This window comes from Coloeus monedula (assembly GCF_965178545.1).
Source record: "Coloeus monedula genome assembly, chromosome: 3".
NCBI classification, from domain to species: domain Eukaryota; kingdom Metazoa; phylum Chordata; class Aves; order Passeriformes; family Corvidae; genus Coloeus; species Coloeus monedula.
Genome location: NC_138783.1, coordinates 47,841,738 through 47,913,165, shown reverse-complemented (window position 1 = coordinate 47,913,165; position 71,428 = coordinate 47,841,738). Strand labels below are relative to the sequence as shown.

The 71,428-nt window shown below is 41.1% G+C and overlaps 3 protein-coding genes across 4 annotated transcripts in view; 1 reads left to right on the top strand and 2 right to left on the bottom strand.

The window, feature by feature from the left end:
• Positions 1-349, bottom strand: part of RASL11A (RAS like family 11 member A) — a gene marked incomplete at its 5' end in the record, with an annotated part of 1,622 nt that extends 1,273 nt beyond the window's left edge. The window contains 3 exons of one of the 2 annotated variants that reach the window (XM_082279485.1): positions 1-21; positions 94-150; positions 229-349. The exon at positions 1-21 is cut by the window's left edge and continues 59 nt beyond it. In XM_082279485.1, the coding sequence (XP_082135611.1) occupies positions 1-21; positions 94-150; positions 229-349 (199 nt within the window). Of the gene's footprint in view, positions 22-93 lie in introns of both variants that reach the window. The other variant, XM_082279484.1, reaches the window with a different exon arrangement.
• A 5,439-nt stretch (positions 350-5,788) lies between these two features.
• RPL21 (ribosomal protein L21) lies at positions 5,789-10,585 on the bottom strand. Its single transcript, XM_082279341.1, has 6 exons — positions 10,514-10,585; positions 9,048-9,126; positions 8,430-8,491; positions 7,302-7,414; positions 6,503-6,653; positions 5,789-5,925 (listed from the first exon to the last, which is right to left on the bottom strand). The coding sequence occupies exons 2-6, from the start codon at positions 9,112-9,114 to the stop codon at positions 5,836-5,838; spliced, it is 483 nt and encodes a 160-aa protein (XP_082135467.1). The 5' UTR covers positions 9,115-9,126; positions 10,514-10,585; the 3' UTR covers positions 5,789-5,835.
• A 14,433-nt stretch (positions 10,586-25,018) lies between these two features.
• Positions 25,019-57,724, top strand: USP12 (ubiquitin specific peptidase 12). Its single transcript, XM_082279060.1, has 9 exons — positions 25,019-25,070; positions 35,921-36,001; positions 41,447-41,660; positions 44,623-44,849; positions 49,828-49,904; positions 50,091-50,174; positions 52,527-52,724; positions 54,528-54,606; positions 55,144-57,724. The coding sequence occupies exons 1-9, from the start codon at positions 25,023-25,025 to the stop codon at positions 55,243-55,245; spliced, it is 1,110 nt and encodes a 369-aa protein (XP_082135186.1). The 5' UTR covers positions 25,019-25,022; the 3' UTR covers positions 55,246-57,724.
• The last annotated feature ends 13,704 nt before the right edge of the window (positions 57,725-71,428 follow it).

Here is a 71,428-nt window from a genome sequence, read left to right as displayed (position 1 = left end):
CCAGCCGGGAGTAGAGGTTGCCTGGGGAGCAGAGAGCCGTGAGCCGCCGGACGCGGGGCTCGCCGCGCCCGGCCCCGCCGCCCCCCTCCTCACCTGTGTTGGGCTCGTAGTCACCGATGAAGCGCTTGGTCAGAAACCGCACGATCACGGCTGAAACACAGATCGCCGCGTTAGGCGGGACGGACGGACGGACGGGCAGGGGAAGGGGACGGGCAGCCCCGCACTCACCGCTCTTGCCGACGCCGCGGGCGCCCAGCACGGCCAGGCGGACCTGGGCGCCGGGCGGCCCCGGAGGGCACTCGGCGATGGGCGCCAGCAGGAAGGGCTGGGACATGCTCGGCAGGCGCATGGGAGAGGCGGCTCGGCGGCCGAAGGGCTCGCTCGGCTCGGCCAGCAGCGCCCGGAGCGAGCGGCCTCGACAGCTTTTAAAGGTCCCGGCGGCAGCACCGCCCGCGGGGCCGCCCCGCTCCCGCGGCACCGCCCCCCGGCAGCACCGCCCCGCGGCCCTCCAGCCCCGGCTGTCCCCCGCAGCCCTCCCCGCACTTGCCCCGCGGGCGCGTCCCCTCGCTGCCCACCCGGGTTACACCCCTTCCCCTTTCTCCCACCTTCCCCGCTCCCAGGGCGTGGGGTGGCCCCGGCGGGCGCAGGCACCGGGGGGCTGGGGGATAGCCTGGGCAGGCCATGCACCCTGCGGCCCATGTCTGGGCATCCCCCCACCCGAGGCAGGCGGGCAGATGTCAGCACAAGCCATCCTGGGCTTGAGATGTGCACCTGCACAACCACACCAGCCCCAACTGCAACGGGCTCTGGCTTAATGCACCACCCTCCCTGCAGTGAGGAAGTCCAGTCTTGAAAAAAAGGAAATTATTTATTCTTCTACCTCAGACTATTTTGTTTCCCACACCTGAACACATCCCTTTACAGCCAGTGTTGAAAATCCAGCTTGTGGATCAAGCAACAGCCAGACCTGAAACCTGAGTGGTCTTGCTTGGGCTTTTTGGGTTTTTTAAATAGTAAAGTTTCAGAGAATGGTGCTCTACCACAGGCTGCCCTTAAATGAGCCTCAGACCTGCAAGCAGCTGTGTGAATGTTTCAGTCTCCACAAACTGTTGCCGTGGCTCCTGCTGTGCACTGCTTTGCAAGTGTCTAAGTGCTTAAAAGATAAATAATCTGTTCAGAGGCTGCTTTAATTTTTATCAGGGAGACAGCACATGCCAGCAGGACACAACATGGAAGAGGATAGTGGATGGTACACGAAAGGACTGATCTCATGGCATGGAAGGATGGAGCCACTGTGAGAGCTGCTGGGCCCTGGATGTGGGGTTGATGCCCCAAAAGCAGCCCAGGTGACCCCGGATGCTCACACACAGGCAGCTGAGTTACAACAGTACTAATTAACATCAGTTAAAGTAGTACCTGCAGAAAAGCATGGTGGAAGAAGCACTGTTGATTATTTGTGGTACTCCAGTGCCTAAGAACCCCTATGGTAACACCAGGGCCCCTTTTGACTGCCAAAACGTATTGCCTCTAAGGTTTCTAGTTCACTCCCCATCATGCCAGCAAGCTCTTTCTTTTGGGAAACAAGATTTCTCTTGTATCACTAAAAGCTTTTGGTTTCCAGAGGTTCCTGCTATTGTCATCTACTCCTGTTGTCAGGGGATCACTTGTCTTTGGCCTCACAGTGCCAGCAGCAGCTATTTTTATACATTCCTTTACAGAACAGCTATTAGAGTACATTCAGTGTGCCTCTGAAAGAATGCTACCGAAACAAGTCCATTCCAGACAGATGATTCCCAGGTGCTGAGCTATTAAAGCAGTATTAACCAACCACCCTTCTCAAACCTTGAGGAGCTGCCCCTTTCTGGGCAGCTGTAGAACTCAAGCTGCCTTGCCTACTGCTGGGAGCACCCCCAAAGGGCAAATGGGGATGGTCAAGCAGAGAAATAACGTTGCCCAAGCCCATGTGGGACACCCTGTGAACAAATTAATGTTCAGGGTGCGATGGACTATGTCTCCAGCAACACCTACCCAAGATGCAACAGGAACAGCTCAGTAAATTGAAGCAGCTGAGGCTCAGCTTAGCCATCCCCATCCTGCAGACTAAGCACTCCTGGGACGCGTGGGCTTCAAAGCTGTTCCAAGGGGCCTTTCTTGGCTCTGCACGCCCCATTTGGAAGCACCAGGCTTTACCTTTTCACCCACCGTCTGCAGGTGGCCTATGCCACTATCCCTATGGTCCATCACTATCCACTTTCCCATAGGAACACTGCTTAGTGCCAGGTATGCCATACTGCTGCCTGACACATCTCCCTCTTCCAAGCTGCAGTAACATTCAACAGCAGCAGTACTTTCAGGGAGAGAGCAGGTGTCCTCCTCCTGTGATGGTGGCAGGGAGGATGTCCTGAGAGTCTCTGGAGTTTGGTTTTTTTTTGTATTTTTCTGGGTTCTTAAGCTGTATGGGTGCTGCTGGTGGGAGCAATGTTCCTACCCCATGCTTGAGCAAGGATGGTTATGACCATGTAAATCCCCACAGCTGTAACTTGATTCTTACACAGACCTTAGCAGTGCATCCACTGAAGCCGATGCATGGACACAAAAAACTCATAACCTGTCTTTCATACCACCACCCTCACCATTGCAGGGACAGCTGGCACCTTCTTCCGGTGCAAGGAGACCATCTGCAGCAACAGGGTGCCCCTGCACTTGTGGGAGACATTACCCACACCCCAGTCAGGAGGTCCTACCCAGGTGGGCCCAGTTTAACCCTGTCTTTTTCACAACACAGTCTGAACTACAGGAACGCACAGTGCTTCCTCAAGCACAGGGTGAGCCTGGCCTGCCTGTGCCTTGACAGGGAAGGCCACTCTCTCCGGCAGGTGCGTGCACAGCTCTTGGCACCCCCGGGATGTCAGCCCCTGCTGACACTCCAGCACAGCACCTGGGATGCCAGCCATCTTTTTGATCGTGAGGGCCACGAATATGCTGAGTCCAGGATTGTGCTGAGAAGGAAAAAAGAGAGAACATCATGTTTACTCCATCCAATACATACAATGGGAAGATTATAAAATCCCTTGCCCCACTCAGGTGCATGCCCTGCTCCCTGCTCTGCTCCCTCCTGGCGTCCTCAGCCTGCAGCCTCTGCACTGACACGGTTTCTCCTCCTCCTTCCCAGTCCTTCCTGCCCTTTCACTGACCTTCCCTGCCTACACAGTCCTCAGGAAATCTCAAATCCCGGTGTTGCCAACATGCTAAAAAATATGAAGGCAACAGCTCAGAAGGCAGCTTCCTTGCTGCTTCTCTAGGAGACAACAGATTTCACCAGGGCTTTTGGCAGGGAACCAGCAGTAAAGGTTTGTGACAGTAAATGAGCCTCAGAACAGGACTGCAGAGAACTGGTTACAGCTTATGGGTTTAGTGTGTCAAACCCCTTCCAGGGCAAATCAAAACTTGTGACTCCAAACCCTGTAAGGAACATGCTTCACGTTTCAGCTCAAGACTGAGATGTCCTAACAGGCAGCTCTTCAGCTTTTCCCAATTCGCAGATCTCCCTCTTTCGTCAGGATTGTGCAAAAACAGGGCAGCCAAACACACAGGAAGCAAACTTCAGCAGCAGGTGCTGAGACCTGTTAAGTGTCTGGGCTTTGCTTCTGCAAACCTCAGGTGATCATGAAAACCCCATAGCACTGAGTGCAACAAACAGACAGGTTACACCTTAGTTTATCTGTCCTGTTTCCAAACACTAAAAACAAACAAAAAAAGGTTATTCTCCTCCTGTACAAACCCAGCTTGATTTTCAGTTGTTTCTGGGAATCCTGACCAAGGAAAGCATTTCCTCCCTCTCTTCCCAGCCCACGCAGGGCTTCCAAATATGCATTTATGACAAACCGCCGTTGGCATAGTAACCTTAAAAACACTTTTACTAAATTGGAAAGTGTTGCAATGCAGTGCCTCAGGGAGCACAGTTCTTAAACAAGACCACTGTAATGCTGTCCAGTCTTATTATTCCAAATTGTTGAAAATAAGTTCAAAAGTTTAGAACTATGCCCCACTTAGGATGTTAATCATTTCATCATGCTGATACAGCTAATCCACCGTGATTTTGACAAATGAGTACAAACCAAACACAGAACCAAAATAGCTTAGACACGCATGCATGAGAAGCAAATTTAACATGTCACCACCAAAGTTTGTATCCAATAGCCTCCCACTTAATTCCTAAAAAGCCTAGTGGAAAATGATGCTTATCTTGGGAGGCAAATGCCAATTTTAAATGGCTGTGGAAACTGACAAGCCAAAGAGGTTGATAAAGTACACAAATCTTGCTGCTCCAAGAAAAGCTGCTTGACCGTAAAAGCCAAGTGCATAAGGTGCAACAGTGAGGGCTTCAGGATACAGTGCTGCACGCCATGTCCAACAACTCTGGTGGCAAAATACAGCACTATTCTCATGGATCAGTCTGCTAAGGGGCAAGCTCCTTCAAGTCACTTCCAAAGTCATTCCATCTATACAGCCTGCTGCATCTTCTGAGATGGAAGCTTGGAAAACCTCAAACATAGCAATCTGCTCACTGGACCTTTGAAACTCTAGCACCTAAAGCCCACCTAACCCTTAAATTCCAGCCCAAGCCAGACTGAATTCAAGGTCCGAAACCTACATTAATTCCATGGGAGTGGAAACACCCACGATTGAGTTAGGTAAAAAGCAAACTTCATCATCTCCCTGTTTCTTACTCCCACACTTTAAATGCTGCAATTCACTGCTCAGTTATTTTCAACAGTCAACGCCTACAAAGAGCTTGAAGTCACTTGCTTCTCTAGTATTCTCTCTACATGTAGAGACGTTACTTTTACATCACTTACTGAAGGTAGCTGAGCAATGCCTGACATGACACTTCAAGGTAAAGTACTATTTACCTGTAACTGCAACACAATTAATCTTGAGACTGTGCATTTTCAAGGCTAACCAAGCAGGTTACCTTCAGCAGTCTCTAGCAAGCTTCACGCTGTTCCAAACAAAGCTCACTAAACCAGCACTGGTTAGTTAACACTCAGCTGAAGATCTTCTTCCATGTAAGAAAGTGCACAGGTAGCACTGGGATTTTGTGAGAGATCAGTAAATCTGGGATGAGAGGAATTCATTACAACATTCAACAGGCATGCAACAAACATGTAAAATCCAAGTGTTTAGCTATGCCAGCCAATTAAAAAGTTAAAAATCAAAATACAAAGGCTGGCAGTTTTGGAATTAAAACCTTGTTTCTAAACTACTTTTTTAAGAATGCTTATTGGCATGGGGATGTTCTAAACATTGTTCTGCAGGTTACAATGGTGGAACACCAAAATCTGCCCACAGGCCATTCTCTAGAGAGGTTGTTTTCAAAAATGGTTTCAACAATTCCTTGGTAGTCATGAGGCCCCTTAGCCAAAACCTTGTATCAATGAAATCTGAAGGCCATTATCTCTTTTCCTACAAAAAAAAAAAAAAAAAAAAAAGCCTTTAAGTGACACTGAACAGTTCTTGGTACAAGTTCTTAGTTTGCTGGTGAAATATTCCATGTCCCCTCATATTACCTCATGATCATTACTAAGCACTAGCAAATTTCAGTGTTTCTAGCATTTATAATCTATGTATATGACTAAACTCGTCAGCAAAAGCTGCAGATGATTTAAACGACTAAGCATCATGGTAAATGCAAGCTAAATAACTAACTTCAATAAAAGGTTTCTAAGGCATCTATTCAAACAAAAAAACCCCAAACCCAACTAAATGAATCAGCCACAATCACATACACTTGTCCAAAACCAGATCTTTAATTTATTTTTTTTAAAACGTGCATTATGCCATGAATTCATAGGGAATTGGCTCCAGCAGCTCTGGATCCTTGCCATTAGTTCTCACAAAGTGCGCTTCTCTTGGTGGAGCAGGCTGTAAACAGATAAATAAAAAACAAAAACTCATGGCACTATAGCTCAAAAACCTTTCAGAAAATAACACTGTCAACCATTTAGCACCTTACTATATAAACACTACAGCAATTTTACCATTCCTAATCTCATAAATTTGATTCAAGAAGTAGCAGTAAGAAAATGATCTGCTAGAAAATGTGCTGCTGAATTAAAAATCTTACGTTTTACTCTCTGCAGCTGACCAACCCAATGAACATGGAGTGATGTATCCTGCAGTTACAGAAGCACTAGCCACTGTATCTTCTGTGAAGTCTGGTTATTCTTTATTTCAAGGGTTACAACAGAACCTGTTGCAACTTAAAATTCAATTAAACCAAAGACTCTACTGACCATAAAACCATCCAGAGCTGCTGCAGATTAGCAACAGAACAGGAAGCAGCCAACCCTTTGTTCACAGCTACAATTTTCACCCAGCACAGAGCAGTTCTGCTCAGACACCAAACATCCCAGACAGCCTGGATGCTGATGCACTGCATGCAGCTGCTACTCCAAGAATTAAGTAATCTCCTGAAGAAGGACCCCAATAGAAACATTACCTGACGTTTGAGTTGAACCCAAATGCCTTTTTCTTTTGCTTCCTTTTTCTTCCTTTCATTTTCCTTCACACGCTGCAGAAAGCTGTCTCTGCTCTTGGAATGTTTAATATGCTCTATACGCACATTGATTCTCTTGGCCAGAATCTTGCCCCTAAGACAGGGAGTCAGTTTTTAATCCTCACTTGAAAAAGGTCACTTTAAAGCAAGACCTACAGCCCTTACAAAAGTAACTCCAGAAGCTCAATTACAGGTAATTTTTCTTTAAAGGCCAATACCTCAACACACAGCTGCAGACGCACATCAGATGTAAGTTACACATAACCAAAAGGTTATTAATGTGTAACAGTATAATATATAACCATGAGCTGACACTTTCAAATTAAAATTGTGGAGAATACGTAATTTTAGCCTCTTAGCATACAAACAAGTCATTTTATTACCAATGCACAGCAGTCCAGCTCCTGGAACAAAAAAAACCAGCTTGTCTGTACAAAAGCCAGCTGGATACAGCCACAGACTAGTATTTATAAAGGGCTTCAGTACCAGTACACTGGCTGAAAACCCCTGCTAGGTAATGGGACTTTAGGTGCTGGTAAGAAAAACAAAAACTGTTTCCTCTGACAGGATCCAAGTCAAATGAGCATCATTTGCTTGGGTTATAAAAAGGAAATACACTTTACCCACCTTGAATGACCAATAAAGACAATAACTGTCCAACTGGCAAAGTGAAAGGAGGGTGCAATTACAGGTCAACTTTCTCAAATACCAAGTTTCAAATACATGGAATTTCATTACTTACTTAACCTGCTTGTTAACAATAATGCCCACAGCATGCTGAGTAACATTATATACCCTTCCAGTCTTGCCATGGTAACACTTGTGGGGCATGCCTTTTTGAACAGTACCCATACCCTGTTAAGAAGCAAAAGAAGAGGAAAAAAAAGAAAGGGGGGGGGGGGGGAAGGTAGCATCAAGCATTTTTCTTTCAGAAGTAATTTGAAGTATACATTTCAAAATATTTGAGGTTAATTTTAAAATATTTCCATTTTAAGTTGGAATTTATAACCATGCACTTTGCATCTGAAAACTACCAAATTTTGCTACATCAGTTCTGGTTGCTTTCAGTGTCGGTGAAATGACTGATCACTTTGCTTACAGAAAGAGCAAGCAATCACAAGAGACATTCATCATCAAGCTCCAGTGCGTCAGGAATTGTCAATTCTGAGCAGTACATTCTCCAAGAGTCAAACAACAAACAAGCAAATTGTACACCACCTTCTGTGTGACTGTTACAAGAACGTGGCGTTACAAATTAAACCGAAGGATTCAACAATGTAGGAATCCTAGGTGAAAGGCTTTCACATTCATTACAACTCAGTTACGAAAGTGCAGTTAACTTTAAAAGTTCTAAAAAATACCAAGTGACAGGAAATGTTACTTCAACCTCCCCCCCATATTTATATATATGATGGATCCTTAGATTTATTTCTCAATTTCTAGTTTTAACATAGCTTTGCAATCACATAACTACGAACTGCCCCACCATAAATCATGGCTCATCTGAAGAGAAAGCTCAAGTCGAGCAAAACAGAACATCTACTGAAACGACAGCTGAAGTTCCTATGAAAGTAGTGCCAGTAGCCAACTCAAACATTAGCTATGGCATATTTCACTCCTGTTTTTCAGCTGAACACACCATAACAAAGCACAGCCAAATGATATTCATCTACAAAACCCCACATACACCAGCATATGACACTGAAGTGCTGCTACTGGTCCAGAAGCACTGTCATTCCAATATTGCTCCGAAAGCGAGCTTGTGTTGATACACGTGACCCAGTTAACAAAAAAGTCCACCCCAAGGAACCGGAGACTGCACAGGACCACGCTGCTTTAGCTTTTAGTTACCCAGCACTGCAGAAAGTACCTTGATATCAACTATGTCACCCTTCTTGTAGATCCGCATATAGGTAGCCAGAGGGACAACTCCTGTTAAGAGATACAAATTTGGATACTTAGAAAGCCCAGAATTTCACACATACATAAAAAAGGATGGGGGATACAGATCATGCATTTGATAGAATTTTCCTGAATACCTCAAACATCAAACCATGTTTTTTTAAAGCAGTAATTACACACTTCACACACTTCAAATTTTTAAAATACTCAGCTAAAGAAAAATTAATTTGTGCTCCTAATGCCGAAGTTGAAGAGACTTGTTTAATATATCAATACAAATGGAACTGCTTATGGATCAGAGGAAAAAACCTTCTATGTTTTAAGTAACTGCTGAAATAGTTTCATCACTTTTAAATTAATTTTCAAGCACTGACAGAATTAGCCCTGTGACTACTGTCAAGCAATTAGAATACCAATGCATTTGCTGTAAGAGTTCAGCGTACGTCTGCGTATGGCCCCAGTTTCTAGCCCAAGTTGTCAGAAATCCTTTGGCACAAGCCTTTGTTTCGCAGTCCATCCTCAGGGACTGCAGAGGCCCATCAGGTCAGTAACTGGATGCAGTGTTGGTACTGTAAGGGATACTCACCATGCTTGCGGAATGGCCTCGAGAACATGTAACGTGTCCCCCTCCTCTTTCCCTTTGTGTTCGTCATTTTGGCTGATTACTGTAAAAATGAAGGCAAACTATTCAGAACTACTAGTTCACTCACCACAAAGTTGATGGGACTTTCAGGTATTTCAGATTAATGGAGTCTTTAAGCCTATTCAGAATGGCACTGCTTCAATTCAACCAATGGTATTCACTTAGGCACCCGAAGAAATCGGTGCTTAGAATGGATGCCAGCAAGGCACTCACTTAACTCCTGCTTAAGCCAAGGTCTACTATGAGATCAAACCAGGCTACTCAAGAGCTTTGTCCATCCAGGTCTTGAAACCCTTTGAGGATCAAACAACATTCAGCACTGGAAGGGACCCACAAGGATCACCAAGACCAACTCCAGTCCCTGTGCAGAACACCTGAAGAGTCACAGCATGTACCTGAGAGCATTGTTCAGAAGATTCTTGAGCTCTGTCAGGCTGGTGCTGTGACCACTTCCCTGGGGAGCCCATTTCAGTGCTCAACCACACTCTTCACAAAGGGTGAAGAACCTTTTCCTATTATTCAACCTAAACCTCCCCTGACACATCTTCATGCCACCTCCTCGGGTCTTGTTACTGGTCATCACAAAGATCAGTGCCTGCCCCTCCACCTTCACTCATGCAGAAGCTGTAGCGATGAGGCCTGCCAAGGGACCTCAGCTGCTCCTTGTATGGCTGTCCCTCCAGACCCTATTGCACATCCTCCCCAAGCAGCGTGTCTGGAGGCCTGGCTGTTCCCATTAACATTATTCCCTTTATATCCAGTCTGAGCTTCTCCTTCTAACTTCAGCTCGTTGTTTCATGCTCCTTCCACGTGCACTTTCCAGGCACCAGGATACATTCTGTTGACTGTGGCGCTGTGAAGTGTCCCCCGATGACACCTCTGCCCCATTCCCTCAGCTTCTCCTTATAAGACATCCATAAGGCAGGATCTCCACCACCACATTTACCGGCCACTATTACGTCTGACACAAGGCCCAGATGCTCCGCAAGCCTACGGAGCCATTCCGGGGGTGTCCGCCCCGAGCAGCCACCCCTGCCGCCTTCCCAGCCCCGACATCCCGCCGGCGGCCGCGGCGTGTCCGGGCCCGCTGCCACGTGCTGCAGCCCTGCTGCTGCTCCGCACCTGCACCCTCGGCGGGCCCCGGCGGCCCCTTCCTCGCTCCCTCCCCCAGCAACCTCCCTCCTGCCCGGCCTCCCGCAATCCGCCCGGCCCGGCCACCCGCAACGCGCGGCCGCCTCGCTCCCTCACTCCCCGGCCTAGGAAGGCCGTGGTGCTCCCATCGGAGCCGGCGGCCCCCCGCCCGCCCCTGCCGGAAGCACGACCCCTCCGGCCGCGTCCCCCCTCTGTATCCCCGTCCCCCCGTGTTCCCACCGCGTCCCCCGGAGCGGCAGAGGGCCGCGGCCGCTCACCGTGCGTGCGCACAAAATGGCGGCCCGGCTCCAAAGGAAGGGGGCGGCGCCGCGCCCGCCCTTAACAGCGGGGCCTTCGCGGGGCTGCCCGCGCCGCGCCTGACGGGAAGTGCTGCGGCGGCGCGCGCGCCCGCCCATGGGAAGGGAATGTCGTGAGGGGCAGCGACCCCCGGTATGCTGATCCCGAAAAACAGCAGCGGCACAAGTCTGACCCTTTGGCTAAAGCAGGGACAAACACCGGGGGTTCCACGGCTATGCATGTGGCTTCGTGGTAACGGGCAGAAACCGATGCACAGGAAGTTCCAGAGGAACATGAGGAAGAACTTCTTCACTGTGCAGTGACCACGCACTGGAACAGGCTGCCCAGAGAGGCTGTGAATCCTCCCTCACTGGAAATATTGAAGAACCATCTGACACAAGCCCGTGCCGTGTGCTCTGGGATGGCTCAGATGCCCCCGGTGGTCCCTCCCAACGTGAGCCGCTCTGCGGTTCTGTGAGGTGCGGTGGGAGGGGTTTGGCAGCGGGGATGCCGGGCAGGGAAGGCGAGCCAGGTGTCCGTCAGGGATCCCGAGGCGCGAGTCCTGCGGCGAGCAGCTGGCCCGCCATCCGTAAGGAGTTGAGTTTGGAAATGTGAAACATAAGCAGCCAGCAGGGTGTTTTACGACATTAAAGTAGTGCACCAACATTTAAATTCGCGGCAGTGTGAGCCTGCTGCCGCTGCTGTGTCAGTCACGGCTGCCCGACCGGCGATCCCGGATTCCCGGGCAGGGAAGCGGGGTGGGAGAAGCATGCCAACACCACAGGCGAAGAGGCTGCGCAGGTTTGGGGTTTCTTCGTATTATGATGCCATAATCTCCAATTTGTGTGCCAGAGATTTCCCCCAGATAAATAAAGCGCGGATTGTCTACAAGGAGTCCTTACAGTGCCACAGGTTGCATCGGCTGCGAGGTGCCTGAGAACGAAGGGAATGGTGAGCGGGCTCCCGAGCTGGCAGAGTGACTCAGTGTGTTTGTGCATCTCCAGTACCGGAGCAGACAGGAATCGCCATGGGAAGCTGATTGCAGTGAGTCAAGAGAGGGCCTCCTTCCTCCAAGCTAAACATGCAGGGACAGTTCAAAACTTGTCTCAGCGAGGAGTTGCCCTACTGCAGAAATTTTCGTTTTGAATGAACGAAGCACTTATTTAATTTAGGGGAGGGATGATTACCTAAAGCAGCGTATAAAAACATACTTGATCCTCTGACTAACTTCACAGTTGTACTAATGTTGTCTTGCAAAACTCAAGCCCTTTCAGTCATCACTTTAAAGCAAGTTTAATATTTATGGATCACAAGAAAGGATATGGAGGATTAAATACACTATCAGGTTCTGCTTGCAGAGCTACTTGGCAGGACATGCTCTGACAGACAGGCCCCGTCTCCACATGAAATCTTTTGGCGTAAAGTGTTATATTTAGAAAAATGTGTCTGTACTCCATCCTGTCACCATGAAAAATCTAGAATTTACAGTGCCTGATATATATGCAGAGAAAAATCTATATAATGTAATATGCATTCAGCCTAGGTACCATGAAACTTTTCCAAGCATGAGCATCGTTACAAGCCTGAACAGCTCTTAGATAAGGAAGTGCATTGGCAACAGATTTCAGAGAGGATATCAACCAAAGTAAAGACAGGAAGCCAAATCCTAAAAGGCATTATTGGATGAAGGAAGCTAGGCATTTACAGTGAGTGAGCTGAATGCCTTAATCTTACCAGTGATTTACATGGAGGGCAAATCTCTGCATCAACCTGGAAGGAATGGGGAAGAAACACCACGTGTTGAAACCCATGTCCACATACAGAACACATATGGAAACACGTATGGAAAGTGTCATTCATAAGGGAGTGGTAGCTGTGAACTTACTTGAACTCTGCTCTATTTGTGGCCAAGTAACACATTCAGAATTTGGTACATATTTTTTCCTGAAGAAATCACATGACAGGTTGATTCAAAATTTCAGTAATGTTTTTATTCATAAATTTACCTTGATTAGCACATTCCCACGATCCTTCTTTAGCTCCACATTTCAAAGCAATCATGTTTCACAGTTTGTCTCCATTGAATCATTCCCTAGGCATGCTGAGCCTGATGCAGAAGTCCATCCTACCTCACAACATTTGATACATGGTTTTCCAAAACTGAGACCTGATGAGCAGTTAAAGGTTGTAGAGCCTTTGCATGTTGCTCACAAAAGGATTTCTTAATAATGGCTGTCTCCAGCAGATAAAGGTGCACAGTTTGTGGGGTGATTTCTGGTTTGGAAACTGGAGCTAAAAGCCAAGCAGATGTGGGGGAGACCTGCAGCTCCACATTTCAGACTGCATGTGCTCCCCTTACTGCCCTGCTCTGTCCTCTCAAAAAGCCAGCCTAAACTGCTCTTCCCTGATCAAACTGCAAGTTGTAGGACCCAGACTCCAATTTCTCCTAGGCTGTAGGGCAAGCACCACATCTGGTTCTGTTCCAGAAACACCAAGTACTCAAGGTGGGTGAACACAAGTAGCAATGCACAGCTTAACACGAAGATCCAAAACACCATGAAGGTCCCAGACTGGTACTCCACCCACTGATGTACTCTGGAAATCTTTCTACACCATGCTAGACTGTTTGTTTCCTTCCCACTTTGCCTGGCTTGGAGGTAAAGCAAGACAGGGAAAACAGCTTCAGTGGGAACCAATTCAAAAGTTGCTGGGGAAGGGAGCTTGAAAGGGAGGGCTCATTAGAAGTCAGAGGAGTGGAGAACAGATAAACACTTTGTTTTTCAGAGTGGAAAGTACCATGCCAAACCCCAACCATTTTCAGTCCCCAAGCTCCCACAGTCAGGATCCTGGTATCTTCCCTGGGAGAGCCGTGTTTTGTTTCTGACATTTCTCTGCAGCATCTGTTTGGATGATGGCTCTCTGTAAAGAATAAATGTGCTGTGATGATTCTGCACATGGGGTTGCCAGGAATCCTTCACTGAACTTTTAATGCACAGTGGGATCTGGCTTGCTCCTATGCTCAGCGGACCAAGTGATACACAGAGGGATCTTGAGTGTGACATTCCATTTGTGTTGGGTTATTCAGCAGGGGTGTGGAAGGAATTTAAATTAATGAGAGTTTGTAAAGGGCTTTGAGGTGAAAAATGAAAAATATTCCCCTTCAGTAGGGTGTAGGTCTCCTGTGTCTCACATAATGCATTCATTACATGAAAAGAAAAAAAGCTGATGAGGACTGGAGCAAAATTTTAACAAATAACTGAAAATAGATGTTAAAGAGGATTAAAATCTCCAGTTCCTTTTGTGATAGCATTGCAAATCCAAGAGCCTAAATTGAAAATCAAGATTGTGAAGTTAATTGGTTACCCCATCCACAGCATCTACACTGCGCTTTTGATGGAAAAGTTACAGACCAAAGTAATCTGTGTCACCTCCTCAGCTGACCCAGTTACTCCCTTGTTCATTCCTTCCAAAAGGATCATGTTACATGGCATCTCAGAGTCATGCTTCTGTCCCCCTTTTATGGTCTCTTCAGCTACCCCGTGATTCTAGCCCTAACAACCAACCTTTTTATTTCTGTAGTTCATCTCTTTATCCACAAAAACCCCTTCTGAAAATACAAGCCTGAGCCTAGTTCCAGGGGAGTTAAAGTCAATCAAATTAGTGTCTAAGCAACCAATCACCTTCCAAAAATGACAGTGCAGACAAACTTCTTCGAAGGGCTCACTGTGGAATTGCAGAAGTGCCAGTACAGGTGACTGTACTGAGATGCATTGCCAGTGAGGCATATCATGGGGAAAGGAATGGGAAAAACGGCAGCCTGCCTTTGAGAGAAATGAAAAGACAAAAACTCTATAGACTAAGAATTGTGATGGGTCTCAGCATGTCACACATAGGTGGAAATTTTCATTACAGTTATGGTACTTATAGATTTGTTGCCAATTCAAAGTGTTCCTTGATGCAGGTGGATTGACACTGGACTGAAATAAATGGCCTTTTTTCCATCATTAGACTGCAACATGAAATCTGAAATACTGAACAAATTCTGTCATTCAGCTGCTTATTTGATTAACATGGCATTCTACTTTTTATGTCAGTGAATACTGCACTACTGCCCCTACAGAAATCATCAGGAACTTCCAAGGAAGCTGTTTTGTAACTATGACCATCTTCTTAAAAATACCAAATAATACAATTGTCAAACTTCAGATTTATCAGACTTCATTTCAAAAGCAATTACGGTCCCTTTCTTCCCTTACTAACAGAGCAACTTCTCAATCAACTGGTTTTATTATTCAATGTATCCAGTATTCAGTTATTTAGCTGGTATCACCATTCAGTGTTTTCTCAAACTTCTTGTGTTACCACATTTTTGTCTCTGTGTAACCTCTCCTGAGTCCAAACCAGTTACCCAGGCACAAGCAACTCCTTATATTGTCACCATCAGCTTCACTGTACATTTACTTGTTTTGGCTAAAGGTGATTAGCCACTCCTACACTGATACAGCTGATAATTACACATAATTCTGCTCCTTTGTCATGGAGGAACTCAGCTGCTGCCAGTAGTAAATCTGCATAATGTGGGGATTTTTGTGCGGATTTTCTTTTGCTAATGTACTGAATGTACATATAGAATTAATATTGAAATATATGATTAAAAATCTGATCTTTCACATTCCAACCTTGAGCCCTTTGCTAGCCCTCTTGGGAGTTACTAACTACAGTTTAAGAACTGGCTTAATGATTAGGATGCTATTTTCTCTTTTGTTTATGTCTGATCTTAGTGTACTTCTAACTGGAAGAACAATGATGCTTGCCCTTTTTCTGTAATTATTTGCACAGAATATCTCCTTTACACTTTCATTTTACCAAGCTAAATACTCCATGCTCTTGAAGCCTCCACACACTTAGCAGGCTCTGTGTATTTGCCCCTACCTCCCACACACCTCTCTTGATTATCAGTGTTCCAATTTATACACAACAGTCCCTGTTAACTTGCTTACTGTGCACCCATTACTTCTGAGATGCTTTCTGCTATTACTGAAGATGATCACAATCATCAACAAAAAAAGGTGTTACAGTTATTACATCTGATGGATGTAATAGCACATAGTGAAAATGTGGGTGGAATAATTTTCTATTCTATAAATACTCTATGGCATTCTATTAGCGTATTGGCATCTGGAGTAGCCATTTGCATTTTTCATTAATTGTTCTGATCACAGCTATTAACATAATTGTTTTTAATTACTTATAAAATGGCAAAGAACCTTGCTGGAAGGAAAGGACTATATAAAATATTGCTAGTTTCATTTCAGGTAAAGAAATGTTTTTTACTTAGTGTTAGCTGAACTCCAGTAAGCACAAATTTAAATTTATGTTCCAACTATGCCAGATTAAATTTGTTTTTCTGTATGAATGCCTAAAGACAAAGTAGAATGTTTACTATTTTAATAGTGCTACAAAATGCTCTTTTTAATAATGCATGAAGTAACCAGAGTTATTGCAAACTCATGGTAACAATCTTTCGGTAAACATTATTGTCTTGAATCTAGTTCCAAATACCTTCCGGATGCCAAAAGAAAATCCTATCCTGCTTTCATAGCATCTTCTTGAAAGAAAAAGAAGGAAGGAAGAATCACATCCAGAAACTACAGGAGTGAAAAGCTCACTGTTATCTACATTAGAGCACTTCACATGTGTTTATAATTCCACTTACATATTCTTTCCTAGGTGCTTTAGCAGAGTTTGAATCTGTGGTCAGAAAATGTTAGCCTTCACTGAGTGATTGGCTTTCTGCCTCCTTTCCAAAGTGGGAAATGGACTGTAGCTTCTGCAGTCTTACACATACCAGTATCTTAAATTATGAACCTGAGACAGAGCCCTTGACATCACAAGGTACAAATGCCTTTTAACAGTTGTACTTTTAAAAAGTACATGTGCTTTTATTTTCACCCTGAACATTATCAGTCCTGCCGTCATTTTTCAGCTTTCTAGCTTACTGAGCCATAAACTTGTTATAATAAGGTGAATTTCTCAAGTAATCCTCATCACCTGAACCCAGGAACTGTGGCTGCAAGGGAGCTATCAAATATCACAAGGCTTGCGATAAAATAATGAGAGTTGCCTACACTCTGACAATGCCTGTCAATGAGACAACAATAGCTGCTCTGAACAAAAACTGCAGCCAGAAAAGAACAAATTAATGGTCAGTCAAGGAGAAGTGAAACAGAGAATTAGCAAAGGATAAACTTGACCAAATTTCAACCAAACGAGGATAAACTGGACCAACTTTCCCATCTGTGTAATAGGAATAATAGCACTATATATGGAGCAGGGTTATTGTCAAGGATCAACTAATTAATATTTGTGAAATGCTGTGGAGTCCTTCATGGAATAAGCAAAATAGCAATGTGACCTAATCAGCATATGAGCTGCTCCAAGGTAGCTGCAACTTATCCAAGGGAGAGAGGCAGCTGAAGGGACAAAACAAGGAAAAAATCCCCCAGGGCAAATGGCACTAAGTGCTGCAGGGAGAGAGAAGGAAATGAACTTGCAGGGGAAATGGAAGGAGGAGATGAGACCACACGGGACAAAGAGGTGATGCTTGGATTACTGCAGTATAAAGACACAGGGCACAAACTCTACGAAATGGAGCTTTATTAGTTCTGCTGCTTGTGCAATAACTTGTTGATGGTTGGTGGGTTTGGATTTTTTTCTTAGTTTGGTTTTTTTCCTTTCTTTTTTGTTTTGTTTGTTTGTGGACTTTTATTTAGCTTTGTTTTTAGAAAAAACTAAGTATAACCAGATGGGAGTATTTAACTGACCATCTGCAAGTACAGAGGGGAACTGTGGATTCTCCAGGGTATAAATCTTGCAAGAGAAGAAATCAAAATCATTCTACTTCTGTATTGCTGACAAAGAGAGCATTGTTTGAGAACTGATTGCAACAAGGACTTGAACAATAGCTTTAAATCAGCGGAAGGACAAGATATTGCTGTGACATATGTCTCAATTAAAACAAAAGTAATTCACCACCTGTTAGTGTCATGAAAGACACAGGCCATTAACAGTAAATGCTCTTTAACAAATTTATTCTCTCCCCAAAGCAGTTTCCAGTATTTTTTTCTACCTCTTATTGGATATTTTTTTCTACTGCATATCTATCTCCATGCTGGTTTACATATTCCTCCTTAGCTTCCCTTATATCTTGGTACTGTAGAGAACTGATTAGTGGGGGAGACTGTAACGATACAAACTCTTCACCTGGAGGCTGCCTGTTGTCAGATTGTGCGTCACTGTTGTTATTCCATGATAGCTAATCTTGCTTTTGGGGAACTGCTGCGCAGATCACAAAAATAAAACCTTGCTGACTGCAACGGGAAGTGTTGCTTGGTATTCTGGTAGAGAACACAGAGACTGAGGAAGCATCTTACACTTCTTACCTCTAATAATGGATTTTCCAAGTTAGTGTTAGACACTGTCACTGACTCACAGAGTTTCAGACTAAGGAGAAACTGGAGTTACTGAAACAATGGCATCTCAAGTGCCTGGGTCAAAGATCAAAGCCATTAATTTTTAACAAGTTTCTGTTATTGAAAGCATTTCATTACAATATTAACCCCTCCTTCTTTTTAAATATACCTGTGGCCCTATTTATCCAAAAGATTCTGTTCAGAACAGTGTAAAAAAGCACACAGTTCTTGGTTTTGTGCCTAGCCCATGTCCTTTTATATCAAGATCACCAAGACCCAAGCTATACACACTTCTCTTGCAGAATACAGTAACATCTTTCAAAAGAGTCAACATTTTATAAATGGACTCTTTTTCTGTGAATTGGAACTTTATTTTCAGTTAGAATTCCACCTTCTTTTAGAAGTCTAAAGACTCAAACAGTGATAACAGTTTAGAAATCTACTGTTATTTTCAACACAACTAAATTCTTACATTTTACAGTCCATTGGACATCTCTCTTAACTGATGTATATTTTGTGTAGAAATTTTCATTCAGTTTAGTAGCACAACATTTTTTATTTTCCCTTTTGACTTCTCAGATGCTGGTTATCCTTTGTATAGCAGATTAATTGTATGCCAGCTATACATATATGGCAAGACGCCCAGTATCAGCTGAGCTGTGAATATCAAAGTATCAAAATATCTCCGTGTGAGAACTCTGCAAGAAACAAATACTGCCCTCTGCTTAATAAGAAAAAAGTAGAACAAACCAAAACCACCAAAAACACAAACCAACAAAACCCCAACAAAACTCAACACCTTTACTGAGGAAAGCTTTGATCTTCTAAAATGAATGTAAGGGAAAAAACATCATAAGCAAATTTTACCCTGCCAGAGAACTCTTGTCTAATCCATTTTCTTAACAGATTTGGTCTAATAATAGTTATTTCTCACATCTCTTTGTAAAATATTATGAGATCTATTGATAAAAACAGCTAAGAAATAAAATAATATTTATCTATAGTACAATTGTACATCATAATGTGTACATTTTATATGCTTTCCTGAGATAATTTATTAATATATTGCTTATGATTACAACTAAGACAACTTACGCTTTTGAACCTATGCATAAAATGCATCACTTGTTTAACTACTTGCTCAGATCCTCCCACATCAGGTAGTTCAGCACCACCCCTGTATGGCTCCCAGAGAGCATGTACAACTGTTATGTAAATAGTTGTATTTTCTGAAAATGTACCCTCAATGTAATTTACAAAAATAATTTACTAATATAGATGTTTCACTAGCTGTCAGTTAGTCCAAGGTGGTTTGATAACATTATTTTCCAAATATATTTCCTGTTGTCTCTTCAGTTCCCCAGAAGGATCCAGTTTCAATTTTCATAACGTGTTAAGAGTCCAGTTCTGTATAATTTATGCAGCATCAGGTTTTCTTGGAATTATGAGATACAAGCTGGGGAAAATTTCTTTTATGTCTTACCCTCTATTGCCTCATAGCACAAATCCTGGAACGCCCACTGACCACAAAGTAAGGTGCATTTCCATAGCAAGGCTGGTTAATCTGTCATGAGAATGGTGGATGGCCTTCACTGGGACATGTGTCAATAAAAATACAGATGGTGAATTCAGATGGCTTTCTTGCACGGACAAAACTGCCTCCCCTCCACCCCCACTATTCAGTCTGGATCCAGATTTAAGAGTGTCTGGAACAAGTGGAGGTATATAGAATCATAGAACCATTTAGGCTGGAAAAAGACCCTTAAAATCAAGTCCAAGCGTTTAGCCAGCATTGCCAAGTCCACACGAACCTGTGTCCCTAAGTGGGACACAAAGCAACCTGCTCTGGCCTCAGATCTGACTGTGCTATGAGCAGAAGGTTGGACTGGAGACATCCATCCAACCTGAATTATCCTATTATAGTATGCTCTTGCAGTCACACTGTACAAGTCCAAGAACAGCTGTGGTATGTTTGCATTCAGGTAATGCAGCAATAGTCCAACCAGCTGGTGGTTTGACTGGTTAGTGCAGGGCTAAATAGACTTGTGGGACCAATTCTGTTGTCAAGCAACATTAACGAAAACCTGACATCCCCCAGATTCATCTATAGTCACAGAGAGATGATACAGGCACAAACACACCTGTGCCATGCCTACTCTTCAATTTCTGAAGCCAGCCTACTCACACACCCTAGAGTAAGCCAGGTGCTTGCCAAACCACAAGATTATGAAACAAGGAGAGGCACAGGTTAAGCAGCAGCAGTTTACCTTTGTTATATTTTCTCTTTGCTTCTTTGTGTCTCTGTACATTCGGAATGTAAGTCCTTCAGAAGATAGAATGGGGTTTTCTCTTAGTGTCTCACATATTGACTGAGGAGGCAAAGCGCTGTGGCTTCTGACTTGTAGTCTTAGATGTTGTGGTAGTACAGATGTTATGCAATAACAACAAGTATATGCTCCGAGACATTTTCAGGGCAGGGAAATAATTGTATCTGTTCAACTAATGTACCTCTGTAAGAAAATAATCCATTCTTTAGTGAAGCCCTTAGGAGATACTGTAGGTGGCATTTCTCTTGGCAGCATATTCCAACCATTAATGTCTTCCACTGTTAAAAAATGTGTGCCATTTATAATTAAAATTTGTTTCATTTCAGTTTATAGGTATTTATCTTGTTATGCCTCTCACTGTGCAAGATTAAAGATCACTGTAGCCACCTTCCAGTCTGTTTGAAAAGCCAAGAAGATTGTGCTCTTTAAGTCTCTCCATACAAAGAATTTTCTCCTGCCTCAAGTAATTTCTCAGCATTCTTTTGACAACAAGGACACCAGAGGTTAGTGCACTATTACCACAAAAATCTGTTCAGTGCCATGTCTAAGGGGGAAATCATGTCCCTTCCTGCTTGCCCCATCCCTGGTTCCCTTGTTATATATGCAAGGATTCCCTTATTTGCTTATACCATAGCATTAGACTGGTCCCTGACCACTCTAAATTTCTTTTCAGTCACCGCTCTCCACAACAAAACCCCTCATCTCTGCAGACATGACCTGCTCACTGTATTTTTAAGTAACTCTACTTGAGTATATATTGAAATATACTGTAACTGAATGGGATGAATTTACCAAACAATGCAGATCTTACGATAACCCCAGACTGAATTTAATTTCTCATTTAGCTACTCTTTCTATCTTGACAGCATATCAATTTTGCTTTCTCAGTAATACCTCTATTTTTCCCACTGATAGGATCCTGGCACTCTCCTGCCAGCTTTTCTGAGTAACTTTACCCTTCAGTGCTGCTGTTCAGTGCATCCCACCTACCAGTTTCCTGAACAAACTTGTCTGATCCGCTAAATCCAGGGCTGGTAATCTCCTACTCTCCTTCCTCAGACCGCAGAGGCTCATGTACTCCACTCCTCAGTCACTATAGCTCAGGCTTTGATAACCAAGGGTTCTATTACTACATCCCCTAGTTCTTTCTTGTTAGTGAAGACCAGATCCAGCTGTGAAACACTCCTGGTTGGCTCAGCCACAATCAAGAAGTTATCCTTGATGCCTTCCAGAAATCTCCTTGATTGCTTGCATCCTAATGTATTATACTTGCAGCAGATATCAGACAGGCTAAAATTACCCCAAACTCCAGGGTTTGTGATCAAGAAACTTCCTTATTTGTTATTAAAGTTCTCCTCAGCAAATTGGCTAGCCAGTTGGCAAAGATGCTCTGGTTGCCTTTTGTCAGTGGATCTTGTCTCTTCCCAGCAATAGAAGACATGACTGATACCTTTTCTCAGACCAGGTCACTTACCATGCTGTTTATGAATTACAGTCATTCTGTTTTCAAAACTCTGTAGCCTCAAGCATACACAAACATATGTACAGTCCTGGTCTACCCACCCTATTTTTCCTTATCTCACCAAATATACTTAATTTTTGAGTAATTCCAATTGCCCCAAAGGGATTGATGATGACAATTAAGGGATAATTTTCAATTCTATCCCTCATTTCCTCATATTTTACTGTAGTTTAATGGCTGATAGTATAGAAAGTGTTTCTGTATTTCCCCTCGTTCTATGTGGCCTGAGTCCAGTTTGCTTAAAACACAGCAACTCAGTTTACATAGCATTTTGGAACAAAATCAGTCTCTCTGTATGTTACTAATTTAGCATCTTCCCAGCTGCTCTGCTTAATCTCTAGCCGCGATTACCCACATCTGCCAGATACAGGCCAGCACAGCCATATATTCTCCCCACTTTTTAAAATGTAGTCCAATATTCCAGAATGATTGAATTTTTGCCTTGGAACTAGAGACAGAAAGAGTATTTCAAAACAAGTATATTTTACCTTCTTTCTCTAATTTATGAGCAGGAAGAAACTTCTAGGCAATCTCTGACTTTCCAGTTGTGTGCCTTTCAAAATTTCCTGCCGTATTCTCTGGCCCGTACGGTTCTACTTGATGCCACATAATTGGTTCCAAACTGAATTACCTCCCAGATAATGGTATCAGCTTCTGCAATAGTGCAGTTGCTTTTCATGCTTTTCTGCTTCAGGGAGACAGCACATTGCCTTATTTTTCTCCTGTCATGTTTTGAAGATTTGGTCTTCTCTGGATGATAGAGGAGTACCTGTTGTGGTGGATCTGATTAATAGTGTAAGGAATTGTTTTGGAGATGTTTCTGGCAGCAAATGTATTTCAGTGGATGAACTGTTAGATACCTGAAGGTTTGACACTTCTATCCTGCTAAATACCCATTCTTGCTTTTTTTGCTCATAAATGGCCAATCCACTACTTTTGTTTCTATTCTTTCTCATTCCCCTGATGCTGTCCTCCCCCATGGTTTCTGTGGCAACAGTTTCAGAATGTAGTCATCCAAGAGGTGTTCATTTTCTCAGGTACTATACTTTTGAAATATAAAATTCTAGATGACAGGTATCATATAAAATGATTTTATATGGTATTTCAGGATATTTCAGGTTGCAGTAGAGTTCATAATTTATAATATTTTCTGAAGTCATATTCTTTATGTTTCAGCTGAAGGAAAATTTACTAGTCCATTAACTTAGTTGCTAAAGAACATTTACTTCTGAAGATCATAGAAATTGTAATGATTTAATGTTATAGATATTAAAATATATTTTTTACAGTGAAAGGATGTATTTATGATCAAGACCTTGTGTGCATTGGCATTGTTTTTAATAATAATGCATCTTGATCTACTAGATTTTTGTTTATGTACAAAAAAAAGACAGGGTGGCAAATATCTTGGCTAGCTTTGTGCTTCTTTAGTGCAGGTATCAACATCTTGAACAAGTCATCCAGATTTCTCTTACAGTCTGCAGACAAGCAACATGATTAAGCTCTTTCTCAAGTAGGTCCCTCAAGTACTTGGTATGACTACTCTACACATCAGCTTTACTTTTCAAGATGTCTGAGGTGGGGGCATGCAAATCCCAGACTCACAGAAACCAATGGGTTGGTCATCTACAGCCAAGGCAGGAAAAAGAAGACAGGAATTAATAGGCACGTGCCTTTCCACATCCCCATCCTCCTGGGAGGTACCCCAGAGAGATAGCTTTTACAGCTGCTGTTGCGACGAGAGAAGTCACTTGGAAGTTATCTTGGCATGAGTGACTGAGCTGATAGGAGGCAAAAGTTTTCTTAATGCCATTCCATAATTTTCTTTTATTGTTTAGCTGTGAGTTATGCCTATTCACTCTCCTCACCTCTCTGGGCCACACAGGAACTCTTTCCCTGGACTTTGCTCCGTATTTGCATTAAGCCATCACACACCAACTCCCCTCACCCCCAACTCTCCCACTACCAGTGCTCACCAAGCACCTACTCATTAGATTTCAACTACTCTCTTTTTAGTCTAGAGAAGAGGAGGTGATCCTTCCCCTCTACTCAACCCTGGTGAGGCCATATCTGGAGTGCTGTGTCCAGTTCTGGGCTCCTCAGTACAAGAGAGACATAGAGCTCCTGGAGCAGGTCCAGAGGAAGGCAACAAAGATGATTAAGGGACTGGAGCAACTCTCTTATGAGGGCAGGCTGATGGAGCTGGCCCTGTTCAGCCTCAAGAAAAGACGAGTGAGAGGGGACCTCATCACTGTACATAAGTATCTAAAGAGGAAGTGCCAAGAAGATGGAGCCAGGCTCTGCTTGGTGGTCCCCAATAACAGGACAAGAGACAACAGGCAGAAACTGATGCACAGGAAGTTTGCTTGAATATGAGCAAGACCACACACTGGAATAGGCTGCCCTGTTCAGAGAGGTTGTGGAGTCTCCCTCCTAGAGACATTCAGCAAGTGTCTGAATGCAAATCCTTTGCCATGTGCTCCAGGATGGCTCTGCTTGGGCAGGGATGTTGGACCAGACGACCCCCAGTGCTCCCTTCCAGCCTGATCCATCCTGTGATTCTGTGGTCAAGTATTGGAATAGGTTGTCCTAGGAAGTGGTGGCGTCACTATCCCTGGAGGTGTTTTAAGAGGCGTCTGGATCTGGCGTTGGGTGATGTGGTTCAGGGGTCACAGTGGGAGTGCTGGATGGACGGTTGCACTTGAAGATCTTAGAGGTCCCTTCCAACGCTGACGATTCGATGACTCTGCATAAACGCCCAGGCCACCAAGGCACCTGATCACTGCCTCCACCCCTCCCGCGGCGCCAGGCGCGGCCAGCCGAGCATGGCCGGCCCGGGCGGGGCGGGAGGCGGGGCAGAGGCGGAGGGGCGGGCGGGAGCCGGGCGCTGACCCGGCGGGAGGCGGGGCCGCGCCGAGCCGGGCGGGGCGGGATCGCTGGGAGCCGGCGGCGCGGGCGGCGGGAGCGGGGCTGCGTGGCGGCGGTGGGAGCTGCGCGCCCGGCCGCGGGGGCCCCGCGCCGGCGGGGGCGGGGGGCTGCCCCCGCCGCCTGCCTTCCTTCCCTCCGTCCCTCCCCTCCCTTCCCTTCCCCTCCTGCTCCCGCCCGGCCCGGCCCGGCCCGGCTCCGCTCGGCTCGGCGCTGTGATTGGGCGGAAGATGGCGCTGGGCGGATGGAAATCCTAATGACAGTCTCCAAAATCGCCTCCATCTGTACCATGGTGAGTGAGGGGCTGGGGCTGTGCCGGCTCCCCGGGGGTGGGGACGCGGGCGGTGGCATTGCTGCGGGGGGCGGGCTGCGGGGGAGGCCGGGCGGGGGCGCGGGGCGGCGTCCGTGGCGCGGGGCGGGAGCGCTGCCGTGGGTGGCGGGCGGGAGCGGAGCGGAGTTAATCGGCTTTGGGAGACTCAACCTGGATGCGGGCGCCGAGGGGGTTGGGCTGGGCGGGCGGCGAAGCGGGGTCCCGACTGCGGACGGGGCTGGAGCGCGGGGTGACCAAGCACAGCCTTCCCCAAAGTGTGCCGAAAGCGGGGGGCATCGCCTCCAGCTCGGGGCTGCTTATTGCGGGCGTGTGGTGGTTACGGTCGGGTTTCTGGAAGCGCCCTGCTTCTCCCGACACACTCCGTAGCGTCCCTGCTCTCCCTCCGAGTGCAGCGCGCCTGAGCTGGGGCTGGAATCGCCCATCAGCGGGCCGGTGCTCCCCGGGTTACCCCGACAAGTGCGGGCATCCCATCCCGCCCGATGGGCTCGGCCAGGCGCGCTCCTTGTGATCTGACTGGTGTGCATCGATCCTGGTCCCGCAGGAGGCTTCTCCCTGTGACTGCTTTCTCATTACTCTCTCTCGTGATGAATTAGAGCCAAAAGCAGAAGCACAGATGTGATAAGGCTCTCTTGGGTTGTTTCAAAGAGGGATGGGCGGCTCAGTAGATTCGCTGATGGAGGAGTGATGAATTTAAGGAAGGAAATATCCCTTAGTCAGTAGAAGTTACTGGTTGTCATGCAAGAGGTGTGCTGGTGGTTCATAGCAGAAGGTCTTGCATTTGTGCTCTCTTGTACCTATTCCGTGGCCATGTGAAAGTTCTTGTTACCAAATCCGTTTCCACGGGGGAAGGAAAGAGATTATTAAGGGGAAGAACGCACTCTGTCATCTACTCTGTTAATTTGCTGAGTTGCTATTATAATGTCTCATAACATCAAACAGTGGGAAGTGCTTACATTTCATATTATTGGAAACTGATTTATGGTTTTCATGAATCTTGCTGCAAAGAGGCTTTAATGTCTCAAACAGATATTTCAGAGGTGGCCCATGAGAATTTTGAGTGAATGTCTGGAAGCCCATAGGATGGGATTGCTCAGGTGGTGTTTAGTCACTGGAATAATGTTTTTTGTGACATCTTTCAGTTTGGAATTAGAAGAGTCTGATAAAATTCTTGATAAATTCTTGAATTTATCAGCTGTATACTGATATCTTTATGTGGCCAGATTTGTAGGACATGTACCATGTACTTCAGGAGTTTCCATTCTCTGGAGGCAGGTTGTTGAGGAATCAGTGTGATTGATTCCTGAGCTGGGGTGATCTCCTTTTCTTGCAATTCTAGCTGACATCTTTTCACCCAGAGTTGGCCGCTGGCCTTTGTGTCAGCATAAATTCAGTGCTGGCCTCTTGATTTGGGTCAAGTGTGAGACCTCACTGCTCTGCTTCTGGACTGCATACAAACCCTAGGTCTGGACTGGCCAAGCAGATAGTTTAAGATTATTCTGTGTGTATGTTTATTGGAAATGATGTTATGTCACTGAGATTTAGGTCAATCCCAAACCAATTTTCTCAACTAAAAATCTTCTTATTACTAACTAAAGTATCTGTATCCATAAAGCTGAAATTCTGATGGCAGTTAGATATTATCTGTCCAATCATTGTCACGTGTGCTGAGGTGGATAAACTCCAGGCATAAGATTTTTGCTGGGCCTTTCTGATCCATGAGCTTTAATAATATTGTGATATGGGACACCTAGCATAGGATACCAGCTGTAAAAGCTTTTCGGCAGTTAATATAAGATGGTGCTTAAAAGTATATCCATTAAGATAGTGTGAGGGAGCACTTGGTAGTTACTGTGGAGCTGTTCAGAAGTGTGGTTGTGGTGAGGCAGATCTTTTTAATTTTAACAAGAGTCAAATACTTATGTTTAAGCATATGTTTTACAAAATTGAGAAGGATTATAATTGCTGAGTAATACTATATTTTTTTCCAGCAATGCTTACATCGTGTCAACACACTTTGATAAAGTGCCAGACAACTACCTAAGAATTCTCACAAGTTTTTCTTGCCTTTTCCCATGCCTCTTACAAGAACTCTCAGACTGTTACTTCTCTTCTTATGATTACTTAGTACAAAACCAGTAACAGGCAATTTTTTTCAAGAGACAGTTTGTGCCTACACAAACCTAGCATGCATGTACACTTATAATCTTTAAGAGCAGTCTAGAACTATTTTGAAAAAGCTCTTCCATTGCAATTCTGCATTTCACGACTTCTTTTTTTTAAATCTGAATTCAAGTTTTGCTTCTGCTGACTCATTTATATTTTATGCATCTTACCCTCGTTGTTCAAGCCCTGAATATTATAAAGCAGTATATTATGTTTTGCAGTACTGGCACGTTGTGTGGGTACAATGAAGAGTGATAACCAGTATTTTTAGTTTACCTGTAGTACCTTTTGGGGATGGTCTTCCAAGAGGACATCCCATCTGTGTTGATTGGTTCCTATGTGTATGCTCCATTAGTTCATTGATCTACACCCCAGTGTTCATACCAGAGCTCTTTCTGTAGTAATTTTTCCTAGTCTTGTGTCGCCTTTCAACTTCCTTAAATTTCTTTGCTCTATATCACCATTCCCATGCTTCCTTGTGCTGTACTAAGTCTTAATGACAAGGCTGGAGATTGTGGAAAAGCACTGGAAATACCTTTGCCCTTGAGTGGTTTAGCCACTGTTCCTGTTGCAAAATGCATGAGGTTAAAATTGTGTGGTCTATTTTTTTAAATTATTTTTAATGTCTTTGCAGTAAAAGTAGAACTTGATCTTTTACCCTCATCCATGAGTAAAACTGCAGTCAGAGTCTTACCTGACTGAACTGTTTGGGGTTTTTATGCATGGCTGAGGAGGGATAAAGTAACCCAGGCTAACTACAAGGAAGATGTGCCCCATGCTATACTCACAGATTGCATCTAGTACTTCTGCTTCTGTTGTCTAGAGTCCAGGAAACTCTTGCCAGCAGTTGAAAGGTATCAAGTCTTTGAGTCACTGAAGCAAAGAGAAGATAGAAATTACATTTGTAGCTTAAAAGCTATGAAAAGCCTCAAAGATGTCAGCCTCAGACATAGACAAGGAAGTTGTAATGGTAGTAGTACTTGTTTTCAGTGTTTCTTGTAGAAAGTGGTTGATGATGTTGGCACAACCTGGAAAAGTGTGATGATATTTTAAAACTATGCTAATCTAGGAGCTGTAGCATTAGACATCAAAATCTTCATGTTCTGGGTATTTGTCTATGTATTCCCTTCTCTGCCTGGCAGCTCAGCATCTTGCATACAGAGTCTGTCACTGAACGTCTTCAGTGATAGTTTCAGCCCCTCAGCACTGACATCAAATAGATAGTTTGTGGTTAGATGTTGACTGTGTGATGTAACAGTGTGTTCTGCACGAGGACCTCTGCTTATCTTACAATCCAAATTTTTGTTTAGTTTTTGAAAGGATTAAGACGTGGAGTCACGCTGAATGGCTGGCTCTTGTCCTTTTCCTGCCTGCCTCCTCTTGAAGGGCAGTTATGTTATGAGTACCCTTTTGCCCATTTCAGTCACATTTCACAAGGGTGAAGATGTTTCAGAGGTACTAGAGTTCAAACAAGCATGTGTGGGAAAGGCATCCTAACAGAGGAAACAGACCCTGGAAGTGCCCAGCTGAGGGAAGGTTGCAGTGCACCTACCTTGAGTGTCACAGCAGAGAGGCTTTATAAAAACTCTTAATTGCAGGAAAAATTTGTAGCTAACTGTGGGAGAGGTGTGCATTTATGGGCTTTCTTACTGCTTCAGGAATTGTTTGTTTACAATAGGATTTTCAAACCTGATTGTGAAATCTGCACTTCATGTAAATTGATGTTTGCCAGAGTCTACAGCCAGCCAGAAATGGCTATGAGGTACTCACTCCTGTTCCTTCTAATTGCACTGTCTCCTCTGAGGCATGAATTGTAATACTTAAACATTAATTGATGATCAGGTTAACAGATTCCGCGGGAAGGTATACAAAGGACCCATGCTGGAAGAAGGGAGAATTGAGTAACAGCAAGGAAAGAAAAGTTATGGGAAAACCACTTCAAAATGAGGAGGTGACAGAAAAATCCAGCAGAGAAGGAAAGGACTAAAGTAACACAGAGGAAACAGTGGTGTTGTGGCATTCCTTTATCCAGCTGTCTACCTTGCTCATGTAGCATGGTTGGCAAGAAGGAACATGTGCCGCTGCTGCTCATCTCAGCCACTGCATTTCACTCTGGCACCATGACCTGAATCTGCCGTGCTCCGTGGACCAGAGTGCTCAGGGACATGTTCTGTTGTGGTGGCTCTGTTGCAAGCACAGGAAATTTTGGAGAAGTATTTGTTAGGCAGCTGGGGTAAGAGTTTACACCACAGTGTGGAGGTTCACTTGTCTGTTGGAGTTCTTATCAGGAGAGTATTTCATGATAAACATTATACTAAGATTCAAGCATGGTTGTGACATCTGTCATCATCATTTTTGTAGCTGTAATATGCTACAATATGGTAATAAAAGATGAATGTTTTTATTTGGTCTTTAAACTACTGGGTTTGTGACACTTTTTAGTATACTAATTAATTTAGACAATTTCGTTTTCAATTTTCATCAAAGTAGGAATTTGACTCTAATATAAAACAATTGTCAAATATGAAACACAAAAAATTCTTGAAGTTATGTAGTTGTAAAGCAGTATTTACACCAGCACAGGGAATTATTTAGTTGACGTATTATTTAGGTGGATAATTTTATTTATGTGTTCCATTTTCTTTTTACGCGTACATGTGTATATTCATCTTGCAAGTTCTAAGCTCAAAGAAACAATGAAATATGAATTTGGACTCTAGTCTTGGCAGCAGGATTTTTAGCTGTGTCAGTGTGAACACCTGATCCCGTTACTAGACAACACTGGAATATTTAGATCGGTCAGTTATGTGCTCCTGAAGCAACTCAGTTGCATTAAAACTTATAGGAATGATTCTGTAAAAATGTGGCTAAAAGGGGCTTTTCTCCTCAAATTTCTTGAGGGAAAGAGGTGTATAAAAGCCATGTGGAAGGGCTAACTTTTGTTTTTGTAGCTTAGGAAGATTGCCAAAATTAAATGCTTTTAACAAATTATTTATTTCAGTAAGGTGTACCTAATCTTTCAGCTGAGGGAAAAAAAAATCTAGATCTTTTTTGTAGCGTAAAACCGGAAGGTTGTATTAACATAAGTAGACCAGAATAGGAACACATTTTTACCACCTCTTAAAAACTTAAATTCTTTTTATGATTCCACGAACATGGGAAGTTATAAAAGCAATATATTTGTTTTCTGAAACTGGAATTATGTAGGTTAATAAAAGCATGTGAAACACATCACAGGATGCAGTGTAGCAAAAACAACGATTGAGCAAATGTGTTTTCCCCACTCACCCTGCATTTTAGGTAGTAATTTTTCTGAAATATTAACTTGTCTCTGACTTGGGTATTCAAAAGGATACGCCATCATACACTTGTCATACACAAGGAAGTGTGACTATATGTAGTTGTGAAAGAAAATACATTGTGAATGTTCAGTGGGGCTCAAAAAGATTGGCTTGGTAGACATATCAAATACAAAGAGAAATTAATTTTGTGATTTGGTATAATTTTCCTTACCCAGGCAGAGGTGTTTTTACTTCATACTCAAAAAATCTTTTGTCTTAGCTGCACATGATATGAATATATATGTCTTAGACTGATTAATTAGTAAAATAACACTATTTGGAAGTATTTAAAAAGTATTAACTGAAACTATCCAAATATTTCATGTATTAATAATGCATGTTCATTTGTAACGAAATGAACAAAAAGGATTATTTAATTACATTCATATTTCGATGCTGCTTCCTGGCTGGAAACAGTATCAAAAGAATTGCATTTCAGTCTTGGTTGCAATTGAAGCAACAAATATAAACTGATTTAATATAGCTGTTTTCTTTGCTCTTAATCCTGATTCCTATGAATGCATGGAAAAGTATGAATTCACGTATTCTGATAAAACATAACTGGAAGAGCAGAATTCTGCATTTCTTCGTTAAGAGAGGATTCCTTCAGTCTTAGTGCATTAATTAGTGCATTAGGCTGTGAAATTCTGTATATCTTCACTAGTGGCACAGACAAGGATAGCGAAAAAAAAAAAAAGTGAAAGCACTAGTGAGTGCTTCTATACTGGGATTTATTTTTGCAAATTATAAATAATTCCATTAATTTTACACTTGTTCAGGAACATTGTTCTTCCTGATTACTGAATTTCCCTTTTACTTGTAATGCCTTTTGGTCACTAGGAAAGGTGATAGTTCTGTGTTGTGTGGTGGTATTGTTAATTTACCTGTAGCTAAGGTCATGTTTTAGAGATTTGGCTTATATATACACCTGTGCAACATGGTTTAGTTGTATGAACCACCTTTAATTAGTGTTGTTCCTTTTCTTGAGCGAGGTGGAGGGCATTGTAGGGAAGGATCTAGCATAGTGCATGTGTGAAGGGAGAAATGGATCTTCAGGATGTTGGTGACAAATGTAAGTTGACAAATTTGTTTTAAAGGTGAAATTTTGATTTTACTCAGGAAGTTTACAACTTAATCAAACTAGAGGGTAAAGCTGTTAAACTACTGCAAAGATAACCCACAAAGCAATCAACTGATACTTACTCTAGAAAGGGATAGATCAAAGCCCCTCTCCCGTGCCAGTAAAAAATGTAAGCTTCCAAGCGTGTTAGGCTGGTTATGAATCAAGCCTTTGTAAGGGAAATTCTGCCTGCTAGGTTGGATGGTAATGACAAGGTAGGACACTTTAAAACTGCAATTGTTTGCCTGCTTGCTGACATGTTTTTAGACAGTATTTTTAATATAGGGTGGCATACCAGTTTACCATGCTTTGGTTTGCATTTTGGGAGCACTCTTAGAGTGCACAAATTGGATGGCTTTTGAAGGAAACTACATCAGACAACACAGTTCAGCTGCAGCTGGTATTCAGTCACAAAACCAGTCTACAACTAATCTGGCAAGAATGCTGTGAAACCCAAAGTGTGTGTCAGATCCTAAGCACCAACTGATTTGTTTCACAGATTGGCTCCAGTTATCCTATCCATGTGTCAGCTGTTAGTGTGTCTCAGGAGGACTAGTTCAACATGTAACACCACAGCAGTGTGGCCTCTGAGGCTGTGAGGAAAGGCAATAATAAAAACGGAAATGGCATTTAATAATATAATTGTTTCAGCAAGTGAAAAACCAAACAAACAAAAAAACCCATCTGCGTTTGTCTGTGCTTTGTTTTTTCTGCCCTTTTCCATTGAAAAGGATGGCATCAGTGGGTTTTTAGTGTATTTTAGTAATTTGGGAGGATGTGTATTTATAAAATGTGAAAATTGGGAAAATACAACTGTACTCAATTCAAAGAAAATACACTTTCCTATTCCACTGTGTTTCCTGGGCTTTGATTCCACTAAACTGAAATAAACCCCTCATCTGGCTAATGTTAAATGTGTTGATTTGTAGAAAGCTCAAGCTCTTTTAAAAATAAAAGTTGAGAAATTTAATTAAGGGGCTTCCGTGGCAAACACAGATTCTTATCCCTTCATTAAGAAATTAGCATTTACGGTGATATTTATAAATCCAGTAGTATAGCTTTTTTCTTTAACTTGATGGGGGATATAAGCAATAAACGTTCAACTGATTTGAACATGATTAAATAAAGGTTACATGACATATCATTTTGAAGGGTGAAATCTGCAATAGTTCAGTTTTACACCTAACTTTCTATAGATTTGTGAAGATTTTTGTGTAGTCATTGATGGTTTAATGTTTCCAAGATAATTTTCAGTAACAGATAAAAAGCAAATCTTGATTTCATGTTATGTTCTTGTAAACACACCTTAGTTGCTGAACTTTCCACTTTGTAAAGGTGTATTTCATCAGCTATGAGAAATTCGTGTTTTCTGTGCCTGTACTATGGTTATCTCTTTGCTGGAAGGGGGTTAATGTAAGGCACTGCTAGGTTGTGTAGCTGTATAGCTTTTACACTGATACAATGCAAAAAGTGGTAAATCCTAGTACTACTGCAATATTATTAGCTTTTTGGACTTCTGCTGTGCCTCTGTTCCTTCTCATTTCTGGGTAATGACCTTGTGTGCTTCCCCTCAGAAGGACGAGGGAAATTGGGGGTGGAGGTACTGACCAAACTTACTGATGTTCCCTTCTGTCCCCTATATAATATCAAAGCCAGGTTGCAGTGTGGGGACTGAACGCCTGTTGTATGTGTTATTAAGTGAGCCCCCCAAAGAAGAGGGGTTTATTTGGGGATTTTCCCCGGCGATCCCATTTAAGTGGCAGAGGAATCAATTATCTGAAATACCTCAGCATAGAGCACAGCCTGAAATTTCCTGAGTCTAGTTCCCAAGTCCAGTAAGTCCGACTTGGCCGATGAAAAGAGAGATACTCCCACTTCTGCCTTAAACCTCTGCTGTCCTCATGTCCAAGAGGTGATATAGTACTGTAATAGTTGGTGGTCCTGCAGTGCTCCCCCCCTGCATCTGTATTTGCATGATGGAAGAGTCAGCTGAGCCTGATAACATGTACTGTAATCACAGCTGGGAAACGTTTTGAAGCAAGGGGTAGTTAGGTTTTAAAATAGCTTTTATGGGTCAGTTGTGAACATGCATTTTAGTGTAGTCTTCCTGTGTTTCTGCTTTTGCCACCAATACACTGTGCACAGTATAAATGATCACTTTGGAGGGAGAGATAGATCCTGTATGACAGACAAAAAGAGAGCTGTAAAGGGAAGTCTGAGTAGCTCGAGGGTTTTATATTGGTATAAAACATCCCTGCTGGTTTGTACTAACATTCATAAACAACTGCATTCAAACATAGATGATGCAGTGCTTTGAAATCATGTGAAAGTCTGAGCCTTGAATGAAGCACCTTTGAATAATTGGAAAACCATGACAATCTTGTAGTATCTCAGCATGTCTTTCTTATTGCCAGGTTGGATCTTTATTGTGCTAGAAAACTAAATACAGTGTTCAGGTCTGTACAAACAGAAACATCAATGTTTGTATCATAATATTTTCCTTTCAAATATAGAATAAAGCAGCTACTCCACCCTAGCTTCGAAAAGAGAAGGAATTTCCTTAAGCCTGCTCTTGAATTTATTTTTAAAGAAGTAGAGATTTTAACAATAGTATAAAAGGCCGCCACAGTTCCTTCTTTTTCCTGGTTTATTTGTAATACTCACCTTGCCAGAGCTTGTGGGTGCATTTAAATAAGGCTGCAAAACTAAATATTCAGAGTCACAGAGTGCTTTAATCTTAAATGAGGGTTTATACCCCTTTTCCTCACCACTATAATCTCCATTTGAGAACAGCTTCTAAGTAATAAGCTAAATCCCCAGTAACCGAGAGGCTTTATCAAACTGGGTAATTGGAGGGGATGTGACTGGTGAAAGCAGCTGGGGCTGTGCTGTGAATGGAGAAGAGCTGTAGTGTCTCAAGCGTGGAGTTTTGCTATCTTTTGCCCTGTTCTAGTTAAAGTTGGTACCTCCTAATGGGCCTTTGAGCATGTGCTTCCAGTTTCAGAACTGCTGAGGTAGTTTCTGTAAAGTTCTGCAGTACCAGGGTCATACCATGGCAGATGCCACGTTGTAATACATTTTGGTACAGTTCTAGTTTTCATTCTGTTCCGCTTCTTCCTGTCTGTAGCTAATCTGTGCAATCCTGTGTGCTGTTTTTAGTGCACTCTGTGATTTTGATTTAATTTAATTGTTGTGATAGCCTATGTAATGGCTATTTGCTATATCTTTGGTGTAAAGAAAGAATTTGTTGGGAGGGAGTTGCACCTGGTTTTAAGGTTCTTTGCTGTATATTATGTGCTATTTTAGCTGCAGTTAGACTTGCTGGAATATTCATGCTCATGTGTTAGTCCCATAGGGGAGGGAGAGAGAGAGAGAGATAGATAGATATCAGTTTTGTTGTGTGCAAAAAGTTGCATGTGTTTCCATTTCTCTAAAAGCAATCAGTGTAAGAGCTCATGGAAAGCTGGGGTTTTTTTGTTCTCTGAATTTTCCAGCACAGAGGTTTTTCTGTCTCTAAATAAAAAAGAAAACAACACTTTCCTTTGAAAACCAGTGTTTGCTGCTCCAGTTCAGTCAACACCCACAGAATAACCAAAGTTACCTGCTCTCGCTTCTTTTTGAGGATCAGACCCAACAGATTTTTTGGGCAAAGGCTGCAGCTTTTGTAATGCACACCATCAGTAGCTGTTCTGCATTGTCTTTTAGTTTTACAAAGTTCAAGGTGTTTAGCAAAGCACTTTGTACAGCTTATGTTTTCAGTGTAAGTGGAACAGACTTATGAACAATCTGCATCTCTTAATTTCTTCTGAAGTGTGCTTTACAGAATGCAAGTTAGACTTCTTAGAAGGAGCTTGCCAGTGGGCCTTGTGTGACCTGCTTTGCATCCTGCATTAGTGCAAGTGCTATTAAAGTAATTCGACTCTGAAAATAATAAGTACAGAACATCAAAACAGTGTAATTGCATGAAAGTATGTGAAAATTATATAACTTTGAGATGTTTTTGGACAAAACATATTTGGAAACATCTCTAAGGTAATTTTTAGTTGTAATCAGTGTGTTTTGCAGGGGTTTTTTAGGGATGGTTGGTTGGTTTTGGTCATTTATCCTTGCCAAAAATTTCTTTTTCCTCAGCAGCTTAAATTCACTGTTGCCACACTAATATTTTGCTACTTTTGATTTTCTTCTAGGGCGCCAATGCCTCAGCTTTGGAGAAAGAGATTGGTCCGGAACAATTTCCAGTCAATGAGCACTATTTTGGTTTGGTTAATGTGAGTTTCAGACCGTAACTTACTGCTTTGAAAGGACAGGAATGCATTTGTTAAATAACAAGACTGTAATGATGAGTGAATACTTAAAAATATGAAAGATGTAGTCACTGGATATTCATACTATTGAAATATGTTTCAGTACTTAGGGTATTCATTGAAATATGCTACTGAATTGTTGAGATGGGCTTTCTAATGAATACTTGATTTCATTTTATTAGTTGTAGGGTAACTTTTACATCATTTTCATGTTATTAAAATGCTTAAATCTTAAGAAGGCTATTAAAAATACGTAGCTTGTTGTTCATAATATGCCAATGAAGTAAAATAAATACATAAAAAGAAAAAAAATCTTGTGAAAGACTATTGATGATGTGAAGTATTTATGTCTGCTATTTGTATTAAGATAAAAAAAAAAAATACAGCCCAAAGGGGAAAGCAGTGGTGAAAAAAAAAACCTAGATTGTTTAAATCAATAATTGGTTTTAAGGAATGACATAAACTTTAATTTCTGGTATTACTGATGAAAAACATATTTTGTTAGAAATTGCATTGTACTGATATGAAATATTAAATTATTCCCTTTATTGGGGCTTCAGAAACTACATAGTTTGAGCAAGCTGGTCTAACAAGAGCTGTTGTCTGGCTTTTCTTAATGAAACTGATTATTTAAACGTTGTCCTGGTGCTGGAATGTGTCTCTACCTCCAGGTGCTTAGCACTGACCTGGTTCAAGAGTCTCCAATCCGAGCATGCACTGTGGAGTCTGTAAACACTGATAAGCTGACTTCCATGCATCTCAAAATACCACCACTTAAATTTAAGTAATTTCTTTTCCTTTCTCATGAAAGCTGAAATACCCTCCAAATGCCGTATTATCAGAAGAGGAAATTCAGGAGTTTCACCGTTCATACCTGTCAGTTCTGCAGCTGAGCTTAGGCTTTCCATTTTTCCAGTAACAGGTTTTTGCAAATCTCTTACTCTCTTGACAGATAAACTGTTTTTCCCAATTTCTTGTCCAAGTCCAGAGAGGATTTAAGACTTAACAGTGAAATTGTATTGCACACCTAAGCTTGGAGTTTTTTTACATAGTTTGTACCCTTAAGAGGAGGTTCAATAACAGACAGTCCTCTTCATATGTAATGAATATCAACAAGTTCTGGCTTTTTGTACTCAAGAGGGAGTAGAAATTTGAGGGAATATGTGTCATTCAGCCCTCAACCATGCACATAAGAGACAGACAGCTACAATATATCAGAGTGCTTTTAACTTTCTGTGTACTACAGGAATTTTGCTTATTTTAGCTTCAAACAATAAAATTTTATGGACTAAAATTTTCTGAATTGTAACAAATAATAAAATGGGATCTGTTATATTTATGGCACACTAGTGCTGGTTTTCAGGTACAGTGGTTAGCTAAGGAAATTCAGTGATGGTGTGCCTGAATGGTTTTAGATCTGTTCTGCAGGTTGTGTTTACTAACACAGCACGTATACACCATGAACGTGTAATAAGCCCGCAGCATGTAAATCTGCCAGGAAGAGTGAAAGTAACAAATTGTGGCCAATGACTGGAAAGAATGACAGAGATAATGATAATGAAAAGAAATACTAGATAATTAGATAATAAATTAGTACTATTAGATTGAGAAGCAATAGAAATCACAGTTTTTGCCTTCATTGATTTCTCTAATTTTTGGTAGCAATTACAAGAAGTGAATCTCCTAGATGTTCATTAACATTTACTGCTAAATTTTTCTAATTTGTTCATTGATTTTGTTTGTCCTAGCTTTGTCCAGAGTAATAGAAAAAAGTGAAATGATGTGTAAGTCAGTAGCTTTCTTCTAACTGTGTGATAGCTAGCCATTTGAGGTGTCTGGAATACAGAAAGGCATTTTAGATAAAGATGACAACCCTGAAACAGAGCTCTGTCAATTTATCCGGAGGCAGCATAAGAGAAGAGGAGGCAGAAGCACTGTCTTATCTCTTTTCCAGCTTTTTGGTAGAATCTAGGGATTGTTCAGAGGATCTGCTGAAAAAACAGTTTGAGAGGTAAAAGAAGGCCTAAGAAAGGGCAATTACGGGAAACATATGGATGACCAGATGGTTGATGGGAATGGAACATTCATCTTAGACTTGAAGGGGTAATACCATTCACTAAATCAGCAGGAAATATGTGAGATATGTGGTAAAATGAAAGTGTTAGTAGTGTGATGTCCCATCAACCAGGATCATCAAGTCTGCTTATCATTCTTCTTTCCCTCTTCAGTGCAGTAATGCAAACTAGTCAAATCTATGTGCTTCACAAATTAAATCAATCATTTTATCCAGTGAGCATGAAATAAGATATTTAATCTCAAAGAGCCGCTCTGGGAACTCTTCAGCAGTTCACCAGACTTGTAGAGCAGAAGGTTTGGTTATTCAGTCCCTTGCAGTGGATCCGTGTGTTTTGCAGAAATCCTATGCTAATGGAGTGGCCCATTGCAACAAGGAGAAGTTGTTAGAGCTGCCAGTACATCAGAGCTAGGAGGAACCCTAGAGCTGCACAAAGACAGTGTTTCAAGCAGATCTAAGTTCTTGTAAATCCCTTTGTTGAGTGGGGTTCAACAACCACATTTCTTCCCAGCTGTATGTGCATCAGAAGAGTAAACTATAAGTGTTCGTGGATGTGCAGTGGTTTTGTTGCAGTGTCTTTGTTTTCCCTACTGTCTCATTCTTCTTATTTCCATATAGGTTTAGGTGCTGTAACTTTGATTTCAGAATTTAAAAGAAAAAAGGGGGGGGGGTGTAAAATGTAGAGAATGCAGTATTTTCGTGAAAGGAAACAGTCTGATTTCTCAGAATTTAGTACAGAAGAACAGTATGAACTGATAATAAGAGAAAATGTGGATTTTTTTACATCTCTTAGAAGTACACAGTGTAAGATGGTCTTATATTTTTTACTGCTGTTCTGAGGCTGGCTGGCCAAGCATGAAGTTACACAGTGCAGGGCTTGCATTCCCAAGTGTTGTGGCTCTGAGGCAGTGCTGGCTGGAGTGGGGAGGAGGACGTAGCTGAGCCCAGTGCTGGAGACCCAGGATTAGAAAGCAGAGTATAGGTGTCAAGTGGGTGGTGGGAGGATGGGGAGACTGCAGCAAGGTGTTGGGTGTTTCTCTGTAGTGGAGTCAAAGATGGGAACTAAAGTAATAATGGTGGTAAGACCAGAATGTATTCATTTATCAGATTGAGTATTTGCATCGTCTAGAAGCTTCCCAGCCTTTTCCCCCATGTTGTTTAGTACAGGTGCGTTTTTAATTTTTTTAATGATTGGAAGCATTTATTTTAAAAATATTTTGAGTTTTGAAGTGATAAAGACTGATGCTTTAGAGATAAAATAAATGTGAACTAATTAAATTTTCTTCAGGAGTTTGCTTTCAAACATTCTTCTATTGCCTGCTGTGTTTCTGAATTTGGTCAGAGAAAGCCTTTTATGAACTTAATCTGGTTGCTTTTATTTCATACTCGCAGGCATGTAGGTTAACATACATTCATATTAAATTAATCTGAATTTTGTTCAGTGTTCTGAGGTCTTCATATTTTGTTTGTCTCTCACTGCATGGTTGCCTTTCTAATTAATTTATTATCAGACTGCTCCTTTTTAAAATTGGAATCTCATGAAATTTCTAATTTGCTTGCTTTTCATCTTTTGACACTTGCTGTAGAAATTTTAGCACTTTTCCAATTTGATTAAACTTTAAGAACTTTCTTAACCTTTTAATGTAGTTCTCTTTTTATGGCAGTTTCTAATTATAAACTCATAAATAGCTTGCAATATTAAATGCTTTGTCAGAAGCTACTGTGTGATTCATCAGCTTCCTTTAAGGTAAAAAGCCCTAGTTTTTCTCTTAAGTTCATTGACTTGTTTGTGGATTTGGACCACAAAGAAGCTAATATAAGCAGTTTCCTCGCCTAAATAAAGAAAAATCATGTATTTTAAACTCATCACTTTTTAATATGGATACCTTAATGACATCTTAATATTTTTTTAAAATATGCTTCTTACTTATTCTTTGAGTGTGTCTTGGTTATTTAGAAAGTAGTTCTTCAAATTCCATTAGTTTAAAATAGAGGAAAGTAATTAATTTTTAAGTTTTGTAATGAAATTGCATTTTTGCAATGCATCTTGTTTGTCTTAATTGGGAGAGAGCAAAAAGTAGCTACTTCCCTGTTATTCCTAAGATGTGAAGGCTTTTAGCTCTTTTTCTCTATTGAAGGAACCTGCTCTTAAAATAGCTCTAAAGGCTGTCTTTGCCACATAAGTTTCCCCATCACAATAATGAAGTCTCGGAATTTGCTATCTGTATGTGCTGCTATCTTTATGTAACATAAATCTGAATGTTACTTCCACATTTTGCAGAATGTGTGTCGTAGGTACATGCTTCCATTTGCAGGTTGCGTGACTGCAGCTGAAAGATTGGATTTACTTGCTGAGGGCCTTGTAAAGATGTTTCCCACACTTTCAGTGTTGGATAATAGGTTTCACTGGAGGAGGGCAGCATAAAATTAGAATGGCAGCATAAAATTAGAATGGCTTTATCCACTGACAGCTCACAACGCCTTCACAGATGTGATGGGGACATTTGCAGTGTCAGGGTGAGCTGCAGACAGTGTCAGTGATCTCAGGTGCCTGAAGGAGTCTGGGGAAGGGGGACATCTGGAGTGTCCCACCTGCAGTGTCCTGGTACAAAGTGGGTTACAGATGCCTTTTCCTGCTGACTCTGCTTTCTCCTTTCAATCCAGTGGCTTGCCTCCTTCAAAGTGTGCACATCCAAATTGTGCTCTCCTTTCCTTGCAATCTTGATTTCAAGCTACCAACTGCCATAGCTTTGAATCCTGAGCAAGCCATGTCACATTGGCATTCAGGAGTTTCCTTAAATCTTGTCACACTGGAACGAGAACTGAAAATGTGGGAACTGGTTACAGTAGTTATTTCTGACTTCAATGGCAGCTGTTAAGATTTGGAGAATCTAATTTCTGTAGTGTCTGAGAAGCTCTGTATTTTCAGCTGAATTTCGTCACAGTTCAAGGTCATGCTGTGCCTGTTCTTTGCTGTTGTGGCTGATGTGTGGTAGACAGAGAGATATTTTTACCTGGGCATATTTTGGTAGCTGTGAAATTGGGGGTATTTGTTTGAACATTTTGACCCAAATAGATGTAAAATATTACCAATAAGTTAAATTTTAAGTGAGACAAAATTAAATAGTATTGTTCAAATTTACCTAGGTTTTTCGTGCATTTACCTACTTGGTAATCCTTTGTGTGATATTAATATGTTTTTCTACCTTAAAGTCAGGAAGAAACATCTCGCAGAAAGTTGGCCCCTGCTTATGCACTCTGTTATAGTTTGGAATTAATTTTACCTCTCTACCATAATACAATACAAACTAATAGATCTCTCTTTTGTTTTGTAGTTTGGGAATACGTGCTACTGCAATTCGGTTCTCCAGGCACTTTATTTTTGTCGACCATTTCGAGACAAAGTCTTAGCATACAAGAGTCAGCCAAGAAAAAAAGAGAATCTCCTTACATGCTTAGCAGATCTCTTCCACAGTATAGCCACCCAGAAGAAAAAAGTTGGAGTAATACCTCCCAAGAAATTTATAACAAGATTACGAAAAGAAAATGGTAACTTTTTTTTCTTTTTCTTGTGTAATAAATGCAGCAATTATGATTTAATTCTGAAGTTTACGTAGTGGAATACCTATATATTTGTTACACATAGAAAGTGTTCTTGGTGCTGTAGTATAAACAAGAGGTGGCCCCAGGATAAGGGTGTAACCCTGGAGCAGTTTTGAGAGAGAATCCTTGTGTCTCTCTGTCCCCTCATGTAGAGCTAAAGTGTATTGTCATATTGTCACTGGCTGCTTATGAAATTTCTTGCTAGTTTTGTTTCTCTGTGAGTTTTAAATTTGTAATCAAAATTCGCTGTAAGACCTTTGTTTTAAAAAAATACTTTTTGAATGGAGGAATCAGTCTCCCAGATTGAATGTGTAGAAAGACTTGTCCATAAGAATCTAGCTTAAAACCCCCCACCATTTTTGAATTGATTTAGAATTTATGCAATATGCAATTTGACCTACTTTTTAAAGAATTAATTAATTTTAAAACCACTAAGTAGTTTTGGCAAATTGTTTTTTAAATGTCACTGTTATCCTAAATTTCAAGAGATTTCTAGGGATTTTTCACATTTCTTGTTTCTTCTCTGCAGGGCTAATTGGTCAGAATGTTTTAGTAAATGATTTGATGTTAAAATAGAAATGAAGCCTTGTAATCTACTACTCAGTTTGGATGCATTTTTATAAAACTACAACTTTTTTTTCCCTTAAGAAGTAGTTACTGTATTTAAATAAACTGTTTGATGTACTGTACTTAACACTGCTGCGATAGACATGTTCACACTATTGCAATCTTTCCAAGGCTATGAATGGAGACTTAAAAAGCATTTAAATGATATGATGACTATCTCTGTCGTAAAAACAAGAAATAAAATATTATAATGACATTCCTAGTTTGACATGGCTGTTCCAGCAAATGCACACCGTGAGTTGTAATGTTATTGTTAAAAAAAAAGCTCTTGGGTGCGGTACTTGCCTGTGCAGCATAGGAAACTCGAATTCTCTTCTCTGGCACTTCTACTCAAGTAAGTGTGCTTGTGTTTGATACAGGTGCAGAAACAGTTCATTATAACAAATGGCAGAGAATCATTCAGATGGAAAGCAGAAAGCAAACCACAGGAGCCATTAAGTTCATTTTAGAAAGTGTTCTTTGTAGTGTGTAATTATGTCACGCCACTAAAATTCTGCACAGGGCAAGGCAGTTGGAAAACCTTCAGTAGAGAAGTCACATATGGAAGTTCAACCCTTGTTTTCTTTTTGGGTCTCTTTTAATGATGATACTCTCACCTTTTGTACAAATAAATAGCTACATTCAGGCTGCAATTACATGGGTATCATATATGCTATTAAGTACTTATTGTGAAGGTATATAATTTTGAGCCTTAAAGAAGTTTAAGAATCGGGTAGGTGTGCAACACCAATCTAGAGTGTCTTCCAGTTTGTATCCAGCTATACCAGGGTGATAACTGAGGACATAGTTTTAACGTATTCCAGACTACAAAGCTGCTGCTCCATCTTTTATTTTGAATGTCTGAATACAACATGCATGTATTATACGTCTCTGAACTGGAGAGGAACTTTTCGCAAGGGTGTGTAGTGACAGGACAGGGGGAATGACTTTAAACTGAAAGAGGGCAAGTTCAGATTAGGTATTAGGACGAAATTCATGCTGTGAGTGTGGTGAGGCACTGGAACAGGTTGCCCAGAGAAGCTGTGCATACCTCATCTCTGGAAGTGTCCAAGGCCAGGTTGGATGGGGCTTTGTGTAACCTGGCCTTGTTGGAAGGTGGCCCTGTCCAGAGCAGGGGGGTTGGAACTCAATTATCAATTCTGTGTTTCTCTATTAATGACCTTAAAGTTTAATTGGCTGGGAAGCAGCTGCTATCTTGAAGTCAGCTCAAGGTATACTGTTAATATTTGCACGAAGTTCTTCTAATTGTAAAATGAGCAATCTGTTGTAGTTTTCATTTTGCTGTAATTAATGCTAATTACTGACTGGGCACATAGCCCTGAGAGGCCTGTGATACTACACTGTGAAGAACCTCTGAAGTCTTTTATCTCAAGAGACTTGTAGCTCTTGTTCTGCCTTGATTTACTTGATCAAATAAAGACCTTGCAGTTGGCTAGATTGAATTTACTCGTCTCAAAAATACTGTAGTAGTTCATTAAGTAAACTACATGGTTCGTACTCTTGCCTGACCTATTGCACTACTTAACCTCTCCAAATTACCTAGATTAGCATCAGGATTTCCCTACTTAGCTAATAACCCTGGACTTTTTTTCTATTTCTGTTTATTTCTGGGTGCCATCAGGTAAGTGACAGTAAAGCTGCCATGGAGTCCCTGTATGCATTTCAAAACTTGAGCTTCACTGAGTATCTTTTTCATTCATCTTTCCACTCCTGTACTGAAGACATGTCTCTTAGAACATTCTTGGACTGCTAGCAAAGTGAAGTACTTGCACAATAAAAGACTTGTATGATATTAGCTGGGGATATAGAATACTTTTTAAATAGGCAGGTAAATTTCCTCTTAGCAGTTCCTGGTCAGACAGAAAAGAAGTAATTATTAAATCCGTGTTATCCCAGACATTGACCTAAGCTTGGCAGAGATACCATAGCCCCTGTAGGAGATGCAGTGGCATCTGGAGGCTGGACAGGATGACCCATACAAGTTCAGGTGGCACTCCACGTACACCTGTGTTTAGGCAGTTGAATTGTGCCCTGGTTTTCTTGCAGTCTTCTGGTAATTTCCAGTGATTTCTGCCAATGCAAGCTGACTTGCTGTCCCCTCTCCCCACCCCGTTTTTTTTGACTTAGTTTATCAAGTAGGCATTTTGGGTTGGTGTTGTATTGCCATGAATGATTCAAGATGTGAAATAAAGGACTGGTTTTGAAATATGACGCTCTTAAAAACTTACCTGTAGTACAGCACTAACCAAGCAATTGCAACACCTTCTGCTTTATCTGGCAGAACTTTTTGATAACTACATGCAGCAGGATGCGCATGAGTTCCTGAACTATCTGTTAAATACCATTGCGGACATCTTGCAAGAGGAAAGAAAACAAGAGAAGCAGAACGGGCGCCTGCCTAATGGCAACGTGGACACTGAGAACAACAGCCCGCCAGACCCCACCTGGGTGCACGAAATCTTTCAGGGAACATTAACTAATGAAACCAGATGTCTTACCTGTGAAACTGTAAGTCTTCATGTGCCTTGTAAACACGAACTCTGCCGTGTTTCCGGACGGCGTGCTTCACGATTCATTTATCCCAGCAGCCCGACAGATTAGATTTGTTTCTTTCTTTAGTGATCTTATATTTGTGGGGATATTTGCAGTTTTTCCTTGTTAGCGAGAACATTCTAGCAGCTGGTGCATGAATTGTAGGAAAAGACACGTGTTCAATATTAGGAAAATTCCCAGTTGGATTTTTTTGTCAGTGTGATCATAATCACCTTCAAAGTTTAGATCAGAAAATTCTAAAGTGATGCATTCTTAAACAAAATAAAAATCTGTGATTTGAGGGTTGTGAGGTTCTTCTCAAATTTAATGTCTTAATAACTGAATGTCATGCTTAGTGATATATCCCATAAGTAAGTATTGTCAATCAGTTTCCATGGATTCCTAGTTTTTAAATTTAAAGCCATTGAAATCAAGATGGTTGGCTTTTGGCACTAGGATAGTAGACTGGGATTCTCAAAAAACATACCTGCATGTTCACAAAAAGTAATCCTTTCCTAAATGTCTGTCCAGAGGAATTCTTCTAGTACTACACCCTGAAAAATAAACTCTTTCTCTGAGTATGCTATACAAAAATATTCTTTGAGAAGTTCTACAATAAGAGATAGAATATATTTCCTAAAAACTTAAAATTGAATTTTACCAGCTTGAGAAAGAGTAAAAGCAGCACAGTTTGAAAATTACAGTAATTCTGTCATCTCTATTCCTTAGAGATTGTAAAAAAGCTAAATGACTGTGCTCCTATTTTCTTTAACTGAATTAGGTAATGCAGATATGTCAGCATGACATTGGAAAGGAGGAATTCATCAAATCTGTATATTTCACATGCAATTTCTCAGTCTTCTAGAAATACCTACCTCTTTTATCTCAAAGAAAGAGGTTCATAATGTCATGTATAATGTAACTGCAGACTATGAGTTATTTAGGTGGTGATTCCAAGTTACCACATTTTCTTTTCTGGCAGATTTCCCCTCCCTAATAAGTATTTCTTGTCAGCTGTCAGTTGCTTCTCTTCTAGTTCTTGAACTGGTTGTTGTTTTTTTTTCTTGAAACATAAGTTTAGCTTAAGTCTTTTGACACAACTGACATCATTGCCTTTCCTCACTCTGGCATAATGGATTGCTGCTGTCAGGATTTTGATCTAGGTACCGTCCTTAATGCAATTTTAAAACACTGATATGCTCTTTGCCGGCATATTTTATTAGTTATCAGGCCTGTCACAATTCTGAGAATTCTACTAACACTTCTCAGTTTTTTTTTTCCTATTAGCTATTGCTAATAGAAATATTCAGCTATTGCTGAACAAGATGATAATCAAAGTACTCTGGAAACTATTTTATCAGTTTCTGTCTTTTTAGTATATCAGCTTGTGTCTAAAACACAGTGATCTGAAAATGAGCACTTAGAAACATATTTGGGCACATTAATAGGTAATATCACTGTGAAAAGTGTTTTATTTTCAAATATAGTGAGTATATATGATTGGTTTTATGTTTATTAGAAGCTGTTGGCATTTAGATTATTTCTGTGTTTAGAAATATAAATTAAAATGTTAGGAGTACTTGGAAATAGCTCATGTAGAAGATGAATTACTGCTTCTTAATGACACGACAATAGCCCTAGTATATTTTTTAATTTAAATTGGAAATTAATTGCATATGTAAATATATAAAGCATAACATATATCTTTGCTCAAAGTGACAGTGGTTATCTTCTAACTGGACTAACCTACTCAATGTTCCTAAAATGAGCAAAATATTTATTCTAATTTTAGTTGTCCTGGTTATGGAAAAGAGCATCTTTCCAGAATACGCTGTTTCATTAGCCCGTCTTAACGATAAAAATTGAACTGGCTCAAGATGTATCCTCAGTCTAAGTATGAACAGTGGAGTATAAGGAGCATAGATATGATGCTTTAACAAAGATTTGTGTTGTGAATCAAGCCACAGTATTAAATGAATATGTTACAAAAAGGATTGTAAGTTGCCTTTACATGCTTTAATGTGATTCCTCTTTGTAATGCTTTCACCCTTCCTCGACAAAGGCAGAATGATGAAGTGAATGTAAATTTTATGGCTGATTTATAGAAATTATCTAGAAGTTAATTGGTTTTACCTATTTCTCTCACAGTTTAAGGAAGAATAACAGTAAACCAGAAAATAATGTAATTGGCTTCATTAAGATTAAATTTCAACATCTAAATGTGGCCAGTACTTCTACAGAGAAATATAGGAAATTGTCAAAACCACCATATCAATCTCCAGGTGATGGTCTTGCTCTTGGGTTCAAATGACTCTACAAGGCATACAATTCTTTGGCTCAATCCTGCTTTGGACTGAGGGAAGACAATAAGGAAAATCTCAGTGTCCTCTCTTTCATGAGTACTATAGAACCTTTAACTACGTCTGATTTTCATTTCTCTTTTTTTTAAAACCAAAATAAATCACACATTTTGTTTCAGCTTCTTTAAAAACTGCTTTCTGTCTTAGAACACATGGGAGTCTGTAGCTGCAAGAGCTCTTTGCCAGTGCGCAGATTCACATTGCCAGTGAAATTCCCAGCTGTAAGAAATAATGGATTCTGTGAGTGTCAGCCTTCTGAGCTTTCTGTTCTGCACAGCTTTGGTCATCAGAGTACAGCTGAGCTGTGTGGGTGCAGGTGATGTCCTTGACATGAGAACAGCACACCATCCTCTTCAGCCAGAGCACTGGAACATCCAAATTCCTCACTATTACTCAGATGTTCCTGTTAGGAGCACTCAGACAGCTTTTTGAATGCATCAGGGCTCGATTCTGCAGGTGATGAGGTTTTCTGATCATGCCCATCTTTTTTTCATTCTACAGATGATTGAAGAACATAGCATTGGTGGTCGTAGTCTAAGAAGCTCAGTGATGTTTATTTGAAACAGAACCTTTACAGAAGGAGGGGGGACTCGTAAGACTGCAGAGTGGCTTTTAAATTTTTTTTTTTTTTTTTTTTAAATTTAAACTTTATGAGTTGATGTTAGAAAAATCTGTTCAAATACTAAGGCTCAAAGAATCTTAAAAATTAGGGAAAGCAATTCATGAACTACCAACATAAATGGAAAAAAATCAACCTGGCTGTTCTTGCAATAAGGCCTTTAATGGTTCCTCATGATCTTAAGTGCACAATGGACTGGCTAGCTGGAGTGTGGTTTTTTAAGGCCATATTGTCACAGAGAATGGAAATTGTCCTTTTGTGAACTTCTGATTTCAATACGAATCTCTTTTTAACCAAGTACAACACATCCCTTCCCTCCTCTCCATATCCTCTCTGCCCTTACAGCTTCTGTGTGGGATAAAGCTGCCTGTGAAATCTGTATTGTTTTGCAGAATTTTCTTTGATTAGACCAAAGGAGGAAGAATTATCTAATTGCGTGTCTGAATAACACTGATCACATGACTCCCTAATTCCAGCTGTCCTAGCTGAAGACTACAGCAGCAGAGTATTTTCTAGAACTGATTTTTTTTTTCCTGAGCCATTCTTAATCCTCAGTTATAATGACTTCCACCAGTCATTAGAGTCATAGAGAGTAATAAAGAAAAAAAGTAAGGTCTGATAATCCCAAGAGTGATTGGCAATGGGATATTTTGAAGAATTGTCCACACAACTAAACCATAGTACATCCTTGGATTCAGGAAATGTGCAGCACACTGAAGATGCAGGTGGCTTTTTTCTTCCCATTCTAAACATTTTGAAAGATTTCCATATGTGTTCTGTCATCTCTCTGAAAGTGAGCATCTGAATATTGCAGTAGAAATGATATGTACTGACATAGTGGCGTTTTTTTACATGCACACTTAACTCTTGGAAAGACTAGGTACAGAACAATGGGAGCCCAGTCCTCTCACAGAAGCTTTCAACTTAAGTTTCATGAGTTTTTGGACTTGCCTTATGGTATTAATTCTCAAAAATACTTGTCTTGACCACCTGCTTTTTTCTTTTTTTCTCCAAGTATGCTACCCTTAGGAGCTGTGTGTTTCTCATCTCTTGATTATCAGAGAGCAACTTTACTTTTTTTTTTTTAATCCTGAGTTGAATTTCCAAAAGGAACATGAATATCATATGTTTAAAAGATCAACTTACATTACTTCTCCTGTGGCCATTTCACTTTTCCTGCTTTCAGTCAAGAAACTGCAGCCAGGTATATTTTCTAAAAGCCTTTACTTTTGTATCTGGGCAGAGGATATTCTCATGAGTGTCATTGAGTATCTTTAGATACAGAGAGGAGACACTAGCAGACAAAAGGTTGCACATTACTGTTTTCTAAAACTTCAATGATATAGTTGGTTTTCAGGGCAGCTGTGGCTTTTTTCATTATTTGTCAGGATTTGTGGTGGAATTTACTTTCTGCTTCTAGAATATTCTGTTTCACTTGTTATTCTTACATTTTTGTGAGAATTGGCTACTATTCTGCCTCTATCAGACCAAGCCCCAAGTTCTCATTTGCCAAATTTACTGTCTTTTGTTCCTTTAAGAGTATGAATCTAACCAGGAAGAAGCTTCAAAATATTCGTGCTGTTTATTAGGTTCATTATGGCATGCAAATACATAACTTTCAGTTCAAGGGAGTCAGAGAAGAGGAACAGAAGTGAAAGCACTCAGCAGAAGATTCTGTTCTTTTGAAAAATGTGACGTGTAGAAGAAGCTTGGCATTAATATTGTTGATCTGAAATCACAGCATAATGACAACTAGCATTATCTACACCCAGAGATTCAGACACACTTCCCCATTCCTGAGCGAAATCAGAAACTATAGCAAATCTCTGAAATAGAAAGGCCACTTGCAAAAATTTCTAAAAGGATGTTACAGGGTAAAAGATGCATTCTGTCAATAAAAGTGGTACTGAAAAACAGAGGTAAACTAGTATAATTTGTTTTAACTATGTTCTGTTGGTTCTTCTTTTCATGCAAGGTAAGCAGCAAGGATGAAGACTTCTTAGACCTTTCAGTTGATGTGGAGCAGAATACTTCAATCACTCACTGTTTAAGGTAGATACAAAAATCTGAATTTTTGAAATTTGCCTTCACCTGTTGCCCAGAAAGCAGGAAGTAAAACTAAAAGCTGACAGTTCTATCTTATGTAGATACAGGTGTATAAAGTTATGTTCGTATGGTACATTTATGTGGCTATTTCATATAAAAAGCTAGCATTTACAGCTTTCTTTTTTTGCCCAGGGGTTTCAGCAACACAGAAACTCTGTGCAGTGAATACAAGTATTACTGTGAAGAATGTCGCAGTAAGCAAGAAGCACATAAAAGGTACATCCCACTTAGGGAAGGAGAAAAACAACCCATGCTTTTAATGAAAATACTCTGGTATTTCCTTTCATATGCATGTGTCAAGGAGAGAACACCCTTTTCCCCTTAATTTTTCTACTCTTCTTCCACTTAAAAGTAACTTGCCTGCATTCCTCTTGCTAGAATTCAATGTGTCTATTTCCATGAGTAATGAGAATCCATGTAATGCATTTAGGGACTCCTTTGATCATTATTTATTTTACAGATGAGAAAAGGAAGGGTCTTAAGACCAAAAGTAAGTTAAAAAGCCAAGTTAAAACAAAATGTCAGTGACTAATCAAAGATAATAAGCAATGTTGAAAAGTCATTGATTGCATGTGACTTTTTAAACTTAGTTTTGTTTTGAAGATAAAATAATTTTTCCATTTGCTGAAAGAATCATTTTGATAGCACTTTTTGTAACTATTGTTGTTGGCTGGGTTTCTGATTTCTTAAAACTGTTTAATTAGTTGTGCTAAACTGCTTCACAGTGCTCCTGAAAATCATCAGAAGCTCTGTGGAAGCCTGAAAATCACTATGTTTAAAAACAATTCTCGTCTGCCTAATAATTCTTCTAGTCTTGTTTACACCTTTGAAAAAACCTGTCATTTTGTGTACTGTGTGGTTATTTATTATCTGAGAAAGTGTTTGGCTGAAGGAGTGGGAACTCTGACATGCTCTACTGGTTATACCACTGCTGCTGGTTATTTGGTTTACCACAGATTGCACAAACAGCTTTTGCATATCTCATCTGCCAGGTCTGCCTTCACACATTGCCTAAGCTTACTAATTGGTGTCTGGTAGAGGTTGTGAATCCAGGCCTGGCCTGTTGTTTTCTGTTGTCTGAGCTCTTTTTCTCTGTGGGAGGTAATGTGATTCCTGGCCAGTATCAACTGGGTTGACATAAACCTGTACTGCAGGCACTTCTGTATTGGCAAAACACAGCTTTGATTGTTTATACTTTGGGTTTCACGTAGGGCTGAAGTTCAGTTTCACTGCAGTCACATTTTTCTTCCATCCCTATAAAACAGTTTGTCTGTGATGGGGTCTTCTCAGCTAGCAAAGATGGTGTACCAGATTTCTTCACCATTGAAAGAGCTCCTAATATCAAACACAGTTACATTATAAGGAGAGGACTTAGTTTTGAAAACAGAGCAGAAATTATAGCCACAACATAATAAAAACATAACTCTCCCTAAAAATAGTTGCTTCTGTCATCTTTCTGCCCTTCTCCAGCTGTTTTCATTTTCTAGTTCCCATGTGGGCAGGTGAGTTATCAAGGAATTTTTCCCTGGTCCCCTACCTTTTGAAAAAGCGTTGTCTTTTACAAATTTCCTGACATTCTCAAAGTACGGTCTTAACAGACATGTCTGAAACCTGGCCTGTATTGCAGAGACTTTTGAGCTGCCTTTTGGGGCTGAAAGCAGTTTGAAAAACTCAGCACTGTGCTGATCTAAGGCACTTGGCTGTGCCAAGAAACAGAGCACTCTGGTTTGGTTGTTCTGCTAGGATGGGCAAATTCCTTGCCCAGAGATTTGGAAGTCGGTATTTGCTGCCAGGCCACCTAGGATTGGCTGAGAAGGGTTCATAGGCACTGATGTGAAATCTCAATACCCCATGCTAGGGAAACGGGCTAGTAAGCCCTCAGTAAAACTAGGTCACTTTCTGGCTTTGACTGCCGTAAAACATTGCTGCAGCATTTGTACAAAATTATTGTGCCAGAGCACAGCCTTATCTTGTTTGGGTAGCAGGAGGTAGGTGGCTAACAGTGGGGCTGTTTGTGTCCCTTGGAAATTCTAAATGAATGGCTTGGAAATGAGTGGCTAGGTAAACTTGGAGTAATACTTCTGTGACAAAGTGGTGTAACAAAGCTCATTTTGAAAAGCTTGTTTGAGTTGGCTGGTGTACTGGGAAATTCAGCTGGAACAGGACCTCTGAAACAACTCTATTGCAATACCTGCATTGTGTATCAAGTGGAATCTAGGTTTTGCTTTTGGAAGCTCTAGAAAGCTCTGGGTAAATATACTTAAAAATTTAATTCTGTGCTATGTGATCTTTATGTCTAAATTAGTATGTGAGTTCATCATGGCTGTTTTTATATATTATATCTTATTTTTTTAAGCACATTTTCAGTTCTCTTATTTGTTAAAAATCTCCCTTTAGCAGCACAGCTAAACTATTTTTAAACAGCTGATTATTTTGGTTTCTTTTAATGTAATGCAAAGATTTTTAAAGACTTCAGTAGAACAGGTTTCTTGTTTGTTGATATCAGCTGAATATTTTGGATGAATATTGGAAATACTGCTGGTTTTTTGGTTTTGTTCCTTTTTTCAGGATGAAAGTAAAAAAGCTGCCTATGATTCTAGCTCTCCATTTGAAGAGATTTAAATACATGGATCAGCTGCATCGATACACGAAACTCTCTTATAGAGTAGTTTTCCCTTTAGAGCTTCGTTTATTTAACACCTCAGGAGATGCCACCAATCCTGACAGAATGTATGACCTTGTTGCTGTGGTAGTTCATTGTGGAAGGTAATAACTCTCTTTCAAGTAAGGGATTTTTGTATAAGCATAACTGTGTTTAAAAGAACAACACAAAGCATCCAGTATCATATAAATCAATGGCATTTAAAGATCCCTTAAAATAAAAGGTTTTTAGGAAAAAAAGTGTCGTGGGGAGAAACTACCAGTCCTGGCAGAAATTACAGCTTTGTTACTGTGACAGATCATTGTGAAAAGTAGTAACTGTATTTCACATTAAAAATCTTTTTATGAACTTAACTATCTTAAAAAAAAAAAAAACAAAAACAAACAAAAACGAAGTGCAGAGTATCATGTAACAATAATAACATTTAAAAACATTTTCTGAGAAAAAAGTTTTCTTTGGAAGGAAAGCATTCTAGAAAGATTACTGTATAAAGCATTTCCTTTAGGGTGTGGGTTTTTTTCTTAAGGCTTGAGCAACATTTTCTGAAATATATCTATATATTATGAATTTTGTTGATTACTTTGTTTCATCGCCTTCAAAATAGGACTGTTAGATTCGTATTTGATTTTGCTATACTCTACAAGCAAGGCTTAAAATCATGTTGTTCTACAAACTGCTTATTGGGTAGATAAAAGCCCCAAAGGTGAAAATTACAATTTGACATCTAAAATCACAGAATAATTTATGTTGTGAGGTCAAATATTTAAATCTCAAAGCAGGGTAACTTTGACATTAGATTAGGTTGCACAGGTCCCAGTTTCATAACTAGGAATGCTGATTTCACACCCTCTTTTGGCAATTTGTTCCAGTTACTCAGTGTTCTCACAGTGAGTAAAGAGTAGAGCTAAGATAAATAGATCTCAAATTGGAAAATTCTGGAAAATAAGCCTTTGTGCCATAGCTTTCTGGGGACACTCTTTTTCTGGATTTTAAGGGAAATTCTTTCTGGCCATTCTGTCCTCTTCTGACCATTTCTGCTTCCTTCATTGAAGCTGCACTCTTGGGGACTTCTCTGTTCTCAGAGCCATGGCATGAGATGACCCCTGTTTTCGTGGTGTAGGTGATCTGGTACTCAGACATGTCCCTCAGGGGTGGGAGCCTTCCCTCCCTCATCCAGGCACAAAAACCGCATGAGTGCTGTTAGCCAGTTAGGGCAGCTCCAGAGCTGCTCTCACTCAGTTGTACACTTCCAGTTGTAAGGCTCTTTCAGAAACTGTATTGTTTGCTTACTTGAAACCTGATGACAAGTAAGACACACTTAAAGTTTTGCTGGGTTGTTTTTTTCTGTCACAGTTGCGGTGAAATTTCTTGTCTGCCATAACTGAAGAGGCTGAGCATTGTTGCAGTTTTAACTGGGAGCCTCCTCATTGCTGAGCTTCTTGAGACTCCTAAACTGCCAGTTTACTTCAGTTTTTGTTTACAGTGGACCAGATAAAGACATTCATGACTGAGACTGTAGATGAGCTGTAGTTCTACCACCCTTTTTATTTCTGAAGATCAGAAAAAGTTTGGGATCTGTTCTGTCTCTATGAAATACCAGAATGCTTTCTTGATTTCACTTCTCTGTCTCTGTTTAAGATTTCATTTATATTTTCAACACCTGTGCTGCTTATTTCTCATTTGAAATTATAATCCTTTATTTAGCACAATAAATAAGGCCACATTATGAAAATGATGTAAGTAGAGAGTAATAAAGAAGAAAAGACACATCCAAACAGATATTGTAGTGGTAGCCATTTTAATTACTGTTAAGTATTGCTTTTCTACAAGAAAAAACAATTAAATGGAATGCATTTCCACATATATGTGTGTTATTGTTTATGTTTTTTCCTAATTTTATTTTGCAGTGGCCCTAACAGAGGACATTATATTGCAATAGTGAAGAGTCATGATTTTTGGTTGCTTTTTGATGATGATATTGTTGAGGTAAGCCCAACCAGAGCACGTGCACCCCCCTTATGGATATGTTTATTTAAAGTAGAACGACAGAAATGAAAAGAGGCTTCATCTCCAGTCTAAATGAGCAATAATTGTGTGTGCAGAGCTGTGCCTTACAGTCTGACTGTTCAACACTTTGAATTGCATTTCGGTTTTTATACTTAAAGAAGCTCCTTTTTTGATGACCACTGTCTTTCACCATGGTTTAATAAGCTATTCTGTGGCCGGAAGACAAATAATGATACAGATAAATTGGGTTTTTCGCTTACAATACACAGGAATTTGTGCATACTTACAACAATATTTAAAAATTTATGTGTAAGACATATATAGCTGCTCTCCTCTGTGCCGGTGATGGCTGAGGGGAAACTGAAACACAAGTTTAAGACTTATTTGGATTTTACTATTTTATGTAACTATATGAAAGTTAATTTGGTTTGACAGTAATTTTTAGAGTGGAACTTAATTTTATGTGTATATTATGCAAGATATTCCTACTTTAATTTTTTGTGGTTTTATGTACAGAAAATTGATGCACAAGCTATTGAAGAATTCTACGGGTTGACATCAGACATCTCAAAGAACTCTGAGTCTGGTTACATCCTCTTCTATCAGTCTCGAGACTGAGAGGGAGCTGTAGTGAAGAGAGATTTTTGTGTCTCACATCTTCTCTATCCTGGAATGGAGCAAGCACTGAAGAGCAGGAGAGCAGGGAGCTGTAGGGGCAATAGCACAGTTTGCACACAACTAAGTAAAGAGTTTGGGGTTCCTAAAACTTTTGTATCTTTTTCATTTTATTTGCTCAGGTATCATGCTGACTACACATCTCCACTGCATCCCATAAGCAAAAAGAGAGATACCAGCCACTCTTGCAGGAGCTTTCCTTTGGGGAATACCATCTCTGTGGTCCTAGTTCAGAGCCCATTGAAGCCTTTCATGCACTTCAGTGGCCTTTGAATCAGGTTCTCACTGCGCTGCCAGCCTGGTGCAGTTAGGAGCGTTAGAAATCTGTATTTTATACAGACTTTGTGTATAGCAGGTAAAGGTTTCTCTGTGGAGTTAGTTTCCTGTGCTTAAGTTTGAAAGAATGAGGTTTGGAGGGTTAACATACAAGCAAGAAATTATGTCTGGGCCCAACTCAATTGCCTTCTTGATGGAAGTGGTTTAACTGAAGGTGTAAACTGGTGTCAGGGAGGCAAGGATGCTTTGCTTCTGTGGAGAAGCTTACATTATTTATAATGTGTGATCGGGAACAATCAGTCAAGATTATGGCTTTTAATCTCCGTATGGGGAAAGATTTGGTTTGCAATAGTTTATTTCTATTTATAAATTATTGTAGCTTAGGATCTTGTGTATTGTCCTTTATTCTAACAAGTATTGGAAATTTTATATATTAATTTGAATTAAAACTAATCATGTTTAAATGTTAAAGGAGAGTCAATACAAATTACAAAAACTACGACTACAATATCTGAAAAATCTTAGTAACACAGAAGAGATTTCCTTCTGGAGGAACTGGTGTCTAACCAAGGTACTTTAATTAAATTAGAATAGACTCTTCATTAATGGGTGAAAAAAAGTGATCTAACTCTTATATAAGAAGACTTAAATCATCTTTTATATAATAGGAAATGGTGATGCAGTGGTGGTATACTGGTCTTTGTAGTTCTTTGATGATTTGTTCATGGTTCATACTCTAGGCAAATTAGAATGATTTGGATCGAAGTAAACAATTTTAAGAATATTATTTCCTCTCCTAAAAGCATATCAGCTTCCATTAAACATTAAATTATGTCTGAGTAATAAGAAGAAATAGGTTTGGAATTTCATGAGACTGAAAATACCACATTCCTGCAAAAGTAATAATATTTAAGTCCTGTATAATGGAAATTTTTGAAACTAAGCAGTTTACCTTGCTTTAGGTTTATGAAACAGCATTAAGAATTAAATCTTGACAAAACACCTGATCTGTAAGAAATGTGAACTATTTGACATTCTTCACTTAGGAGTACGTTGTCTGACAGTAGCTGAATGTAATTTCTGGAAGGTCATTGGATGTGCATTCCAGATTGTGGCAATCAGGTCTTGGATGTCCTTGTCGCTCCCTTGTCAGCTAGTGATTTTTACATTACTGTAATTTTCTAAGGTTATTTTATTGATACTGTTACAACTTTTAAAAAGAATGTCTCCTGTCTGCTGCTATAACTGACTATTTACTTACCTGTATCTTTTAGCTCAGGAAATGACTTCACCTATTCACTCAGTTGAACAAATCTTTAACAGGGTCACTAAATAAATTGGGCTATTGAGCAACTGTCATACTGTAACAAATCGCTTTTGTAAGACGCAGAGTTTCTAAATGCCTTGGTTTGGCTAGAATTCTTTTTTAGAAGATTATGTATCATGATTAAACTACCAGCATTGTAAAGTAAAGCCTAAATATTGTGGGAGATGCAGAAAAAGATGGTTGGATTTTTCTGAAAGGATTCAGATAATGTTAAAACTCCTTTTTGGCTTTCAGTAGAAAAAGGGTTAAAGGGGTAAATCAGTTGGATAATGGTGCATGTCAGAAGGATGAAGTCCTTTGCATACTAAAGGTACAGAATTGCAAAACAACTGTCATATTACCTTTTGTTAATTTGGTCTTTTTTTTCCTCCTTTTTTTTCTTTTTTTTTCTTTTGTTTTTATGTAGTTAAAAGCTGAGGCTAGTTGATAAGTGTTTTATACCGTAACAAAATTTAAAACATTTCTGTTGTTTTACTGGTTTTACTCCTGCTCTGTATTTTTATAAGATACTGACTTTTATTTTGTATAAGGGTTTTGAGATAGTATTCCAAATTATATATTTCATTTTTCTTTTAGCGCAGCTGAAATAATTGTAAGTTCTTAATTAAACTGATGTCAGAAACTGCAACTTAAAAAAAAATTAAAAGAGACAGAAATATGAAATATAACTGATTGGCATGTAAAACATTATAGGATTTTTTTCTTGACTGTAATACAGTGAGGAGTGTGGGAAAGTTATCAGTTGTTGTAAATGGTGGAATTCATTTGCTGTGTAACTATGTAAATGTCAATTGGGATTACAGTCCCTTATTTTGTATATTGGAGCAAAAAAACTTCTATTAAATAAAGTATGTTCTCTAAAGATACATACTGTATCCTTTGTGGAGCCCAGATGGTCAGTCAGCTGCCTTTTGTGCTTTACAGTGTTTTTAAACATAAAAACTATCTGGAACTTCCTGTATTAAGCCAAGTGCCCTGAGCCCTGGGGGAGAAGTGGTTTAAATATGCTGCATTAAGGAAATCATTGGGTGGCAGCCATGGTTTGGGTGGTGTGCTTCTCTAGGAGGAGTTTTTTGGTAAATCCTTGGATTCTGGGGTAGAAGAGAAGGGAGTTTTAAATACTGTTCTTCCTGGACTTCTCCCTTAAAAAAAAATTTGTACCTTGCCACAAAATATGAGTCCAGGTTACCCAAGGGATTTCTGGGATTGCTGCCTTGTGGGAGGGAAAACGGAGAGAAAAATAGGAGTGTTTACAGCACTAATGTGGGAGAGAGACTGACAAAGGACCAGAGTGCAGCATCAGATGTACAAGCTGCAGCTGGTTACAGTATCTGTGTATGATCTGGGATCGTTCTTCACTTGGAGTCCACTCTTCTTTATCCCCCACTACAGTCTGTGACATCTGCATAGGAGTGTCAGATTAACATATGATCCACAGATCTTTATCCTTCTGGAGCAGCAGCTTGGAGCTGGGTAGGACATCAGGGCTTCTTCCCCGTGTCTGTCTCAGTGCTTCCACAAGTACTATTGCATATGCTCTGTTTGGATCATGTACAGATGAGAGTCTGTATTGGTTGGTTACTCTCTTTTTTTTTTGTGTGGTGATGTTTGTGAAGTTTAAAACCTGAAGTATCTGAAGCTTCTAGTTACTTTCCTAATTCCCTTACTAAAATTGAAGGAACATTATCTTGTGCTATTTGGTCTGGTTTCTCAACTGTAGGTATAAGATGATTACGTTTAGTCTGTCTTATTATTAGGCTCATCCTTGTAACTAAATGAAATTTTGAAATGTGTAATCTTCAGTTACTTCAGAATTTATTTAGCTTTTTTTCTTCACACCTTTTCCTACAGGAATTTCCACTTGTCCTTATCAGAAAGACCCTAAATATATGCATTTATGTCATAAACTCCTCCTAACTTCCCTTGTAACCTTTCTAACTCTTAGACTGTTGATTCAAAATCAGTAGTTAGCATACAAAACCTCCACAACATGGATTATAAATGAACAGGGACAAATTCTCTTACACACAAAGCTTTGTCTACTTATACGCACAAAAAGGTGACATCTTTTTTTCTGTTTAACTGCTGACTTTGTTCAGTGACAGAATTCAGCTTGGTCTGAAAGATGGAGAGTGGGGCTTTGAGAAAGTGTTGGAAATGCATCAGCCGCTGAGGATGCCAAAAAGGGTTTGTGGTGGTTGGTTGGTTTGGATTTGTGGGTTTTTTGTTTTCATTTTGTCATGGTTTGGGTTTTTTAAAGTTGTCTGAGAGCAGTTTCTTGAAATTGTATTCATAGATGAAACCACCTCTTCAGTTACCTTTATCTCTAAGAGAAGAAAATATTTCAGTACATGTTAATTATCTGTGGGCTGTAGAATTACACTGAAGATACTTTTGTGACTTTTCTAAAAGTTTAAACAATCCAGGTATGGATTGTTTCTTTTTCCAAAGAGTGGCTTTACTGCGGGAAGATTTCTACTTTTCCACCCACATTTGTCTGGGTTGATCTTAAGTTTGTGTATCTCAGAAGTTCAGGGCTTTTTTCCCCTCTTGACAATGCAGTATGCACTATTTATGGTTTTGGTCTTGTAAGGCTTCAAAGTCCTCCAGCCTCTCACAGCATAACATGAGATGTGTAATACCTTAGTCTCTTTAGCTGTGAGCCTCCAAGTACTCAATTGTTACTGAATTGATATTCTACGTAATCAAGGGTGGTTCACTTTGCAGCAGCTTTGCTACTGATGGATTGCTATAAATGAACTGTGCAAATCAACTACCATGCAAACAAACACAGGCTTCATCTCTTAAATACAGAGATCCCTGAAATCCATTGTTTCCAGTTTTAGTGATAGAGTGTGGTGAGGCAGTAATGAACTTCCTTTGGTCTCTGTTGAAGTATGTTCTTTGGGTAACTTCTATAAGAATGTGTTGGATATATAAGGAAGATTGTAGATATCACCAGTTTTGAAATGAACTGAGTAGTATCTGAGTTTCTTAACAAAAATACAAATAAATTCTATTCTTTCTTTCTCTGTAGTGGATTGTGATTGCTGCCTGCATAAGAGATTGTAAGGGCTCAGAGAAGAGCAAGGTACTTTTTACCCAGGTCTTTGTTACGGAATCTATGTTGGCATCATTAGGGAGCCTTAATTACAGAGGGCTCATCAGTTGTGTCCTTGATCTGCATTCCACAGGTTATATAATGCAGGAGAGAGAATGCACAGCAGGAATCTGTCTGGGAATAGAGAGAAGTAGCTTTAAAATTATTGACTAACACAATATATATGAAAGCAGCATTCCCCCAAAAGACAAAATACTGTATTTGGTGCAGATTCCTGGTATTCAGAGAGTTTAGGGGGTACTCAAAACATCCTGCCATTCTAGGTTTTTTCATGCCTTTGTGTGTGTGTTTAATTTGTTATTTCAATCTATTTGAAATTTCTGTCTGTACACAGATTTTTAGGTTGATATGATTGTATTAATGAGTGCTCCTCCAGAAACAATTTATGCGTGTATGTGAGTCACATGGAGTGTGTAATCTTTTAGTGGTCTGATCTACAAAGATTTTCTGACTCTTTGCTTAGGACCCCTTTGTGTATTTTCTGTAACTGATTTTAGAAAAAAAAGTACTGAAGATCTCAAAATATTTTATTAGCACGTTGTATTATTGAGTGATTCAATATCCAGGGATGCCTCTGCTCTCGAGCCTCAGCTGAATTTGAGTGTCATCACATCATAACACAGCTTGGTGTACATCAGCTGCTCTGAGGTGCATTGTTATGGTATTTCAACTCTGTTTCACTGGGTGTTGCTTCATTGCAGTGGCTGCTGTGATCAGCTCTCATGGGATGTGCTAACAACATTCAGCTTGAGTTGCCTATTTCCATGCTTGCACACTTATTTGGCTTTCTGGAGGCTCATTATCCCAATATTATGTCACATCAGTCTTCTCTGCATCTTCCACGTCAAGGAAGATTGCCGACACACAGCCTCAGACAATATTTGGTAAATTACTGAGTTGTATGTCACAGATGAAAATATCTGATGATTTCTGTTTTCTAAATTGTCATATCTCTGTGGTGAAAATACTCTTCAATATAAAAACAAATTGGAATCATGGGATTGAACAAATGCAGCCTTGGTGCACCCTTTTCCTCCTCTTTTTGAGGAGGCTATGAAAGGCATGCAGTGTTTCTCCCTAAGGTTGCTACATAATCAGAAACGTATTTGAAAAATGAAATCTTTGTTTTGCAGCAGATGCCTTTTAGATTATTTTTGAGTTTGTTTGGAGTACCATGTGATGGCATGGCAGTGTTACATGGGGGTCTGTCAGAAGCAGGTTATGAGAAGACCTGTTAGGAGCTAGATGCCAGAGAGGTCTCACTTTAATTGCTAATCCCAGTGCAGTCTAACAGGACCCAAATTTTGCAGAGCAACCACCAAGAACCTTCTTTTTTTTTTTTTTTTTTTAAATTCTGGTAACTTTTCCTGAATTGGAGAGTACTAAAGGGAGATACTACAGGTTGAGATCCAGAAGTGTGTTCCACATACATATCCCAACACCAGTTAGCCTCTTTTTTCCCGTATTTTGCATGTAGAATAACTCATAATTTACCAAAGGAGAAGAGAGACAAAAATTACTATAGTTCCTAAGCTGTCTTTTGTCTTTATTCATTACAGGATTGTGTGCAAGGTAATATATAATTGGGCGGAATGTTGAAAAATAACTTTGCCATTTTAAAAAAGTAGAATGCATGATAGTTTTGCGCTTCAGTGAGTAAAGAAAATTTTCGAAGAATACGAAGCAGTGAAAGGCTGCTTCTTGGACAAATTTGGTAAATTTAAAAAATAATCACATACTGAAAGCTCATTAATAAGGATTAGAGTGAGATGAAAAAAGCCCCAGAGCCTTGAAATCTCTGAAAACAGTGACAGCCCACCAGGCCGGCTGATGGGGCAGTCTGTATTACACCAATTATTGACCTGCACTGTCAGCGTGTGTGTCCAAAACGTGGCATCTCCTGGTGCTTGTGTTGCACATTGGATACCTCTACACACGTCAGAAGACACAGCTGTCTGTTCAGCTGAAAACTTCCGTAAGTTTTACCTGGGATGATAATGACAGCACAGCAATATTTGTCTCTAAGTGCACAAATGCCAACTTCTATTTTGGAAACTGAGAAGGAAGAATGTGAGAACACAACTGCCAAGTGTCCGCCTCACAAAAAGATAAATCTTGGGTTTATATGGGGATGCTGAGTCCTGAGTAATCCAGTCCCACTTCAGTGTTTTCCATCAAGAAAATGTGTTTCAAGCAGCTGCCACAAATCTCAGGAGGAGACTTGGCCTGCCTGCCACTTGTCCTGTGGTATTCTAGTGTTGCAGCCACTACATGAAGTGCGATAAAAATTCCATCTTATAAAACACTCCTTGCAAAATTAGTGGTAAGACTGGGTAGAAGGCTGCATAAGCTGGTCCCCTGCTCTTCCTCTTGTGTGCAACAGGCACAGCAGCTTCAAGGGCTCAGCATATGCGCGGTGGTTTTCATAGTCAAGACATCTTGTTCTAACTTGCTCTGTTTGGCAGTTTTTAACTGAGGGGCACTTTAGCATCTGCTTGTGGTGATAATCTCATTAAACCATGATCCGACTCCAATTTCCATTCCTGGCTGGGCATGCATAGAAAACATTTCCTGATGTTTCGTGGCTGTTTACCAAAGTACTAAGAGCAGAACTGTGTTTTTTGTTTAGTTCCCTCAAGGTTTGGGTAAGATTGTAGGGGTCAATAGGCAGGAAGGTTAATCATTAAATTTAAAAGGAGTTACGTATTTCAAATACTTTTGTTGATGAGGACAATATCATGTAGTGCAAAGGCATAATTCATATGGAAGCAAGAAGTGATGAAAGTTTGTGGCCTTGAATATCTGAGAGAGCAAACCTTTCAAGTGCTCCCTATGAGCATATGGACCCTCTAAAAGCAACATCTCTCTCTGAGTATTACCTGATAGGCTGATTCAGTGCAGATGACTTACCTTTTCTGGTGAAATGAAAAGCAGTGAAGCATTTTTCGCATTCTGCTGGCAAGGTCTACAGTAATTTTGGAGGCTCGAGATGTTTTTCGTTGAAAATTATTTTGATGCTTTGTGATTAATGATTTACTGGAATCCTTCTTACAGATGATTAAATTCGGTGAATTAAAGTTCCAAGTCTCCTTGTATCAAGGCTGGTTTTCCATTGTTGCTGTTATTTTTTAAATTATATTAAGGAAGATGTGGAGATTAGGATTCAGCTGTCACATTAGCGCTCCATTTCTTTGGCTGATTGCTCTGTTGTGGATGTCTAGATAATTATATGTAAATCACTGATTTCTTGCTAATGGCCGACTTGAGGGGTTTTTTCCACAAATCTGACAGTTTTTGAATGTTTCTCCTAAAGTGTGAGGAGGAATTAAAAAAAACGTTTTGACATATTCATACAAACGTAAGCTGAATGTAGACATGCAAATGCCTAAAGTGCAGTATCTAAACGTGGATGTTTTCAAACTGCTACTTCTATACAGGAAACCAGGCTACATATTTAAAGACAAAAACTGCTGAAATGAAAGTGCCTGAAACTAATCATTTCAATGTGATTTAAAATCCTGCTTGTCTTCTGAATATTTCTTCAGTGTCAACGGTAAAAGCCCCCTGAAATGAAAAGGAGCTACATAATCTCAGTGTCTTTGGAAAGGTCATTGCAATGTGGATGCCTAATACGGAGTTGGAAGCCTAACTTTTTATACAGAGTTGGCAATTTTGGCCTGACGTATTAATAGAAATTTTAAGTAAGTTCACATAAGGTAAAAATTCCATCTCGTGGATGGTGATGAAAATCTACAGGGCCACAGGATTGAAACTTTTTACATTATAAAATCCTTGTTTTCTTAAAATCACTGGAGCTGGTAGTAGCAATGGTCAAAGCGTTAGGGGTGTCCTGAGTGTGGCATGTTCAAACCTGTGCGAGCAAAGGCTCGCGTTTATGGATGATTAATGCTGTTCGTACAAAAAGGCTAACATCAACAGTGAAGCTTTCACGTGCTATGTGTGAAAAAGTAGAATTTTCAAAAACTCTTTTGAAAGCAGTCTTTGCTCATAACTTTACTGCGCTCAGTTAATTGAACTATTCTTTCTCCAGAGCTTTGTCTCATTCAGATACCATTTGGGGCTTGGAGAAAACATTCGCAGTAAGTTTGGATGCCGTTAAAATGCAAATGAATGAATTTCAGCCTAAAACTGAGTGAAGTATGCAGCCAAACATAGTTATAATTATTCCATTCACATGTCAGTAATAGCTGACTTATCCCATATAGAATTTTAAATCTTCAAAGCTGAATTAATAAGCCTCAGAAAATTATGCTTAGTCTGTTTTCTTATACTGTTGACCTGAAGTTTTCTTTTGTTTTGATCATACAGCTATTTGAGAAGAACAGCCCCCTCCTAGAACGTGTAATAGACTAAATGACAAAGTTATGTGACATGTACATGCCGTTCTGTCAAACACTCACTCTGGAGTGTTTCCTCCTGAAGTTTTGCCTCAAAAACCAAGACACATCTTTGGTGCCCATGAAAGTGGGAAAAAAACAACAATTTGGTTTGAAGCACTTCATACTGAGGTACAGCAGTAAGACCATGCTGTTTGATTTAATAATTTTTCTGGGGAACCTAACCATAAGTACATGTCCACAGCTATGGGCAGTCGGATTCCCTGGCTTACACCTTTTATAAGTCAGGAATAAGATCAGGACTGCCATTTTAATATGCCTGGTAGTAGTGATTCATGAAAGTTTGGCTGACGTAATGGAAACCATTGAGAATGTGTATGTTATGTTGTTTTTCCTTTCTAACCTTCGTCATTTCCTTTTGGAATGTATTAGCAATTACACCTAGTTTGTTAGGGGAAAAGCAGGGGATGATAATTCCCAGCCCTTCATCTCCTCCTTCCCCTTCAGATCTGGCATGTCACCTTTTGAAAGTGTCCAGTTTCCCCTGGATGTTAAAGGTACCATTTTCTTATTTTATCTAGCAGGGTTTCTCTATGTGGTCTCCAGGTTGTCTAAAATAAGGGCTGAGATTTCCAGAGGGGTTGCCCAGACACCTGCCCCAGTTGTGGAAAATCCTAAGTGGTGTGGGGTATAGGAGGACATAGGCCAGACCCTGAAGCAGTTTTCTGACCCAGTAGCCTGGAACTTTCCCCCTGAACGAATTCAGAATCCAGCTGAGGTGGGGAAGTATCTGAAGGAAAACTGCAATAACAATGCTGATGAAAAGAAAAAGCTCATTGCCATGTGCTGGGTCCTGGCTAATGCTTACCGCACGCTGCTGGATACTGCAGGGCAGAAGATACAGCCAGAGGAGCAGGAGAATAAGCCAGCAGACGCCCCAATCACTCCAGCTGCAGCTAAAGCAGATGGGGAGCCTAAACCAATAACAATTGCCCCTGTCCAGAGAAAGAAACACAAAGCCAAATCCATTCGCCCAGTGGATGATGATGGGCAGCCAGGACCTTCACAGCCAGCAGAGGAATCTGAACCTGAAATCATCACTGAGTCCCTGTCCGTAGAGAGCCTTTGTACCCTGAGGAAGGATTACACCCGAGAGCCCGATGAAACTGTATTAAGTTGGATGGTCCTAATCTGGGATGCTGCAGGCAATGGTACAGTTCTGGATGGCACTGGAATGAGGCATTTGGGATCCCTGTCACGTGATCTAAGTATCGACCAAGGGATGACGAAGGGCCCTGAAGCTCTCAGTCTCTGGACATGGCTCTTAAGAAGTGTGAAGGAAAGATACCCGTGCTGGAAAGATCTCCAGCTGCAGCTAAACCCCTGGAAAACCATGGAACAAGGGATTCAATGCCTGAGAGAACTGGCAGTGATAGAGATCATATTCTCAGGTGACCAAGCAATTAGGAGCCCTGACATGGTAAAATGCACACCGGTGATGTGGCTGAAACTTGCCCAACATGCGCCACCAGAATACACCCCTGCTTTGGCAGTGATGACATGGAATGACAGGGATGAGACAGTGAGTCCTATGGTGAGGAGGCTCTGGGCGTATGCAGACACTGTGCATGGCCCAACACAAGCAAGAATTGCAGCTGTGGAAAAGAGTCTGTCAGAGCCCATAGAGAAGATGGAAGATAGGATGGACAAGACTCATCAGAAACTCAGGAAGGAGCTGAAAGAGGGCCTCCTCCAAATTGCATCAATGCAGACCAGAGGCCATGTCACCAGAAGCAGACATCCCACGGCTAGGGAGAGAGGGTACACCCCAAGAGCTGAACTATGGTTCCTCCTGTGTGACAGTGGGGAAGACATGAAGTGGGATGGAAAACCAACTTCTGTCCTGGCAGCTGGGGTGATGAATTGAAGGATGGTAATGCTGAGAGAGAGTTCCACCAGAAGGGAAGTAGCCCAACTTTCGAATGATAACCGGGACTAGAGGGGCCCTGCCTCTAGCCAGGTAGAGGCCAGGGAGAATTGCATCTTTTGGACAGTGTGGGTCTGATTGCCTGGCACATCAAAACCACAAAAATACAAAGCCTTGGTTGACAGGGGTGCACAGTGCACCATCAAGACATGTGGGGGCAGAACCAGTTTCTATTTCTGGAGTGACAGGGGGATCGCAGCAGCTGACCCTGCTTGAAGCTGATGTGAGCCTGACTGGAAAAGAGTGGAAGAAACTTCCTATTGTGACTGGCCCAGAGGCCCCGTGTATTCTGGGCATAGACTTTGTCTGGAGTGGGTATTTCAAAGACTTGAAGGGACTCAGGTGGGCCTTTGGAATAGCTGCTGTGGAGGCAGAGGGCATTAGGCAATTGAACACCCTGTCTGGACTATCTGAGAATCCTTCTGCAGTTGGGCTCCTGAAAGTGGAAGAGCAACGAGTGCCAATTGCCACCTCGACAGTGCACCGCCGGCAGTATCGGACAAATCGAGATGCTGTGATCCCCATCCACAAGATGATCCGCGAGCTGGAGAGCCAAGGGGTGGTCAGCAAGACCCACTCACCCTTCAACAGCCCCATCTGGCCTGTGCGCAAGTCTGATGGGGAATGGAGACTGACTGTGGACTATCGTGCCCTGAATGAAGTGACTCCACCGCTGAGCGCTGCCGTGCCGGACATGTTGGAGCTCCAGTACGAGCTGGAGTCCAAAGCAGCGAAGTGGTACGCCACTATTGACATTGCCAATGCATTCTTCTCTATTCCTCTGGCAGCAGAGTGCAGGCCTCAGTTTGCCTTCACATGGAGGGGCGTGCAGTACACCTGGAACCGACTGCCCCAGGGGTGGAAGCACAGTCCCACCATCTGCCATGGACTGATCCAGGCTGCACTAGAAAAGGGTGAGGCTCCAGAACATCTGCAGTACATTGATGACATCATTGCGTGGGGGAACACGGCAATGGAGGTATTTGAGAAAGGAGAGAAGATTATCCCGATTCTCCTGCAAGCCGGCTTTGCCATCAAGAAGAGCGAAGTCAAGGGACCTGCCCGAGAGATCCAATTCCAAGCTGTATAGATGTGTATAAACGTGTGTGTTTAAAGTTGAAATGTATTAATTTGGGCATTGAGCAGATGGTATGGAATAAGGGGTGGAATGTCCTGGGGTGCTGTTATGAAGCCACTTTATTCCTTAACCATCCGCTCAGTGCCCAAGGACGCTGTGCCTTTAGGATGGCCCCGGGGGTGGGGCCGGAGCCACGGACCCGAGGGGGCATTGAACGGTTCAGCCCAAGGGCTCCAGGGTCTGGGCAGGGCTCGGCAGGGAGTGAGCCAGGAGCACTGTGCTGTTTTCTGGGTTTCTTCTGTGGTCCAGCTAGCTGGGAAAAGGTTCTGTTGGTTTTTTTTTCTTGTTCTTTTTTCCCCTTTCGTTCCCCTTGCCTCACTGCCTCCCTTCCCTCCTCACTGGTCCAGGGAGCCTATGGGGATAGCGCCGGTGGGCCCACGGGGTGGCCCCAGCTGGTCCGAGCCCAGGTGTCTGTTCCCTCTCTGGGAATTTGTTGTATTTTGAGGGAGTTTTTTATCCTGTTCTACCCTGTTTTGTTTGTGTGTTAATAAACAGTTTGGATTCTTTTTCCCACTTTCACTTCTTGTGGCCCATTTGTCTCATTGACGGAGGAAAAGGGGGGGCCCTTTTCCCTTCAGAGGAGACACAGGAGTGTTTTCTCCTGAAATTTTGTCTCAAAAACCGAGACATGTTTGTATATCTTTCATAAAATACTGGAATAAACATTGATGACGATGATGATGATGATGATGGTGACTAATAAAGTGCAATTCCAAGCTATAGAATGGCCAGCTGACTGAAGGGTTTGGATTTTTTGTTTTGTAAGACATGTTTTGGTTGCTGGAGGTATGTATGTGCCTACCCTTATGTCTCTGCTGTGCCCTGAGATTAAAACCTAAATCTGATGTTCCTGTTGCTGGATTAGGACTGGTAAACCACAAGGAATAGTGGCCACTGTGGATTATAGAAACAGCCACTAGTGTTGCCCCATCTTGCTGAAGAACAAGGCAGACTGAAATACTGTGGTTATGACTGAGAAGAGCAATGGTCCCACCAGGATGCCCTGTGACCTGGGCTCCAGGACTTGCTCTGGCTCTCTTGTGGAAGGACAAGCATTGCACCCTACTGCAGAATTCAAACACATTAAACCAGTCCTGCCAAGGCAGTGCCATGTATATGTACTAAATACTCAGTGTCACCAGGAATTTTGCTGATGACTGATTATTAGGGAATAATAATGTTGTGAGGAAAAGCAATTACATTCATGTCAGTAATAAGTGCTTTTAAAAGCAGGGCTGCAAGAGCAGCTTTCTGAGAAAAGGGAATCTGGTTCTATTGAAACATATTTCTCTTTCCACATCAAAATAAAATCCAGAAATTCGCTTGGGCAAACAGTGGGACTGCAGAAGGGAGCATAGAAGGAGTTCCAGCTTGTTGAGCATGCAGTGGGCCACCTACTGAGCAGCACTTGTGACAGTAAACATAACATCCCAGCGTGCTCAGCCCTGTGCTAGCTTTCAGTAGGATACTGGCTCAGATCCACTGTGCTATTCCTGGTCTTAGGAGCACCAGCAGATTATGTCTCAACTTCTTCAAAGCCCATCCATCTCTCACTGATTCTCGATGGATTGGAGATCACCAAACCACCGAGGGCCAGGGTAAAATCCACTAATCGGGTACGGCACTTTCTGAAGAGGGTCCGTTCCTGTTGTGTTTGTGCACTTGTGGCTTCTGAGCTATAACTGGGTAGGAATTCTCCAGCAAAGAAAATTTTGTTAGAAATCGATGATTTGTGAAAACTGAAATGTTTTTTGGAATGTAATTCACCAGTTTTTTGGCAAAACAGCTGCAGAGTGAAGACAGTGATCCATTCGCTTGCCTACCAACTCATCGTGTGGGTTTATGGGGAGTCCAGATTTCAGGAGCACTAAGGGATAGTCATGAGGGTTTCAGACAACGTAAATATCTTGAGTCTGCTGTGCTTGTTTAAGTTCTCCACAAGATATGGTGGGTTCAGCCTAAACATTTGATAAGCCTGATAACATGCACACACTAAGAGGCTGGATTGAGACCCCCTTCCTCCCACTTCTACCCTTTGCATGCTTGACTTTGTAGCTTTTTGGATTCACTGAAAGACAACAGGGAGAAGCAGAGATGGTTTATTTTGCTGATAATTTATCAGTATCTAGAAGGGCTGAAAACTTTGGATATGTACAAAAACCTGTGATTTGAGCTAACAGAGCAAGAGATAGGATGGTTAATTTCTGAAGACTTTGGTAAATAAAAAAATTAATCATATGAGATAGCAAGGGAGCTTCACAGAGACTTGAAGAAAACAGGTGACCTTGCAATGATCTTCTGACTCCCCAGGCTGGAGGAGATTGTTTCCCACTTAACTCTCCTTTTTCATGTCTGCCCATAGCAAGTTTTTGGAATTGTCTCCCAATGCCATCCTCTTGTTTGCTTTTAAGTGTGGTGAATTAAAATTTGTTACTGAAAGAGCAGGAGCTATTTGCTTCCCAAATCTGTGTTCAGTGTCTGTGGTCATGCTAGGTTGCTCAGGGCTTTGTCCATTTTGGTCTTGAAAATGCCCAAGACAGAAATCCTGTAGCCTCTCTGGGCAACCTTTGTCACTGCTTGACTGCACTTGCTGTGGAAGTTTCTCCTTGCAAGTCTGAACTTCTCTCTCTTTAGTTTATGATGATGATCAATCATCCTCCCACTGTGTACCACAGAGAATAGCCTGACTTTCATCTTCCATGTTTTAAAATCAAAGACCTATTATTATTTCATGTGACCCCTTGTGTATCACAGAGCTATAAATTTCACCCTGCTGCTCCTGGGGGACACCTCTAAGTGGTACATGTCTCTACATGTAAGGTGCCTCTTGCTGGCTTCCTTACGAGGTTACCTCTTGCAGCTCAGTACCCTTCCGTTCAGCTGCCTTCAGGATTTTTGTGTGACCTCGTATATGGTCAGTTTGAACCAGCCATTTCCTCCTCCCCCATATGACTAATCTCTCCTGCCCCATGTTTGCCTTCACCTCACTGTCCCTGAGCTCCAAATTTCTTTGTGTGTAAGTCTCATTTTCCATCTGACCTGTTCCCCACCTCTGAACTCTATCTGCCTCTCAAGGCAGATGTCTGCATACACAGGATTCTGCTTTCTGTTCCTCCCTCTGCCTTCCTCAGTGTCAACTCCCAGCCTAACTCATCCCACCAGCTCCAGTCCTGCTCTCCTCTTGCTCTCTCCCCTCTCCTCTGGGGTGGATCTGAGACTTGCCTCCTTTGCATTCAGACTGGAAGTTCTTGGCCTCTCCCTGCCAGGGCTCAGCAGCAGGATACTTCTTCTGCAGATTCAAACCTAGCCCCCAACCCCACAATTCAGTTTGTGACTCATGAGTTCTACCTTTTGAGAGCTGCAGATTCACAGGCTCAAGGTAGTCCACGTAAAATGGGATTAACATTTGCCAGAGACTGGGCAATGCTGCTTGCCAGAGGGGACATTACCACTTACTCAGTTTTCAGCCTGGAAACTCTCTCCTGTGCTGTGCTTTTGTTGTACTATACAAAGCTACACACTTCAGTTCCAAGGTCTCCTACCTGTCAGAGGTCTGCTCCTCATCTGTATCTGCACTTTGGCTTGGGCAGCTATGTCAGCTTCATTTTCCTAGCAAAGTCACAATACCTTTTTCTTCATCTCCATTTATGAGTAACATAAGGGATCTGCTTAAGATTTTGTAATTTGTAAACTAGAAGCATGGGAAAGATGACTTAACTTCATGATCTCCTTCCTAAGAAGAATTTATCCTTGGAACACCTGTAAATCATCTGAGGTACTGTGTCTGCTGCTAATAATATCCTATTTTTTCTCATTTTCTAATTTTAAGTTTGTACTGCTTGTATCCATTTATTTGTATCTCCCGGTGAGTTACTGTGTTATCCTGAAATTGTAGAGCGACCAGGCTATTTCCACAGTT

Excerpts from the sequence above, each read along its gene's own strand:
- RPL21 (XM_082279341.1), bottom strand. The coding sequence starts at position 9,114 with ATGACGAACACAAAGGGAAAGAGGAGGGGGACACGTTACATGTTCTCG. Across the intron at positions 7,415-8,429 it reads GTGACATAGTTGATATCAAG|GGTATGGGTACTGTTCAAAA; the intron begins GTACTTTCTGCA and ends GCTTCTTAACAG. Across the intron at positions 5,926-6,502 it reads GGGTTCAACTCAAACGTCAG|CCTGCTCCACCAAGAGAAGC; the intron begins GTAATGTTTCTA and ends ATCTGTTTACAG.
- USP12 (XM_082279060.1), top strand. The coding sequence starts at position 25,023 with ATGGAAATCCTAATGACAGTCTCCAAAATCGCCTCCATCTGTACCATG. Across the intron at positions 44,850-49,827 it reads GATGTCTTACCTGTGAAACT|GTAAGCAGCAAGGATGAAGA; the intron begins GTAAGTCTTCAT and ends TTTTCATGCAAG. Across the intron at positions 54,607-55,143 it reads TTGATGATGATATTGTTGAG|AAAATTGATGCACAAGCTAT; the intron begins GTAAGCCCAACC and ends TTTTATGTACAG.